At 42.0% G+C, this 72,089-nt stretch overlaps 1 protein-coding gene across 4 annotated transcripts; it reads left to right on the top strand.

Annotated features, from left to right (window-relative positions):
• Positions 1 to 23,670: 23,670 nt before the first annotated feature.
• Positions 23,671 to 58,506, top strand: MPP2 (MAGUK p55 scaffold protein 2). 4 transcript variants are annotated; one of them, XM_074224254.1, is made up of 13 exons: positions 23,671 to 23,758; positions 27,188 to 27,251; positions 36,118 to 36,218; positions 42,538 to 42,690; positions 43,230 to 43,379; positions 44,513 to 44,740; positions 47,151 to 47,282; positions 47,571 to 47,676; positions 47,764 to 47,832; positions 48,155 to 48,316; positions 50,498 to 50,700; positions 51,554 to 51,682; positions 55,195 to 58,506. In XM_074224254.1, exons 2-13 carry the CDS (start codon positions 27,221 to 27,223, stop codon positions 55,369 to 55,371), a joined length of 1,641 nt encoding a protein of 546 aa, XP_074080355.1. In that variant the 5' UTR covers positions 23,671 to 23,758; positions 27,188 to 27,220; the 3' UTR covers positions 55,372 to 58,506. The 4 variants fall into 4 exon arrangements, with proteins under 4 accessions (XP_074080355.1, XP_074080354.1, XP_074080357.1 ...); XM_074224253.1 differs by having other exon boundaries at positions 36,118 to 36,236; positions 55,195 to 58,505; XM_074224256.1 differs by lacking the exons at positions 23,671 to 23,758; positions 27,188 to 27,251 and adding an exon at positions 33,138 to 33,542 and having other exon boundaries at positions 36,118 to 36,236.
• Positions 58,507 to 72,089: the final 13,583 nt, after the last annotated feature.

Genomic DNA, 72,089 nt, shown 5'->3' with positions numbered 1-72,089 from the left:
CCTCTGCCTCTGGAACAGGACTCTAGGGCTCTGACCACATTCAGATCCTGATCCCAGTCTAGGCCCCCCATAGAACAGCAGGGCCCCACCCCTCAGCCCCATGGCAGAGGGGGGCGCTTATGTTCATTCACAGACCAGGAGGGAGAACAGAACCTCACACACTGAGACCCTTGTGGGAGTGTCCCAAAAACTCAGGAAGCACCCCAAAAAAACAGGCTTAGGCTGGGAAAATGAATAAGCAAAGAAATAAGAGGAAGACCATTGAGAAATATTTTGCAAATGAGCCCAAGAAGGATCAAAATACTCAGTCTGAAGATGAGGAAGGACAAGCTCCTACATCTAAAGACTCCATGAAAAACAGAAATTGGGCTCAGGCTATGATAGAGCTCAAAAAAGACTTTGAAAATCAAATGAGGGAGTTGGAAAAAAAACTGGGAAAAGAAAGGAGAGAGATGCAGGAAAAACATGAAAATGAAGTCAGCAGCTTAGTCAAGGAAATCCAAAAAAATGCTGAAGAAAATAGCATGCTAAAAAACAGCTAAAGTCAAATGGATAAAACAGTTCAAAAAGTTATTGAGGAGAAGAATGCTTTAAAAAGCAAAATTGGCCAGATGGAAAAAGAGATAAGAAAACTCTCTGAGGAGAATAAATCCTTCAGACAAAGAATAGAATTCAGGGAGATTGATGAATTTACCAGAAATCAGGAATCAATACTTCAAAACCAAAAAAAATGAAAAATTAGAAGAAAATATGAAATATCTCATTGAAAAAAACAACTGATATGGAAAACAGACTTAGGAAAGATAATTTGAAAATTATTGGAATACCTGAAAGTCATGATCAGGAAAAGAGCCTTGACATCATTTTCAAAGAATTACTACAGGAAAATTGCCCTGATATACTAGAAGCAGAGGGCAAAATAGAAATGGAGAGAATCCACCGATCCCCCCCAAGAAAGAGATCCCAACAAACCAACCCCTAGGAATATTATAGCCAAGTTCCAGAACTCCCAAGTCAAAAAGAAAATATTACAAGCAGCCAGAAGGACACAGTTCAAATATTGTGGAGCTGCAGTCAGGATCACTCAGGACTTAGCAGCATCTACATTGGAAGTTTGTAGGGCTTGGAATACAATATACCGGAAGGCAAAAGAGCTTAGAATGCAGCCAAGAATGAACTACCCAGCAAGGCTGAATGTCCTCTTCCAGGGAAAAAGATGGACTTTCAATGAACCAGGGGAATTTCAAAGGTTCCTTTTGGAATGGCCAGAGATGAACAGAAGGTTTGATCTTCAGATACAGGACTCAGGTGAAGCATGGAGATTGGAGGAGAGGGAGGAAATATGAGGGACTTAATGAGGATGAACTGCATGTATAGAAAAATGATACTGATAATATTCATATGAACCATCTCAGTTAATAGATCAGGTAGAGGGAGCTTTTATAGTTGAAGCACAGGAGAAAGCTGAATTTGAAGATAAAATATGGTGTAAAAATGGAGTCAATAGGAAAAACAAAGGGAAATGGAAAGGGAGAATGAAAAAGGAGAGGGGGAATAGTCCAAGATATTTCACATAATAAGATTTTTTTTATTACAATGAGCTATTGCAATGATATGGAAGGGGGGAGGCAAGGGGGAATGAGGGAACCTTTGCTCTCATCAGAGATGGCTAGGAGAGGAAACAGCAGATATAGTCAATGGGGTATAGACATCTGGAGTAAGAAGGAGGGGGGAGCAGGGGAAAGGGGTGGGGATGTGAATAAAGGAGGAGAGGATGGACCATGGTGGGGACAGTGTTCAGATATAACACATTTTCTTTTTTACTTCTTGCAAGGGGCTGGGATTGGATGGCCTGCCCAGGACCATAGGGCCAGGTGGATTCTGGGCCTAAGGGGTGGTATGGGGGCTCAGGGCTTCTTGGCCCCAGCACCAGGGATCTGTCTGCTGCGTCACTCAGCGACCCTACAGCAGAGTCAGAGTGAAAGGAGAGAGAAAATATAGTACACGGTAGTGGAGAAATAAGAAAGGAGGGAGTTGCGATCAGCAATGGCAACATTGGAAAAATATGGAAGTAACTTTTGTGATGGACTTATCATAAAGAATGTGATCCACTCACAACAGAGTTGATGGTGTTGGAACAAAGACTGAAGCACATTTTTTGTTATTATTATTTGGGGGAGGGTGCAGGGCAAGTGGGGCTGGGTGGCCTGCCTGGAGCCACATAGCAGAATGATCTTTGGGTGTCTGAGGCCGGATTCGGACCCAGGTGCTCCTGGCTCAAGGGCCAATGCTCTGTCTGCCACCCAGCCACCCCTACTATTATTACTATTTTATTTTATTTTGGGTCTTTTTTATTCTTTCTTCTTTTTGGTTTTTGCAGGGCAGTGGGGATCGGGTGGCTTGCATGTCACATGGCTGGGTGATTATTGGGTTTGTGAGGCTGGATATGGACTCGGGTGCTTGTGGCTCCAGGGCTGGTGCTTCATCCATTGCACCACCTGGCCATACCTACAATTATTACTATTATTTTTTTTTAATTTTAATTTTTTTTCTCTCCCCTTTACTTTTTCGCCCAAGCAAGTCTATCTGTATTCATGGGGGAGGGGTATTTTGTTTACTTGTAAACAAGTATATTTTATTAATGTAAAAAAAACATTTGTAGAAAATGAGAATAAAAAAAAACATTAGGAAAAAAGATATGGACTCAGGAATAATACTTTCTCTGATGATTTGGAAAAACATCTTTTTTATGCATATGTGTGTGTATATGCCATGGTATAAATATCTACAACTATATATTAATCATTGAATCTGATTGTATAACATACATGAATAACATATATGAGAAGTCGTGTAATATGATAGAGTTCTAACACTTGTGACTTGAGGAAAATGACTTAAATTTTAGTTTCCAAAACAATAAGATTTTTGCATGCCCTGACTCACTAGGGTGTTATGAGGCCGGTACTTTGTAAATCTTAGTGAGCTGTAGAAATCTAAGTTAGTATTATTATCTGTGTGTATGTGCATGCATGCACACACACACACACACACGTATTATTCTTTAGATGTGTCACTGTGTCAATCACTGGGTGGACCCCTTCTCATCCTTCCCTCTTCCCATCCTGGACTCCACTCCAGATGCCTTCTCTGCATTGGGTGCTCACTGTGACCTTTGTCTTTTTCTACCTGACATTCTACCTGTTTCTCTGGAGACTTGGGGAGCCTCTCCCATCAATTCCATCCGTTGTTCCTCTCATGTATCCATCGAAAAAGTCTAGGGTGTTGGGTGAGACTCTTGATGATGAAAAACTGCACTTGGACATCTGGACCTCTTCCCTGGGAGTCCCAGAAACATTGAGAGAAGGGGATGTCTGATTGAAGACAGTAATGAAGAAAAAAAAGAAAAGAAAAAGAAAGTGATGCCGGTAGTGGCACATAATAAATGTTGATTGATTGGGGGGCCTGACCTACCCAGATTTCATTGGTATTTCCTGTATTATGTAATGTTATAAAAAGAACTATCATACATACATAATAAATGCATGTTTATCATAAATTTAATATATATATATATGGATGGAAAATGGACTTTCCCTTCTTATTTATGTGTCTTAAAACATTTTAATATATATTTGAAGCATGGAATAAATAAAAAAAATTTTAAGGGGGCTTGTAGATTTGTAAAAGAGCTGGATTTCTAAAAGGCAAAAATTGTAATAATTGTAAATTATATTTTCTTTGTTATAAGGGATGGTTCTCTGGGCGCAGGGAGAGGAAAGGGTTAAAGGAAGTAATTAATGTAAAGGTGAAAGTGATCAATTCAAATTTAGTTTTTAAAATTATAAATTGAAAGAAATACATATCAGTGCTTCAGGGAATCTGTGATCCTCTCCTTTTATTGGCATGGATGGCTTAGTTACTTATTCTGTGTGATTCCTGGCTGTGCCCTTCCATAAATACTCTCAAAGGGATCTACACAATGTATCATAGGTCTTTCTTTGGGTTCTTTATTATATCATGGGTAGAAGTTTAGTACTCACTCTCTCCACTTGTTATATCTTGTTCTCCTTACAAGACTGACCCACCCTCCTTTCCCTGAATTCATTTTTTGGGGGCAAGACAATGGGGTTAAATCACTTGCCCAAGGTCACACAGCTAGGTGTCTGAGGTCACATTTGAACTCAGGTCCTCCTGACTCTTCCAGTGCTCTTTTCACTGTGCCACCTAGCTGCCCCCTATAGTCATTTTTGAATATCTTTTATGCCACACTATCAGAACTATTTGAGTGTCTAGAAATAGCCTCTGGGGGAAGAGGGGAATGTGTTCTTTCTTCTTTTGTCTTCTTCCACTTCTCTACTTCATCCAGGTAGAGTCATTTGGGGGTACCCTCCCCCTTTCCTGCCCCCTTTGCCCTGTCTGCCTGTCTAATAGGGCTTGAATGAGATGGAAGTTGACAATTCCATTCCTATTAATAAGAGGAAGGACAATCAAGTTTTATCCCCTTCCCTATTCCTGCTTCCTATAATTCCCCAGACCTTGCCCTCTCTCTTGTCTCTGTGCCCTGTAACCCCCAACTCAACACTGTCATCTTTTTTTCCCCTAACCTAAGGAACTTTGGATCTTACCATTTGACCTATAGATAAAATTTGTCTTATGTGTTGTCTCCCCGAATTAGATTATGAGCTCCTTGAGAGCAGGGACTGTTCTTCTTTAGAATATGTACTTAATAGATGTTAATTCACTTCTTGTATTTGTGATGTGCCATAGCATATGTAGTATATGGAGACCCTCCACTCATCTCTGTCACTCTTTCAGTCACCCATAATTACTTTGGTTGTTTGGAGATCCTAATATTCCATGATTCATAGCCACACAATCTCCCATGCCTCATGGGGTCCTCCAGCTTGTTTTCTGTGCATGGTAACTCATGCCCCTGATGCCCCTAATGAAACAAAAATAACTTCTCATTCTGTAGAATTTTGAGGTTCATAAAGCATTTTCCCCATAACAAGTTTGTATAGAAGGTGGTACAGATATCAATATCCCCATTTTACAGATTAGGGAAGTGAAAATCAGGGTGATTGATGTACTTTGCAATGGATCACATGATTATGAAGTGCTAGAGGTCTCTGGATTCTCTACCCAGTACTGTTTCCAAAAAGCTACATTTCATATTAGAAAATATGGGGGAAGAGTAGAGGGGGGTGGTAAATAGTTGTGTACTGCACTGTTGTATGCTTTGAGACCCTCTTGATTCATCTCTCTTTAGAGTCTTAGTTCTGGGAGGGGACAGAATTCAGAGCCTGGTCCAAGGCTCTGTGACCACTGCCTGGGGAAATGATTCCTGATCTCTTAGCATCTCTTCTTCAGTACCTGCCAGGGAGAGTAGAATGGGCAGACCTGGCTTGACTTCACTGTCTCCCATCACAAAGTACCCATCACTCCCAAGCAATCCTGAACACAGGCCCTTTCCTCCCTCCCCTCCCCTCCCCACTCCCCACCACTGGCACACCTTGCTTTCACACACACACACACACACACACACACACACACACACACACACACACACACACACACAGATAAGGTAAACCAAGGGACTGGTGCCCCAGTCCCCACTCACGGGGATAAGTTGATAGCATCAGTCTTCTATCTGCTCAATGATGGCATCTTCTCCTGAATATTCTGGAGCCTGCATTTTTACACAGAACCCCCAGCCTACAAACATCAATAGCAGATACACCACCAAGGACAAAGACCATTTACAGAGGTTTCATGTATGGAGGGGGCAAAAGGCAGTGTTCAAAGGAGGGGGAGAAGGAAAGAGTTGGAAGGGAATAAGAAAGGAAGTTGAGGAATAAGAGGTGGAGAGACAAGGTAGAGCAGCAGAGTAGAGGGGGGAGAACAAGGAAATAGGCAAAAAGATGGAGAATCTGAGGGAAAAATAGGAAATTTGGCAAATCTAGAACGATGGGAGAGAAAAGATTGGAAAAGTTGGGATGGGAGGACCAAGGTAGAGAGAAGAAATGGCATGGGGATAGGGAAGAAAAGAAGATATGAAAAATGGGAGGATGAGAAGAACAGAAAAGGAACAAGTATCTTTCCATTAATACTCACCCCAGAGCTTCAGTAACTGATATGGTTCCTTGATAGTTTGTTTCCCCAACTCCCAAGGTAAGGAATGAGTGTTGTTCACCTAAGGGTTCTCAGTTCCTTCTCTTATGCTAAAAGGTGGGAATTGGGGAGCTTGAGATTAAAGACTGAATAAAGGCCTGTTCCTATCCCTCATTCCTCACCTTCAGCGCCCAATCTTTAAATATCTGGTTCCCTCCCAACCTCTGGTCCATTCATTCCTCAGGTACCTGGAAATCTTCTTCTTGGTCTCAAAAGCTCTTTTTTGGTGTTCCAGGATAGTAACAAGAATCAAAGGCTTGGCCTTCTAGGATGCTCCTATAGCTGCCACAAGCACAACCCTAGTGGGTAAATGAAGAGATGGGGCTATGGGCATTGTGGAATGGACACAGGAAGATAAGCTTGTGTCAACTCAGGGACTGTACTATAATGATAGGAATACTGAACTTGGGACTAGAGGGCCTGGGTTTAGGTCCCAGATCTGTCCCTTACCCCCTTCCATATGACCATGGGCCAGTCATTCCCCTTTCCTGGTCCCTCTCTACCTGCCCCCCCAAAATTGACAAAAAAGTAATTAACCTTTCAACCCATATAGAAGGGCCATGAGGACTGGGTAGAGAGTGGCACTGGAAGGAACAGAGACAGAGAAGTCCTTCTTGGAATACAATGGAGTAATAAGCTTGACAATAAAAACAATAACTGGCATTTATATAGGGCTTTACATAGATTGGGTCATTTGATTCTTATCCTTATGAAGTAGGTCGCTATTATTATCATCCCCAGTTTTTAGATGTAGATATTGAAACTCTGAGAGCTTAAGTCTCTACTCCAGGGTCACACAGCTAATGTAGGTGGTCTAAGACAAGTGGTCCAATCCAAGTCTTCAACTGCAATCCATTTCTATAAGGATATCTATGATTTATCAAGCCCCTTTCTTTACTCATAACAATTCTATCAGATCCTGCAGCTTTCATATTGTGTTTCTTGATCATGAAAGTCTCAGGCCTACCCTTGAGTGAGAATGGTTTGTACAGAGAACAGAAGGCCAGGGCTCCACAGGCCAGATCCTCCTGCCTTCCCAGCATGCCCCACCAATTAGGGTGTCAGCACCTCAAACAACAACTTAAATAGTCCCATCTGGTCCCTAGAAGTGAACTTCATTCTATTCTGCCTCCAGGATGGTCCTGTTCCCCCTTTCCCCCCTCTCCATCATCATAATGGAAGAGAATGGCAATGATGTGAAGAATGAGGATTTAGTGTAAGGAAAAAACCTAGCTTATGTCCTCTAACATTTATTAGCTGTGTGATAATAAGCAATTCATAGTGCCTTTGTGTCTCAGTTTCTTCATCCATAAAATGGGGATAATAATACCAGTAGATCCTGCCTCAAAGGATTGTTGTAAGGACCAAATGAGAAAATGAAATTGATACAAATGCCCACTGTTAATTTTTAATTATTTTTATTACAATTATTTGAGTCTCCTATGGTCCAAGATCTCTTCTCTTGCTCTCCTGCCCTGGTCCAGGCTGGGGTTCCAGATGCTCTCCCAAGTACTTTTGAAGGCTGGATTCTTGGTGGTGGTGGTGGTGGTGGTGGTGGTGGTGGTGATGGTGGGAGGGGGCCGGGAAATGACACAAGGTCCCTCCAGTTCTTTAACATACTTCAGAACAGTCAGTCAAGGGACCCCATACCTGCCTCCTTCACTCCACCATCTTCACAATGATATTCTTTTTACTGCTGTGCCTGGCTCCCTGCCCATCTCTTTACCCTTATGCCCCCATACCTAGAGCATGGGCAGGGAACACAGTGGCATCAATTATGCTGGGCAAGAGACCAAGAAGGAGACATACAGAAAATGAGAACAGTACATGCTGAACATGTCTGGATTCCAGGTGCTCAGAAAGACAAATACATCAAGGCACTGATGAAGTGCTCAGAGAAAGACTTGGATGAGATCATGGCAGGAGCTGGAGGTCAGTGGTAGCAACAACAGCTGGCATTTACATAGGACCTGACAGTTAATATTTTCACATATGCATAATTTCTTTTAATATTCATTTCTATTTTTTCTTTTCCTTTGTTTTAGTTTTTTTTGCAAGGCACTGGGGTTAAGTGGCTTGCCCAAAGCCACACAGCTAGGTAATTATTAAGTGTCTGAGGCTGGATTTGAACTCGGGTACTCCTGACTCCAGGGCCAGTGCTCTATCCACTGCACCACCTAGCCACCCCTCATTTCTATTTTTTCAATGGACAAAAAAATCTGTTTTCTCTTTGTCCCATCTTCCTCCTCCCTACACTAAGAAAAACAAAAACAAAATCCTTGTAACAAATGTTGAGTCAAGTAGACTAAATGTTAGCATTTGCAATATACAATATATATATATATATATGTATATATCATAGATATATCATTCTATACTTTGAATCTATTACCTCTCTGGTAGCCTGGTGCTATAGCACATATTATCCTGGATCAAGAATCAGAAAGATACGAGTTCAAATCCTGTCTCAAATTGAGGCAGACAGAGGTTAAATCACTTATCCAAGGAGAAATAAATAATAAGTGTCATGTTGCTGATTATTAAAGATTTAGAGAATGAAGACAGAATATTTAAGACCCCTGAAAAGGTGAAGGAACTCACACACTCTCTGGGAATTTAAAACTGCTCATGATTTTATTATGGCAAAATATTGCAAATATGCAGATTAAAATTCCTAGAAAAGCCATGACAATTTTAAGAATAGACTAGGTAAAATTTGAGTGAGAATGAGAGGAGAGAGAGAGAGAGAGAGAGAGAGAGAGAGAGAGAGAGAGAGAGAGAGAGAGAGAGACAGAGAGAGACAGAGAGAGAGAGAGAGAGAGAGACAGAGAGACAGAGAGAGACAGAGAGACAGAGACAGAGATAAAGAGAGAGAGAAAAGGCAGAGGCTTGTCTTAGTCTGGCCACATGGCAAAGGGGGAGCCCATGGTGCTCCATATGGCCTAAGAAAGAGCATGAGAAAAATCCAACCTGCTAGAGTCAAAGAAGAAGGAAAAAGGAAAAAGGAAGCAGTGGCACTTCCTGTTAAATACTCTTCTGTAGTAGATTGGGCATGGATTGGGGAGTGGTCTTACACCTTGGGCCAGGTATCTTCCAATGGCAAGGTCCTTCCTGTCCCAAGGTGCTCAACCCCCCAAGTTCAACATGTCATTTCCTGTCAAGCCAGCCAAGATAAGTGAAGGGGAAAATGGGGGACAAGATACAAACAATAGTGTCAAGGGGAGGCAGGATACAATCAATAGGGGGTCAGTTTAAATCTCAAGAGCAGGGAGCCTCCACCCATTTAATATTTAAGATTACAGTTTTTGTTTCTGCTACATTCATAATTCTCTACATCATTCCCCTGCATCAATCAAAAGCCAGATTTGAATTCTAGTATTCCTGATTCTAGATTCAGGGCTCTCTCTACTGTACCACCTACTTGCTTCTTTTTCTTCCTTCCTTCCTTCCTTCCTTCCTTCCTTCCTTCCTTCCTTCCTTCCTTCCTTCCTTCCTTTTTTCTTCTTTCTTGTTCTTCTTCCTTCTTCTTATCCTCCTCCTTCTTCCTCTTCTCCCCCCTCCTTTTCCACCTTCTTTTTAAAAACATTTTTATTTAAAGCTTTGATTTCCAAATTCTATCCTTCCCTCCTTCCCTCTCCTCTCCCTTTCTTGAGATGGTAAGTAATCAGATATAGTCTATATATGTGCAAATATGTAGAACATTTCCATATTAGTCATTTTGTATAAGAAGAAATTTTTTAAAAGAAAAAAATGAAAGAAAGTGAAAGATAGCATGCTTCAATTGTATTCAGTCAATATTAGTTCTTTCTCTGGAGGCTGTTAGTATGCTTCATCATTAATTTCTTAGGACTGTCTTAGATCATCATATTGCTAAGAATAGTTAAGTTATTTACAATTCTTCAGTGAACAATATTGCTGTTATTGTATACAGCCTTCTCCCGGTTCTGCTCACTTCCCTTTGCATCAATTCGTGTAAGTCTTTCCAGGTTTTTCTGAAATCATTCTGCTTGTCATTTACTCTAGCACAATAATATTCTATCACAATCATATGTCATATATTGTTTAGCCATTCCCTAATTGATGCACATACCTTTGATATCAAATTCTTAGCCACCACAAAAAGAACTGCTATAAATATTTTTTTTTACAAATAGGTCTTTTCCCCCCATTTTTGGGATGTCTTTGAGACATAGACTTTAGCTAGCTAGCGGCTTCTAATTTAACTTCTCACAGTCTCAGGATTTGAGTTCCCTCATCTGTACAAAACAGAGGTTGAATTGACCAATTGATTTCTTGGACCATTCCAGAGAGTATGTATCATTGTTTTCCTAGAATCTTTTGTTGCTGTTGAGTTGTTTCAGTGTATCCTACTGGAATCTTAAGGGGACTCCAGAGACTTGGTGACTCAAGAGTCCAATTCAACAAACACTAAGCAGTTACTAAGAGCCAGACATTGTGTTTTAAAATATAAACAGGAAAAAAGACAGTCCCTGCCCTCAAGGAGCTTATATTCTAATAGGGGAAGATTACATATAAAGGTAGCTAAAAAAGACAAACCAAAAACTTAACTCCTATTACCTCACATCCAGGACCATCTCCAGTCATCCTGATTCATATCCGACCACCAGACCCAAATGGCTCTGGAGTAGAAAGTGAGGCTGATGACTTAGCACAGCATCCCCTCACTCAAATCTAATTCAGTGCTTGTCATGGCATCACATCCCTGGTGTCATGATCCTCTTAAAGAATAAAGGACAAACATCATCATCAGGTAATTAAGCATAAATAGCAAGATAGATAAATCTAGGTTTATGTCTTGTGAGTTTGAAAGATGCAGAGGTAGTGGGTCCTATGAATAAAACTGACTGGAAGCAAAGGGAGTTTTTTCATGAGAGACGATAACCACCAAGAAGAGGAAACAAATCAAGTGGATATTGAGGGAGACAGTGTAGAGCTGAGGTGAAATGTAAAATGCCTAATCAACCATCCTGCAAACAAACTGCTTTATAGTCTGATAAATTTAAACTATTGACCTCCCAGCAGGCTGCAATACTAGTTATAAATTAAGAAATCCTGTTTCCATCATTCTGTCAAGCTATACTATCAATTTTTTATGTTTAGCAATTCTTTTATGTGTAGGAATAAATCACCCATCCCATACCTCATTCAAGCTATACATTGAATGATTTTACTCCTCTTTCACACACTCATTAGAAAGACTTCAACATAGGTCAAAAAACTAAGCTTTAATAATTTGACCAGATAGAAGACATAGCATGACCCTGGTCTCTCTCTCTCTCTCTCTCTCTCTCTCTCTCTCTCTCTCTCTCTCTCTCTCTCTTATTTTTAGGTTTTTTGCAAGGCAAATGGGGTTAAGTGGCTTGCCCAAGGCCACACAGCTAGGTGATTATTAAGTGTCTGAGACCTGATTAGAACCCAGGTACTCCTGACTCCAGGGCTGGTGCTTTATCTACTGTGCCACCTAGCCACCCCTGGTCTTTCTCTTATTAGAGATGAATATCTCCAAGGATTAAACCTTATCTAAAAATATATGCTTAGGTCTAGAACAGTGGGGTCCCATAAGGAGAAGAAAGTGGGTACAGTATCCCAGTTTTTGGACCTAGAATCTATTCTTCAATGTTAGCTATAAAATATATTTCCTCATGCTTGCATCACCGATATCAAAGAGTTGGTATGGGGATTATATGAAATCACATGTTTGGAATAAATTAACTTCTACACTATGGAAAATAATAATAGCATTTATATTGTTCCAACTATGTCCCTGGCACTATGTTAAGCATCTTACAAATATCTCATTTGCTCTTCACAACTACCCTTTGAGGTAGGTGTTATTATCCCCATTTTGCAGATGAAAAAACTAAGGCAAATAGAAATTTATTTTTAAGTGACTTTCCCAAGGTCACACAGGTAGGAAGTATCTGAGGCCAGATTTCTTTAATTAATTAATTATGCCAAACATATGTAAAGATAATTTTCAACATTCATTTTTGTGAAGTTTCTTCCCTCTCACCTTCCCCCCCTTAATGGGATGGCAAGTAATCTGATATAGGTTATACATATACAGTCATATTACACATATTTCCATATTAATCATACTGTGAAAGAAGGTTCAGAACAAAAGGAAAAACCACATGAAAGATAAAAACAAAAAACAAATTTTAAAAAGTGAAAATAGTATGCTTTGTTCTGCATTCAGATTCCATAATTCTTTCTCTGGATATGGATGGCATTTTCCATCATAAGTCTTTTAGAATTGTCTTTGATCACTTTGTTGCTGAAAAGAGCTACTGACACCAGATTTGAACTTATTTATGTCTTTTTTATTCCAGGCCCAGCACTCTATCCACTGTATTACCTAGTTATTCTATAACTGCTGGGTAGGGAAGTAGTCATGACCGAATAAGGGAGAGAATAGTACGGGGTGTGTGTGGGGGGGAAGGCCAGTTTTGATTATGTAAAATTTAAAAGTTTCTTTACAACAAAACAAACAGCTAAAATTAGAAAAAGAAGCAGGTAATGAAATCTTTCTCTAAGATTCTCCTCTCCAGGATATTTAAGGAACTAATGCAAGTTTTATGAGAACCATTTTAAAGTAATAAATGATTAAGAGATATCTATGAATACTTTTCTAAGGAAGAAATTAAAGTTATCAATAGATATATTTTTTAAAAGTCAAAAATCACTAATAATTAGAGAAATGTAAATTGAAGCAATTCTAAAGTCCATCTCATACACGAGACTGGCAAAATTGACAAAAATGAAAAATGACACATTGGCTAGGATTTGGGAAAACAGGCACAAGATAGCATTGTTGGAGTTGTGAATTGATCCAGTCATTCTGAAAAAATAATTTGGAGCTATGCCTGAAAAGTGACTACATTATTCATATATTGCAAAACAACTACAATGACTGGATCCCAAAAAAGATCAAGGAAAAGGGGGGAAGGAATTCATATGTACAAAAATACTTGTAGCAATTCTTTTTGAGGTAGCAAAGAATAAGAAATTAAGGGGATGTTCATGAATGAAGAAATGGCAGATCCAATTACAGTATGTCAATGTAATAGAATATTATTATACCATAAGAAATGATGAAAGGGAGGATTTTCAAAGAAACCAGAAGGACTTATATGAACTGATGCCAAATGAAGTGAGTAGAACCATACGAACAATTTATATTACTGATAACATTAAAAAGACAACTTTGAAAGACTTAAGAACTCTAAGCAATTCAGTGACCAACTAGCCTACCACCTGACAGAAATAGCACCTTATATTAATAACTAGCATTTACATCGCAGTTTAAGGTTTTTCAAAGAATTTTATAAATATGATCTCATTTTTATCCTCACAACAATTCTGGGACATAGCAGCTAATTAATAACCCTATTTTTCGATAAGGAAACTGAGGTCACATGATTAAAACCAGGTCTTTGACCCCAAACTGAGCCTAAATCCAATACTTTTCTCTTTATATAATCACCTTCCTCAGATTACTAGAGATGCAACAGACTAATTCAGTCCCTAGACTAGCCTACCATCCACTCACACTAAGCACTCTGCCCCATTGCTTCATCTATTGGAAATCTCATTCCATTTAAATCTGATCAGATTCCTATAGCAATTCAAATCCTTCTCTTTTCCCACAAGTTTTATAATGCTGCCCTGTCCAATGAGTCAAGAATAAACCACAGAAATATTGGTGGAGTTTGGGAGAATAGAAGGTAGGCACGAGTGGGTGATGTTCCTTAATGGAAGGAGGAGAACAGGAGATGGAAAGACAAGGTGAATGCTTGGTTGGGGAGAAGGGATTCCTTTCCCAAGAGCAGAGTGGAATCTCTTTTTCATCATTTTCTGCAGAACCCATTCCTTATTTCTAACTACCAACTCCTAACCCTGCCCTCCCCTGGCCTCTATCATCAAGTAAGAGAGTAATTTTTAGAATAATAAACTTGGGGTTAGTTTTTGTCTTAAGGCTGAGGTTAAGGTACCTGGTTCATCAGGTTGGAGGAAGTAGAGTAAGGAATTTGTGAGAAATGTGTGGTATTTAAGAAGAATGGTGCCAAATGTCAGAGCAGTGAATTCCAAGTCAGGAGTTCTGTGTTTAAATCAAACCTCTGACATTTCTATGGTGGGACAGTGGATAGAGCACTGGTCTTGGAGAACAGCAGCTAAAATCTGATCTTAGACACTTACCACTGTGTGACCTTGGGCAAGTCACTTAACCCTGATTGCCTCAAATCCAGGGCCATCTCCAGTCATCCTGTTTGCTCTGGAGAAGAAAGTAAAGCTTAGCACAGCACCCCCTCACTCAGATCCAATTCATGTGCTTGTTAAGGCATCACCTCTCTGATGTCCTGGTCTTCTTCAACAAAGGAGGACAAACATCATGTGATCTTGGGCAAGTTCCTCCTTTTTCTGGAACTCAGTTCCTTATCTATAAAATGGAAGGTTAGTAGTACAGAATCTAAAGGTCCTTTCTCTTAATGGAAAGTGAACTCCTGGAAGACAGATAGCATATTTTTGCCCTTTTTTTTAGTATTCCTAGAACTTGACACTGTACCTGAATACTATATTTCCCCAGGTATAAGGTGCACCTTAATTTTAGGGAGTGAAATTTGAAAAAAAATATATAATATAAAGTTATTGAACTAAAGTTTTATTCATCATGAAATTCAAGGACCTTCTACTCATAGCTTTCAGGCATCTTTTGAACGAGTCTGGTGCATGCTTAGTTCATTCTGTTTCATGAACCTGAAGTACCAATTGTGTCCTTTGAAATCAGTCACTTCAGGGGGCAGAGCCAAAATGGTGACAGGAGAAGAGCCTTTCTTAGGTGCTTTCTCTCTATAATATTTGAAAAATCATAAAATAATTACTAACTAAATTTTCAAGAGACAGAAACTACAGTGGGATACAGTGAGGCAGTTCTCTAGACCAAGGTAACCTGGAAAATAATGGAAAGGCTTTGCTCCACAGCATTAGATGGGCGGCTGCCAGAGTGAAGGAACCTCAGCCTCTTGGAGGCAGCCCCAGGACACCTGGGAGCCACCACTCATGGCAGCTGAGGCAGTTTCCTGACCTACACCCCAGGGAGCACCGAGCACAAAACGGGGGGGGGGGGGGGGGCTCTGCCAGAGCAAGCACTTGAAGCCCAGCCCTCAGGGCACTCAGCAGTGTGGTCTCAGCAGCCCAGATCCAGGAAACAGAAGCAGAAGGAGCTGGTAAGCAGGAGCCCCCAGGCAACTGAGTCTTGATCATTCAGCATATCCAAGGTAGGCGAGTGGAGAGAGATTTCCAAGGTTTGTCCTCTGTACCTGGAACAGGACTTTGGGGCTCTGACCACATTGAGATCCTGATCACAGTCTAAGCCCCCATAGAACAGCAGGTCCCCCTCCCCCCACAGCCCTGTGACAGAGGGTTGTGCTTGTGGTAATTCACAGACCAGGAGGGAAGACAGAGCTTCACATATTGAAATCATTGTTGGGGGGTGTCCCAATAATACTCAAAAGCTCAGGAAGCACCCCAAAACCAGGCACAGGCTGGGGAAATAAGTAAACAGAGAAAAAAGAGGAACACCATTGAGAACTACATTGTCTATGATTCCAAGAAGGATCAAAATACTCAATGTAAAGATGAGGAAGTATAAACTCCTGCATCTAAAGACTGCAAGAAAAATGAAAATTGGGCTCAGGCTATGATAGAGCTCAAAAAAGATTTTGAAAATCAAGTGAGGGAGATAGAAGAAAAATTGGAAAAAGAAATGAGAGATGCAGGAAAAACATGAAAAAGAAGTCAAGGAGATCCAAAAAAATGCTGAAGAAAATAACATGTTAAAAACCAGCATAGGTCAAATGGATAAAACAGTTCAAAAAGTTACTGAGGAGAAGAATGCTTTATAAAGCAAAATTGACCAGATGGAAAAAGAGATAAGAAAGCTCTCTGAGGAAAACAAATCCTTCAGATGTAGAATGGAACTAAAGGAAGCTGCTGACTTTATGAGAAGTCAAGACACAATACTTCAAAACCAAAAGAATGAAAAATTAGAAGAAAATGTGAAACATCTCATTGAAAAAAAAACTGATCTGGAAAACAGATTCAGGAAAGATCATTTAAAAATTATTGGGATACCTGAAAGTCATGATCAGGAAAAGAACCTTGGCATCATTTTCAAAGAATTACTACAGGAAAATTGCCTATATATCCTAGAAGCCAAGGACAAAATAGAAATTGAGAGAATACACTGATCTCTCCTGGAAAGAGATCCAAAAAAAACAATCTCCAGGAATATTATAGCCAAGTTACAGAACTCCCAAGTCAAAGAGAAAATATTACAAGCAGCCAGAAAGATGCAATTCAAATATTGTGGAGCTGCAGTAAGGATCACACAGGACTTGGCAGCAATTACATTAAAGGTTCCTAGGGCTTGGAATGTTCCAGAAGTCAAAAGAGCTTGGAATGCAACTGAGAATGAACTATTCAGCAAAACTGAACATTCTCTTTCAGGGAAAAAGATAGACTTTCAATGAACCAGGGGAATTTCAAATGTTCTGGTTAAAATGGCCAGAGCTGAACAGAAAGTTTGATCTTCAAATAGGTGAAGCACAGAGAGTGGAAGAGAAGGGTAAAATATGAGGTACTTGATGATGATGAACTACATGTATTCCTGAATAGAAAAATGATACTGATAATACTCATAAGAAACTTCTTGTTTAATAGAGCAGGTAGAAGGAGCTTTTATAGATGAAGCACAGGAAAGAGTTGAATTTGAAGATATAATATATTGTAAAAATGGAGTCAATGGATAAAAGGGAAATGTAATGGGAGTAAAAGAAAGGAGAGGTGGAATAGGCTAAGATATTTCATATAATAAGATTTTTTATTACAATGAGCTATTGCAGTGATATGAAAGGAGGGAAGGCAAAGGGGGAATGAGGGAACCTTTGCTCTCATCAGAGGTGGCTTGGAGAGGAAACAGCATATATATTCAATGGGGTATAGACATCTAGAGTAAGAAGGAGAGAAGGGGGATGGGGGAAGGGGGAGGGTATGAGTGATGGAGGAGAGGGTGGACTGTGGGGAAGAGTGGTTAGATATAACACATTTTCTTTTTTACTTCTTGCAAGGGGCTGGGATTGGATGACCTGTTCAGGACCACAGGACCGGGTGGTTGCTGGGCCTTAGGGGTGGTAGGGGGGCTTGGGGCCTCTTGGCCCCAGGGCCTGTGATCATTCTGTGGCACCACTCAGCTACCCTACAGAACATTTAAGAAGAGGGACAGAGTGAAAGGAGAGAGAAAATATTGTATAAGGTAGTGGGGAAATACAAATGGAAGTAGTTATGATCAGCAACAGTAATAGTGGAAAAATATGGAAGTAGCTTTTGTGATGGACTTATCATAAAGAATTTGATCCACCCATGACAGAGCTAGTGGTGTTGGAACACAGACCAAAGCCCATTTATTATTATTATTATTATTATTATTATTATTATTATTATTACTATTTGGGAGGGGAGTGCAGGGCAAATGAGGTTGGGTAGCTTGCCCAGGGCTGCACAGCTGGGTGATTGCTGGGTGTCTGAGGCTGGATTTGAACCTGGATGCTCCTGGCTCCAGGATCGGAGCTCTGTTCACTGCACCATCTAGCCACCCCTATTATTATTGTTGTTATTATTATTATTTTATTTTATTTTTTGGTTTTTGCAGGGCAATGGGGTTGGGGTGGCTTGCTCAGGGTCACACAGCTGAGTAATATTTGGGTGTCTGGGGCCAGATTTGAGCTTGGGTGCTCCTGACTCCAGGGCTGGTGCTCTGTCTACTGAGCCACATAGCTGCCCCTATTATTATTATTAATTTTAATTTTTTTTCTTTCTTCTACTTTATTGCTCAGGAGGGTCTATATTTTTTGGAGGGAGGGGGATATTATGTTTATTCTTAAACAAGAATATTTTAGTAATGTATAAAAAATCATTTGTACAAAAATAAAAATAAATACATTTAAAAAAGAAATCAGTCACTTCTCTTTTATCAGTAATTCTTCTTGCCTCCTGCTGAACCATTTTTGTGGACACAGGAATTCCAGCTGCCCTTTGCTCTTCAATCCATCTCTTCAATTCTCTCTCTAACTCAGGCCATTTGGCTGACTTGCCTCTCATGGCCTTCTTCTGACCTGGTGTTTTCAGTAGGGTTTCTTCTTCCTGTAGCCAGTCTTGGATTGTTTTCCCAGTTGAAGGAGGACCAAAATGACATTCAGCAGCACGATTTCCATTTACTTTTGCAAACTGAATCACTTTGAACTTGAATTCAGCACCATTCAAAATTCTTTTCTGAGCCATTTCTAGGCAGAACATGGCAAAATGTAATCTAATATACCAGTAACAAATGCAAAACAATGAGCACAAAGACAAGAGCAGAAAAAGCAGGAAATTCAAATAAAAAAATATACAACCATGCTATAAGATGCTCCCAGTTATTAGATCCCAAATTTTTCAAAAAAGGCTGAATTTTATACATGGGGAAATACGGTACAATAAATGCTTAAATATGTTTGTTGACTGACTTCCATCTCTAGATTTGTATTATGAATTCCTTACCTTCATCCGGGTTAAGTCCTACTCTACGATCTCCTTCCAGAGACTGGGTAGAGAGTCCTTATTTTCTGGCCACAGGTCGAAAAGGGACTTTAAGTTTGGATTCTCATTTCTTTCTTCTGCTCCTTCCCTTTAGAGTAAAGGTTGATGGTCCTTATTGGACAACTTTGGAACTTGTAGACTCTTTTCTAACTGGGTCTCCCCCCGCCACAAAAAAGATTTTCAGATCAGTGTCCCTTGTCTCCCATTGTCTGGACTGAGGACCTTCTGTGACACTCAGTGTACACAAAGATAGTATAAATAGTGATAGCTTACATTTGTACAGAACTTTGAGAGGAGGGAAAGGAATAAGCATTTATGGAGTGCCTACTGTTTGCCAAGAACTAATGTTCAGCATTTTATGAATATCATCTCATTTTTATCCTCACAACATCCATGTGAGGTAGGAATTATCATTTTACAGTAGGGGAAAACTGAGACAGACAGAGGTTAAGTGACTTGCCTAGGTTTATATACAACTATTAAGTATATGAGGCTAAATTTGAACTTAGGTCTTCCTGAATACAGATCCAGCACTGTCTCCACTTCAACACTTAGCTGCTGTTCCTCATATGCCTGGTCTGCTTTCTTTCCTCAGCCTGACTACCTGGAATCCCTAGATCCCTTCAAGACTTAGCATAAGTATTACTTTACTCTTTACTTTGAATACACCTGTATTTTCATATCTTTTTATATGTATTTACCTTAGTAAAATGCAAACACTTTAGGAGAAGGCATGGTTTTATTTTTGGTATTGATATTTCCAAAGCCTAACACAGAGTACCCAGGCACATAGCTGATGCTTAAAAATGTTTATTGAATTATTGAATTGAATTATCTCAGATATTCCATAGTTTCAATTGTTTACTGTAAATGTCTTATCAATTAATCAACAGTAAATGAGTATTTATCAAGTTCCTATTTATCAGACATTGCTCTCCTACTCAGATCTTAACATTAGATTTCTTCAGGGAAATGGGCTTTGAGTTAAGAGTCAGGAGAAAAGAGTTAAAGCTTGGTTTTGCCACTAACTTGATATATTATTTATTTCTCTGTGGATAGAGTCATTAGTAGTATTTTTTAGGTCTAGGGTAAATTTTCATAAAAGACAATCCAGGAAAGCAGCTTGGTATAGTACCTTGAAATCAACTCTTAATGAGTTAGCTTTGAATGGAGGTAACAGAGGTCATGGGACACTGGCTTTCATGAGCACAGACTCTCCAAATTACAACAAGGTTGATTGGAAGGTTGTTTTGGGGGGCAGGAGGAGAAAGGCAGGAAATAGTTGCAAAGAAGAGGACATTATTGCTATTTAGTAGCTTCTTATATTTTTTCCAATTTTAAACAATTTTTATTAAAGTTTTGAATTCCATACTGAATCCTCCTAATTAGATTTGGAGGTGGATAGAGAGCAGACCTTGGAGTAAGATGGAACTCTCCTGAGACATTACTATTGGCCCTGTGACCAAATCTTTTAAACCCTTACTACCCTAGGTCTTATTAGAGCAAAAATTACTGAGCAGTTGCAAATCTGCTTTGTAGAGCAAGCAGGAATTTCTGACTTCAAATAAATATGTCAGCAAAAACCAAACCCCCAAACTCTAGATTTTAAATTAGATATTTTCTATGCTTCTGAAAATAAATTTAAGTAACTTAGGGCACCCATTACAGTGCACTAGATATGACCCTGCCTGTCAAACAGTTTCCTTCCCCTTTTGGCCCAGACTTTCAACTCTAACCTTCTATGAATTTTTAATTCCAACAAGACAAGAATTTCATCTTATAATTCTCTATTCATCCTATACATCAAAGAAAATATTTAGATAACTGGGGTCAAGCAGCCTATGAAAATAACAGGGGTCTATTTCTCCAGGCCTAGAATCAGGAAGACTCATGTTCCTGAGTTCAAATCTTGTCTCAATACTTGCTAGCTGTGTGACCCTTGAGCAAGTAACTTTATCTTGTTTATCTCAGTTTCCTCAGCTGTAAGAAGAGAAGAAAATGTCAAACCATTCCAGTATCTTTGCCAAGAAAACCCCAAATGGGGTGATAGAGAATTGAATCCAACTGAAAATGACTGAACAACAGTATTCTCTTAGACATGTTAATTGATTTGATATTTCTACCTTCCCCCTCTCCTACCCCCCCCCCAACTCATCTCATCCTTTGAGGAAGAAAGAACTAGGCTTGAATATTATGATGGGACTGTGGTTGATTTATCTGGCCAGAGGCCAGGAGGAGAGACTCTAAGACCATTCCCTGTTCTATCCCCACTAGATAAAAAAAAAAAAAAAAAAAAAAGCTAAAAGGTTTTAGCCTGGAAAAGAGAATGCAGTTGGGATAGGCTGATTAAAAGCTGAGGGACCTTCTGTGGGTCAGGACAGAGGTAGTATCCCCTAAGTTTATATATTTGAAGCTGGAAGGCATCTTAAAAGTCATCTTTTCTACCCCAACACACTATAGATGACGAACAAAGATAGGAAGTATCATGGTTGGGATTTGAACTCAAGTTCCAATGTAATTCCAAGATCACAGCTCCCAGTAGATGACCTTTGCAGACTTAATATCTCAGAGAGGAAAGAGTTAATGAAACAAATTTTAGACATGTTTCTCTGCTCATGTCCCAGAATGGGTCCAGAAAAGAGCAACTCTTTGGCTGTGTATCCAGCATCAATAATTCTGATCTTATTGAACCTAATGACCATTTGAGGCAGGAAAAGGTGTCAGTTCACCCTGTTTCTTCCTGAGCTCAAAGTCCCATTTATGAAACCCTTCTCTCAGTTCCATCTTTCCCTGGATGGAGGCCAAGTTTATACCCCAAAACTGAGAGTTATTAAGAACTCCCTAAGGAGAAGATAGAGACCAGTGTAGAAGGCAGGTGGTTAGGGGCAGTGTAGCTAAAATTCCATTAATATCTATTTTTATTGTGTTTTTTAATTTTTTTCCCTCAAAGATTGGTTCCTTAAAACAGATTTTTCTGAGATGGGAATAAAGAAATGATACCAGAAACTTCCAGAACCTCTTCATTCTTCAAATTTTTGACAGTGTCTAATACTTATCACAGTATTTAGCACATAGAAGGCATTAAATAAATGCTTATTGATTGATTAACATTATATATTATATAACATTATATATAAATTTTGTTTTTTTTCTTTGTAATGATTTCTATGTAATGTTTTCCCCTCTCTCTTTCTTCCTTTTTTTTTCTTTTATCAAGTTGCTTATAAGAGATGACCTTCTGGGGGAGTCAATGGGGAGGAATACAGGGGAAAACCTAAGGAATGTTCAAAATAGAAAAACAAGATATTATTAAATCCTGTTTTATTTTTTTTTTAATATCACCCTCTTTCCTGTAGGCTTGGGATTGGAGGATATTCATCTCCATCCCAAATCCCTGTCACTAAAACAAGGTAACCACCTTAAAATATCGGTAGGATGTGGTGATAGAAAGTAAATTGGCTGAAGTGTCAGAGGACTTGCAGTTCAGGTCCCAGGGACCTGGAACAAGTTGCTTCACATCCCTAGGCCTCAATTTCCTCATTTGTAAAATGAAAAATTGGACTAGGGAGCCTCTCTGTCTCTTTGAGCTCTAAAGTTATGATTCTATGATGTTTCTGGGAATCAATGGAGCCCTAGACCCTGCAGTCCATGCCTTCCTCTGAGGATCTCCAAGCACACTTCCATTCTGCCCTCCAGTCTGAGAATAAGGAAGGAGATTAAGGATTAGCAAGGACAGAGAGTATATTGCTACAAAAAACAATTTCCAGAGAATAAAACCATTTCACCTGAAATTCCCAAATGACTGAGAGAGGCTGGAATCAACCCCCCCCCCCCACCTTTGCTTCCAAAGTTCCCACTCTGGAAATACCCTAGGATGGAGCAAGTGTCCAGTGACTTAGAGTAGAGCCAGGGATGGTGCATGAGGCTGTCTAATTCTTTGTCACTCCTGCAGTAGGTGCCCAGAGGTGGCATGTGGAGGGAGGCTATGGGGCTGTCTTCTGGGACCCTACAGCTGGAGATCTGGGAGGGACTGAAGTTAGAAGTCATCTATTTGAGGCTTAGAAAAGGAAGTGATTTATCCCTGGTTACCTAACTACTAACAACTCAGATAGAATATGAACCCATGTCCTGGGACTGAAGAGTCAGGGCTATTTGCCCTAAACAATTTTTTCTCTCTGAAGTCCAACTCTTTCTTAGTTTAAAGTATAGAGCCCTGGTGTCCCCAGCTCTCAGAGTTCTGTTAAATTAGAATTTCCAACTTCCTGAAGACCTGGGTTCAAATTCTACTTCAGCAGCTCCTGGACAAATCATTAAGGTACTGTCTCCTTCAGTTTCCTCATCTGTGTGTTTCTTCATCTTGGATTCAATGACTTTGTAAGTCTGGACATTGTATGTGTGTGTGTGTGTGTGTGTGTGTGTGTGTGTGTGTGTGTGTGTGTGTTCCAACTCTTTCCTCCCTCACTCCTTGGGAGAAATGGAAAAATTGAGGAAAGGGGAAAAAAAAGTTGAGGGAGCCATTTAACCTCTCCAATAGCCCTTAAGTACCCGCCCCCTCCCCACAACCTGGTAGGGTGGTATGATGACATGTCCGAACTCCTTCTAATCGCCCCTTTAAGAGATTCCCTAAATACCAAGGGAAGGTTTTGGGGCTCAAGCCGCCTCCTTCCCCTCCTCCCCTTTCAGCTCCTTTCTGAAAGCTGGGAAGCCAGTCGCTGTCCATGCCCCGCCTAGCCTCACCACTCGGGTTCCGAGATTCTGTCCCTCCGCCCATTATTCCAGTGGCAGGCCCCCACCCCCGCCCGACTCGCGCCCCCTCTCTTCTCCTTGGAGGCATTGCCGCTTTAAGAGCTGGGCGAGATTGACAAGAGCGGCGGAGAGCCGAGGCTGAGCCGGAGCAGCCTGGAGCAAAGGACTCCCCGGGGCGCAGGTAGGCGTCCCTCTCCCCTCTCCCCCTTCCTTAGCCCTGGACCCTTGTTCACTGTCCTAGGGCCGCGGTCCTCTCCTCCGTCCTAGTGCATCCTTGAGATGCACACAATGAGGCTCTAGTCAAGGGGGCGCTGGCACCCCGCCTATGCCACCCCCTCCCCATCCCGACAGCCCACCACCCGTCATCCATCTGGCCCCTCCCAGAGGAATCTTCTACCCCAGACCCTTTTCCCGGGGCTCCCTGAGCGGGAGTGAAAATCTAAAGAGAAGACTGACATCCCATGTGAGCCATCCTCCCTGGCAGTCTTCCTGTTGATCCTCCTTGCCTAGGACTCCAGAGGGATGGGGACCTAAGGGGTGGCACCGGGAGACCTTCCCTACCCACCATGTGAAGAATTCCAAGGTGACGTCAAGAGGCACGGGTGCTGGGGAGCTGACATCTGAGTGTACCCCATAAGTGCTATGCCAGTCAGGACTGTCAGAACATTGCGTTACATAAGGGTCGCCTTGCCCTATCTAAGAGCCCGCCCCCTGCTCACTCCCCCCCCCCCCCCCCCAGCAATCCACCCCATCTCCGAGGCTTGGGGACAGAAGAGCTTGATGGAGAATGGGAAGACGGGGATAGAGACCTCCTCCAGGCCCTTTGCTACCTTGTATCCTCCTATGAGGACGACCCTGAAGGGTGCTTTTGGGGATGGGGGATTGATTGTTCTCCACTGGGAGTGGAGCTGGGAGATGAAGAAGCTAGTCTCAATTACTTGGAATGGGGTGACCAGGGCAGGTGGGACGGGGGGGGGGAGAAGGACCCAGATTGGGGGATGCCGAGGGCATAACTGAGGCGGCGGAGGAAGACTACACTGTGACCTCATCGCTTCTTCTCCCTCAGGCACTCAAGATGCTGTTTCTTTTGATCCTGCACAACACTTGCACCCCTTAACCAGGTCCTAGTGCCGGGAGTGTTTGGAGGTTGAAAGGGTGGGGGGAGCAATGGGATTGGGAAGGAGAGAGGGCGGAGACTGGGAAGGGGGACCTAGCGGCCAGTCTGTCCTTTGGACAGTAGGAGCCAAGCCCTCATCCCATGTGACCTCGGTCGCTTCAGCTTCTCTTTTATCTCGGCTATCCACCAAAGGGAGGGCGGAGATAGTAAGACCATTCTTTTCTCTGAGTGTCCTCTCTCCTCCCAACTTCCCTCCTCTCATTCAGAGAGTAGCAGCGGATTTAAAAGGATCGGTACTATTCCACACTTCCATTTTTACAGATAAGGCAACTGAGACCTTTACAGAATTTATAGGGGCCAGGAAAGGTGGGGGACGGGTGGTTCAGGTAGTCTCTCCCAGTAGAATTCTCAGGAAATCACTTATGGTTGACTTTAGAATCCCCAAACCTGTTCATTTCCAATGCCTGAAGAATTAGGGAGTGAAGGGGGGGGTGAGGGGAGGTGGTGGTGGTGGTGGTGGGAGGGGTTGCTGATGCTTAGAGGTTTGGCTATAAACTGGGAAGAAGGTGGAAGAAGACACCTGTGCCTAACATTCTAGAATGTGGAAAGCATTCCCCAGCTGTATTAGAGATCCAAGACTTTGGCCCTGGACCAGGCTAGCTGGCTGAACTGGCACTGAGGTTTCTGCTTCACCACAGCTCTCCCTCCACTCCCTTGGGAAGGCTGGGACTGAGCTGGGAGGATGGGAGGGAGTGGAAAGGAAGAAAAGAGGTATTGAAATCGTGGGAAACAATCTTCCACCCAGTACTGATCCTGGACTGGATGGGGAGAGGACAGAAAAAGCTGGGACATGGGCAAGAAGCCTCTCCCCCCCCCCATTCCCTGCACACCCCCTAGCACACATCCCTTTTGGGGAGGGAGTTCTCTTGAGTTACCTTTGTATTCAGCTGGCCCATCCCTAAGCAGGCACCACCTACAGGCTGATTTGGAGAGGTGATGTTGATTCCAGGGGGAAAATAGAACCAGGAAGCCAGGGTTATCTCCACTATTGTACTGCAAGGGGGGGGGCACTGGTGGGCATTTTGCCAGGCTGAGTATTGGTTTAAGAGCCCTTCCTTTCCCTGAATCTTCTCTCTAATCATGCTCTTGGACTCCTGGGAGCACAGAGGGGTTTTCACCCCTCCTCCTGATTTTTTTTTTTTTTACAGTGCCCTGCTGATCATAGAGTCAACTCAGGCCCAGAGAGACCTACTCTTTTGGGGGCAGGGGAGAGAACTGGAGTGATCAAATAAATCTCTGAAAAGGATTTTTTTTGGGGGGGGGATATCTGAAGTTTAGGCATATCCCCTCTCCTTTTCTCCAGGGCATAGCACACTCTGGGCATCATGCCTCACAGTGGGCACTGCCAACAGGCTTCTGAGCTTCTCTCTCCTGCCCCCCCATTCCCTCACCCTTGCAGTAGGAGCCACAGGCTCCTGTTGCCATGACAACTGGGAATTAGAGTTTTATCTGGCAGTCCAACCCCTCCCTTAGAATTTTGATGGGGGAAGGGAGAATGATTACTGGGTAGACTATTCCCATTCTCTTCTGCCTGAGGGGATATGGGGGTACCTACATTTCTCCTGTTCCAAGTCTGTTGAATTTTTTATAAAATCCTCTAGTACAGAGTGAGCACAGGCCCTAGACATGGCACCAGCCAGAGGGCATCAAAGGGAATTTGGTAACTTCAGGCTTCATCGGTTATGACTCTACTGGCTTTGACCATTCACATAGTATAGCTCTATTTCTGGAAAAGTTTATAGAGGGTTTTGAGATATTGGAAAGAGCATGGGTACAGAGTAAATAAAGATGCCTCCCTGATAGAATAGTTTACTTTTGTTAGAATGAGACAGGGAAAGGTTTGCTCCCAATTATCCTTTCAAAGACCACAAAAACTTTAACTAGATCGGATTTAGAGGTAGAAAGAACATTTGGAGTTATCTAGCCCAATCCCTTCATTTTACAGATGAGAAAACTGAGGCTCAGAAATTTGCTCAAGGTCACATAGGTAGTAAGCAGAAGAAGAAAGACTCAAATCTAGGTTCTGATGTCAATTTCAGCACTGTCAATGTCAAATTCAGCACTGTTTTCTTCACACCATTTTGTCATACTGACTTGTAGTCTTAGTTCACCCTGAGGCTCCTTTTATACCCCTTTGCCACCATGTTCTTTTCTTTTTCCCATGGACAGAGTTTGGGATTCTTTTATAGGGTAGTGCATCCTGCTTCCTACCAGTAGCACTTCTCTCCTTTGTCTCTTATTGCATCATGGCAGGATCATGGGTTCCTGAACTAGAATATTAGAATAGGGGAGTAATGAATAGCAGATATCCTAGGTACCATTGGACCTATCAGAAACTCAAAAGCTTCCTAATTCAGCAATGTCTTTCCCCTACCTTTCCTCTCTTTTACTCCAATCTCTCATTTTCTCATTATCTTTTCTTTCTCCCCACAGGAAAGCTGCCTGACAGTCACAGCTATCCTCATCATGCCAGTTGCTGCTACCAACTCTGAGTCTGGTAAGGGGCTAGGGCATCCCTTCAGTTAGAACTCCCCTTTTTAGGTCATGGAGGGCATTAATAGTGGGTATAGAGGATAAGGGATGATCCCCCAATTAACAGTGTCCAGAATTTGGGAATTAGTGGTAGCCAGCCAACTTGGTCAGAATATAGATGCCATGAGAAATGGCACCAAGGAAAAGCAAACTCTCCACAGAGCCAGCCCAACACATTCCCTGCTGTTGTTTTTATTGTTGTTCAGGTATTTCAATCATGTTCAACTCTTTGTGACCCAATTTGGGATTTTATTTGGCAAAAATACTGGAGTGGTTTGCCATTTCCTTCTCCAGCTCATTTTACAGATGAGGAAACTGAGGCAAAGAGGATAAAGTGACTGTCCAGGGTCATATTTCTAGCAAGTTCCTGAGGTCACATTTGAACTCAGGTTTTCCTGAATCCAGGGTTCAGTGCTCTACTCCACTGAGCTTGTTGCCCAGATGATGTGTAAGGGGATTCAAGCCATTGATCTCTCTTCTCCTGGGGAAAGGACAAATTCTAATCTCCTCCCCAGATTCATTTATTCATTCTCTCAGCATTTATTCATTGCTCTAAACTCTAATGTCTACAAAGATGCATCAAATAATGTAATACATTGAACATACAAGCATTTATTATATGAAAGACACTGAGGAGAGACAAGCCCCTTGCCTTTGGACCACTTCAGACTAGAAATGGAGATAAGTGCATACAAAGATAAATATGGTACAGAATTAAATATGATAGGTACCACAGAGAGATACAAAAGAAAGCATGAGAGATTCTTGGGAAGAGGGAGATAACATCTAGTGGAGAGGGTTAAGGAAGGCTTCCTGAAGGTAGAGACATTTGAACTTCAGGGTCCTCAAGATGGATAAGATTTCAAAACATGGTGGATAAACTGGGGAGAGGGACCAGGAAATATGGACAAACCCTTGGAGGAAGGAAAACATGGTCCATGCTCTGGGAACAGTGAATAATCTTGTTTAACTAGAGTGTAAAGTTCTTGAATCAGAAGATTAAGATTAGGCTAAAAAAGGAGATTAGAATCAAATATTGGAGAGCTTTGGATGCTAAGTTAAGAGTTGGATTTTATTTGTGAGCAATAAAAAACTGTTGAAAGCTTTTGATAAAGGGAGTGATAGAATCCATGTTTTAGTCATGTTTAGTCATGTTCTGGCTATTCATGACCCCATTTCTTTGCAAAGATATTGGAGTGGTTTTGCTCATTTGACAAATGAGGAAACTGAAGAAAATGAAGTTATGATTTGTACAGGGTCACACAGCTAGTAAACATCTGAGGTCAGAGTTGAACTCAGGTCCTCCTAACTCTAGGTCTGTCTCTCTCTATTGACTCCACCACTTAGCTACAATTTAGAAACGCATTAGTATATAGGATAGATTGAGACTTGAAGTGGGGAGAGTGGCTAGTATGGTATGTGATCTGTAATAAAAAGCAGTTCTTTCCTTTAAGGTCCCTTTAAGGTCCTTTCCTCTAATCTGGTAGGGGAGATAAAATTATTCCACAGATAATTACACTCCAAGGACTATGTGATAAATCCCCTATGAGTGAAAAAAAAATACAATATGGGGGAGAGGAGAGAGAGAAGAAGAAGAAGAAGAAGAAGAAGAAGAAGAAGAAGAAGAAGAAGAAGAAGAAGAAGAAGAAGAAGAGGAAGGGGCAGAGGAGGAGGAGGAGAGGAGGAGGGCAGAGGGAGGAGAAGGGAGAGGAAGGAGAGAGAGAAAAAGAGGAAAGAAAGAAAGGGAGGAGGAGGAAGAGAGAGGAGAAAAAAGGAGAGAAGGAGGAGGAAGAGAAGAGGAAACAAGAGAGAAGAAAGAGTAGGAGGAGGAAAAAAGAGAAGAGCAAGAGGGGAAGAAAAAAAGAGCTAGCTTCACTGCAGTAGAAAAGGAAAAACATTAAGGAGGAGGAAAGATTTGGTTCTGGCTTTGAAATCAAGGTAATTAATCAACTGATGGTGGTGTTTGTCCTTCATTCTTGAAGGAAACTATAACATCAGGAATGTGATACCATGACAAGTACATGAATTGGACTGAGTGAGGGGGTGCTATGCTCTGTCACTGGCCTCACTTTCTCCTCCAAAATCTTCTGGATCCAATGGACAGATATGGATCAGGATGACTGAAGATAGCCCTAGATGTGAGGCAATCAAGGTTAAATGACTTGCCCAAGATCACTAATAAGTAATCACAGCTAATAAGTGTATGAGACTGGATTGGAGCTCTCATCCTGCTGACTCGAAGGTCAGTGCTCTATCTACTGTACCACCTATCATTTAATAACATAGTACTAAGTGGAAGGCTGTCCTAAGAGCTGGGGGGCGGGGATAAAAAAAGGGCAAAACCTAAGCCCTAGCTCTCAAGAAGTTACTGGTCTAATGGGTAGAATTTGGTGACAGGGAATTGTAGTAGAGAAGGTATTCGAGATAGAAAGAATGCCATAAGTCAAACTCAAGAGACCAGAAAAGCATAAGGTGTATTTGGGAGAGTGAAGAAACTGTTTAAGATGGAGGCTTCATGTAGAGGAGATGTCTGGAGAAGTAGATTGGGTGAGTGTTGCAGTCTTGAATGCCAGGCTAGAGGATTAGGTGAGTATGAGGACTTTGGACAGGGAAGTGAATTGCTCAAGCATAGAGACTACTGCTCAAATAAGAAGAGGACCTACTGCCTCCCCACATTGCCATCTCTAGTATTGTAAGGGGTAAGAGAAGCAACACAAGGAATCCCACTACCCTAGTGTCACTTAAGAGTTCATCTAATTGCTCATCTCTCACCCACCCCACCCAGAAGTTCTGCCAATCTCTGCTACCAAAGGGTACCTTGTAATTAGTCTAAGAAGTAAGGAAATTTCCTCCCTCTCCCTTTACCTCATTATTAACAAACCAAAGTGGGGTTGAGGTGGGTGATTGTGATTCTGCTTACTCAGCCATATATACATAATAATAGCCAGCACTTTAAAGTTTACCAAGTGCTTAACATGTATCTTCTCATTTGATCCTCATAACAATCCTGAGAAAGAGATGTATTAGTATTTCCATTTTACAGATTGGGAAACTGAGATTGAGAAAAGCTAAGTGACTTACCTAGGGTCACATGGCTAGTAAGTACCTGAGACAGAATTTGAACTCGGGTCTTCTTGATTAGCAAGTATAATTGGGGGCAGCTAAGTGATGCAGTGGCTAGAGCACTGGCCCTGGAATCAGGAGAACCTGAGCTCAAATCCGGCCTCAGACACTTAATAATTACCTGGCTGTGTGACCTTCAGCAAGTCATTTAACCCCATTGTCTTGCAAAAAACTTAAAAAAAAAGTACAATCCTCTCTTTTCACTGGACCACCTGGAAGCCGAATTTGGCTTTCAAGTTCTGACCCTTTGATTCCCAGCTATATTTAGAGATTCCCTTTTCTTGGACACAGGTCTTAGACCATCCTGCTTTCTTGTACCATATCAAGATTGGTGCTGACTCTCTGCCACTGAATGGAACAGTATAGACCTGTATTCTGTGCCTTAGGGTTCACTCTGCCTCACTTACTTGGGTGCTTCTCAGTTCTGTGCCCACCTCTGAGCCTGCTCCACATGCCTACCCTCCTCTGCCACCCTCTTGGTCCCTTTGAGGGCTCTTCTGTAAGCTGCTTATGGGTTAATTAAACCCATCCCCCTGAGTTGATGATTAGGGCCAGTAATCCTGGACCATCCAGTAAATCCATTAATGGCATGGGAAGAAGTGTGGGTGGGGGGAGCGTCATGGCCGGGGGAGTTGTAGGCATGCCAGAGGTTTTTATCTCTGACAAGTGAAGCTGAGGGACCAGTACTGCCCAGTAGGGTATGGCAGAGCTGGAGAGGAACACAAAGCAGAGTTAGGAGAAGGGGGAGGTAGGAACCTGTCACTTCCCCAAATACTTTCTGTAACGGACTTCTTCAGGGTTCCTAGTGCATCCATCTTAAAAGCTAGGATTTCCAATTGTATCCATTAGTTCTGGGTTGGAATAAAGGGATATGTATGAATTCCTCTCTCTGGGTCCTGCCTTGACATTAGGCTACCTAGGGATCCTTTCTTTACCTAGGATCCTAAGATCCCACCAGATCTAGGATTTAAAGGGACCTCAAAGGTCATCTTATTCAAAACCCTTCTTTTTTGCAGATAAGTAAACTGATGCCCAGGGTGGTTGACAGACTTGACCAAGGTCAGATAGGTAGTGATAGTGTTAAAATTTGAACTGAAATATAATAACTATAGACCTAACATTCTTTCCACTATTCCCTCTCCCTTGCAGTGGTTTGTCCTACTCATTTAGATCTTAGGATTTAGAGCTAGAAGGAATTATTGTTCATTCACTTCAGTTGTTTATGATTCTTCTTGACCCTGTTGTGGGTTTTCTTGGCAAAAACTGAAGTGGTTTACCATTTCCTTCTCCAGATCATTTTATAGAGGAGGAAACTGAGGAAACAGGCTTCAGTGACTTACCCAGGCTCAAACAGCTAGTTAGTATCTGAGGCTGGATTTGAACTTAGTCCCCCTGACTCTAAGCACAACGTTCTATCCATTGAGCTGTTGCTTCAGTATTTTTCACTGCAGCTTATCAGAGATAAAGAACAACTTGGGGGAGGGGGTGGAGTGGAGTTGGGGTCTAATATTTTTGTCGTCTGGGGGAGGGATGCTTCTTTATTTAGTTCTCCCCCACCCTACCCTTTCTGCTCCATTGGATTATCTAGAAAAATGTGTGAGTGGGCTCCACTACTCCTTTTGTCTTATTTAAAGACAATTGGGCTTCTGGCAGACAGCAACTTATAAAGGGTTAAAGTGATTTCTGTCCTCCCCCTCTCCATAATATGCTTACTTATTCCCAGAGGCACTTTTCCTGGTTTCTTCTCTCTTATTTGAACCGAAGAATTTAGGGGTGGTGGGAAGCATGGTTTTGCTTTTTCTCTTCTGATGGGCATAAGTGAATCTAGGAATGACATAGGGTACATTTGTCTTTGATTTACATGCCTGCTCTTCTGGATTTATCCACCTCAATGTGCTCCATTAGTCTCCTTCCCTCCTCTCAAGGTTATGGTGAAAGGAGGAGGGGAGGGAGAGGAATTCTTGGGGGTCTGTAGGACTGTTTCCAGGCAATGCTATCCCTTTAAATTTTCTTCACATCCCTGGGTTAATGTCCTAATGTATAATCCTGCCTGCTGCCATGGCAACCAGGGGTGCTGTTCGACCCACTGCCACTCCTCCGGGATCAGCAGCAGCAGCAGCACCCTGGTGACCGCCCTCCCCGGGCACCTCAGGCATAGAATGAGGAGAGAAGGGTGAGGAATTGACAAGGGCTCCTTCACCCTTCCTTCCCTTCACAGCCCTTCTGAATGGTGAAGAGTTGGGAATTTACCCTTTCCTCTTCCTCCATTCTAAAATGCCAATCATGCCAGACAGACAGTCCCCTTGCCCATCTCCTGGGAAGAAAAAGAGAGATGATTGAGGAGGAAGAGTCAGGACTGAGCTTGCTGGTTTTGTGGTTGGGGAGGGGGAGTTAGAGGCGGAGCTCAATTAAGCCCATCTCTTTGCCAGACTCAGTACCCATCAGCCCTTGGCAAGAGCTGGGGGGGTCATTCCTGGGCATCTTCTTTGACTGGGTTAAGAGCAGAAAAGATCAGGGAATTGGGAGGAGGTGAGTCTGGAAGGATTCTGGGGTTATGGAACCGAAGGCTTCTGGAGCTATGGGGGGGCTTCTGAAAGTGGGGGGTTTGGGGATTTGGGATGTGGTGTGTTTTAAGGGAAGCAAGAGGAAGGAGAAATTGAGGATGGCGATCCCCTTCCTCTCCAAGACTAGGTCTTCTTGTGTCAGGTTTGTGAAGAGGTGGTGTGAAAAGGGGGTGGTCCTCTGGGCACTCTGCCAGTCCTGGGGGGTGGAATCATGCCTGTTTCCCCCCACCTCAAAGATTTAAATGGGGGAGGGGCCGCCCCCTTAGAAGAGGAGACTCCACATCTCCCCCCTCCTCATCCCAGCTTCTGCCAATCAGGAAAGGCTTGGAGTCAGCAGAGTCCTACCATTGGCTAGCCCATTGGAGGGGCTCCTGGGGTCCCTCCTTCCCTAGGTTTAGTACCTTCTGGCTGGGAAGGTGGCAGACAGCAGCAGCTACTGCAGTACTTGAGATTGGGGGGGCAGGGAAGAGGAGGGGGCCAGGCAGCTATGGCGGGCAGCCCAGGCAGCGGTGCCTCCTTGGAGGGCATATCCCTGGGCTCTTCAGAGGAAGCAGAGCTCCGGAGGGAAGGTAGGGGAGGAAGTCGTGGGCTTGGGGCTGGAGGGAGTGTTACTATGAGGGGGTGGGGGCAGAGGGCACCCTTCTCCTGACCAACCTCCCTGAGTCAGAGTAGGGGGATCCCTTTCTCCCAGGTTTATAGGAGTTAGTGAAAGTGGCATCTGCTGTGAGTATCTGAGTAAGGGGCATTCAGATTCGCTCAAAGAGGGAAACCAGAGGCGTAATTTTCTATTAGTTCTTCTGTCTGTGACCCTCAACCATTCCAATTCAACCCAGCAAGCTATATGCAAGATATTGTGCTAGAAAGTGAGGATAGAAAGACAGAAAACCAGCCCATGCCACTAGTGAAAATTCATTATGGGCTGAATACATCAGTGCTTACTCTCTGAAAAGGTGTGACCACTCCACTCTTGTGTGTACTAGGGGTTGATTGGTCAGATTCCCACCGACACCTGGGAAGGAAGGCTGTTAAACCAGGGAGAAGGCTCTACCCCTGAGGAGAAGTGCATTAGGTGGGGCAGCAGGTGAGAGCTGGGGTACCCCATCAGGTAGTATGGGCAAAGAGAATGGTGAGGCAGTTCACATCTGCTTCTTTCCTAGCTCAGCAGGGTATTTCATAGTATGTCAGAGTTAAGAGAATCTAGCCCAATCCCTTCTTTAAACAGAGGGGGAAATAGTGACTTGTTACCCTCTAGTTAGTAAGTGGGCAGAGATAAGATACAAACCCAGGTCTTCCACTGCTTCCCTCTAGGATCTGTACTAGACTGTGGCATGGTGGTGATTGTGAATGCATAGAACGAGAGAGAAGACCTGTAGGAGGGATGGGGAGACTTGAATTGTATCAGATCCAGAAACCCTGAATTAGGGAAAGGGCTTGGATAAGGAAGATATTTCTAAGGAAAATGAGGCAGAGAAGAGGGAAAGAGAAAAGGGGAAAATGGGGGAGGGAGGCCCATTGCTACCATTTTGATCTAGTGTGTACATTGACATGCCTTATCCCCCACAGTCCCTCCCTAAAGGAGGGGAGCAGTGACAGGGACAGGCAGGAGGTGCCAGAAGCTGTCTCTGTGCCCATCCCCTTGGATGCTAGTGCAGATGCTGGTGTGGGTGGCATGGTGGTACTAGATAATGATACCCCCTGTCCATCTCTGCTCCTAGTCGGGTACATCCAACTTCTCTTCTCCCTCATTCTGAAACTCACTTCTTTCCTTATGCCCAGCCACAAACACTCAGTGAACACTGGCTGGCATAGTTCTGGTATTCCAGTTGTCTCCATGCATATCCTTGTGTCCCTAGTCCTGGGTGGGCCACGACTGAGGCTTGGAGGTATACCTCCCCAGCACCTAGACAAGTCTCCAATCTCCATGCTGACTTGAGCTGTTTTCTGGCCTCTAGCCACAAGTGCTTTAGAGTCACATACCACCATGCACTTCAACGTGTCTGAACATGCCAGTCCCCTGCAAGTTTAGAGAAGTATAGAGGTCAAATATGTTGTTGCTTTTGATATCTGTGAGGGTTGGGGGGGGAGGATAAATGGAATTGGAGTCAAGTTGCTTTGCTTCTGAGCCTCAGTATTGTCATCTATAAAACGGGAATAAGTATTTACATTCAGATCTTCACTGATCTGCTGTGAGGAAGCTGCTTTGTAAACCTAAAAATATTTAATGAGTTATGTGATCATTACATACAGAGATAATGTAAGTTATTCAGGTCCTACTGTCCCCATATAAATGTCTTCTTAGCATCAAGTCATGTTCTGGTGCCCCTGTAGAGCATGGGCTTGCCCTAGTTGTTCCCCCATTGGAGACTATCTGGGAATAGACAGGGAAAAAGGGACTGGGGGTGGTGGTTAAGATCCAATTGACTATTACTCAGTGGAACCCTGGCAGAGATGTTTGCCAACTTTGCCTAAGCTCCTGGAGTCACCTGGCTCTGTAGGCAGAGAATGGAACCTGGAATCTGACATTACTCCCTTCTACTTCTATTCCAATGTACCCAGCATACGAATACATACATACATACACACATACACATACACTCACATATACACACAGTTCCTTTTCTGGCTCTGATAGCAGTCTCTCTGCTAAACTTGGCATCATTCAAGGAGGTGGGGTCAGGGAGAGGGAGCCCAGGAAGCATCCAGTTTTCTCAACTATCCCTCACCCCTCATCAGGAAGACATCTTCAGGGACCAGGTGCCTATGTCAGAGCATCATCTTGCCCTCTGAGTAGCAGGGTTAAGCCCCTACTCATATAGATGCTTTATATACCTATTTGTTGATACCATTTCTGCCCCCTTGGGTCTACATTTCCCCTACAATCTTGAACTCAATGGACAGTCAGTCAGCAAACCTTTATTGTACACATTCCATTTTCCAGACATTGCTAAATTTCAGGATTTCAAAGAAAGGCAACTAACTAAATTACCTATGTCCACTCTCCTGGAAGGAGGCTAGAGATGTGGGGGTCCCCTCCTGCCTGTTGTACCCAGGAAAAGGCTGGTATGCAGGACCCAGTTGCCCCTTCTACCTTCCTGCATTGGTCACCCACCTTTCTTCTGTTCTTCCCCCTCCATCTTCCCACAGCCATGCAGCAAGTCCTAGACAACCTGGGGACCTTCCCCAATGCCACAGGGGCTGCCGAGTTAGACCTGATCTTCCTTCGAGGCATCATGGAAAGTCCAATAGTAAGATCCTTGGCAAAGGTACAGTTGCACAGGGAGGTGGGTGTGGGGGTGGTACACAGAGTGGGTGGGGATGTGTGTGGAGAACTCAGTCCTTGTTCTAGGAGACAAGCTTGTGGATGTGCCATATGTGGCCTTGGGAGACTCTCAGATTCAAAATCTGGACACAGAGGGAGAGCCTGGAATGATGGGCATCTGCACTGATGGGGGGGGTGAAGGTAATTGGGATCACTCACCTAATAAATGTCTGAGGCTGGATTTTAACTCAGATCCTCCTGTCTCTAGGGCTGGGTGCTTTATCCACTGATTGTATGCACTCATATGTACCTTCATAGACCTGATTTAGTTTTTGTGTGGATAGTAAGATAACTGAGATAGTAATAATAATAACAACAACAACAACAATAATAATAATAATAATAATAATTTTGTGTAATAACTTCTTAATATGTGGCAGATGTGCTTGTGTCTATATATATATATTTTTGATTTGTATGCATTTGTGTATCTTATCTGTGCTTGAAATCTCCAGTCTACCCCAAACCCCCTGCCCACCCCAGTCTTGGACCAAATGGTATCTTTCTGCCAAGAGTATCAAACTCTCTCTGCTTGTCTCAGAGTTCTATCTAGGCACAGCTGGTACCATCTAAGGTGGTATGACCCACCCACCCACGCAGGATCTGGTAGCAGGGTGTCTGTCCATCCCCTTCCTGACTTCTCAAAGACTCCTTGATGGGTCTGCATTCCCTAGGAGAGGACCAGACCTCTTTAGCTTCAGTGAGGTAGCAAACACAGACTCTTGAGTTGTCATTGTGCCAGAGAGTTGTATGTGAATAGATGTGAGGATGCAAGTGTGTGTCTATGAGTCTATAGGTTAGAACATCAATGTATTTGGCCAAAAGCCTACAAACCTTCCAGGAAAAAAAGCTCTGATACAAGAAAGGCCTCAGGGGAAGTCTTATAAAAAAGCAGAGAGCAAAATTCTGAAATGATCAGAGATAGACTAAGTTCCCAAGGATGGAAATGGGTAGTGTGCCAGAGTTTATTTCCTATACCTGTATAATTGAAGCTACCCTGTGAATAAACCTGCCCCACCTTAGATGACTTTTGCTCTGATTTCTGAAGCAGCTGGCGCAGGGAGAACCTCTTAAAGGCTATAATGTGTGTCTGTGCCAAACAGTAAGTGACATCGATTTCCCAAAATTAGTCTTGAATACCTACTGGTTAGAATTACACACCGGGAAACTTTGGGTGTGGTTCCAGAGACACGGGGCAAAAAGAAGACAGTGAGGAGGGGAGAGGGGGGAGAGGAGAGACTCTCCAGAGCAGGGGCTCCACAAATATAGGTTTTCTGAGTTAGGGGAATCTGATGGCATCCATGTTGGATCTTGGCAGTGGGCCTGGTCTGGAAATGGATAACTGTGGAGATTTGTCTGAGCCTAGAAAAGGTGAGATTGACCAGGGAGAAGCAACTATCTGTTCGTGGTTGCTTTTAATTATCCTATATCACTTGGAGCAATATGGACTTTAATATGTTCAATCTCTGGTCATTTTGAGCCAAAAACCTAGTCATGAAAATTAATTAGTGCCTGTTTGAAAAGTGACCTGAAAATCTGCAAAATTGAAATGAATTGGAAGCCCCCAATAGTGATACCTGGCCTTATAACACAAGGTTAGCTGTGTGGCCCAGAAGTGCCAGCACGTCCTGGAATCAAGAAGACCTGAGTTCAAATTCAGTCTCAGATAACTACTAACTGTGTGACCTGGGGGAGTCACTTAAGCGCTGTTTGCCTCAGTTTCCTCATCTGTAAAATAGGGATGAAAATATTTCTAAAAGTTGTGAGAGTAAATGAGATAATATCTATAAAGTACATTGCAAACCTGAAAACAAAAAATGCTTTGTGCCCTTTGGAAGTAGCTTTCAGTTTCATAAAAAATTAATTATGAGTAAACATCAGAGAACAAAAGCAAACCTAAAAGGAAGCACAGAAAAACTGCTGCTTTGAAAACAATGTGTAGGATTTATTATGTAGGTTTTTGAGAAATAGAAATTTTTTTTCTGTGTACGTGGAAATGTTCTATTTTTGCCTCATTTAGTATTTGTTTAAAATGGATAAAAATGTTTTTAAAAGGAAAACAATTAATTATGGCCTTGGGAATGTAGGTTCCACTTGAAGGGAATATGTCTTCCACTGTTATTACCAGTGTAATCTTGGGCAAATTACCTAACCCCCCCTTTGCCTCAGTTTTATCATCTATAAAATGATGGGGTTGAATTAAATGGCTTCTGAGGATCTGGAATCAGGCAGATTCCTCTTCCTGAGTTAAATCCAGCTTCAGACACTCACTAACTGGGTGACCCTGGGTAAGTTATTAGCCTTCTTTGCCTCAGTTTCCTCATCTGTAAAATAAACTAGAGAAGGAAATGGCAAACTACTCCTGTATCATGGCCAAATGAGGTCATGGAGAGTCGAACAGGGCTGAAACAACTGAGAAAACAACACATTTTTAAATGTCATAGTCATTTCTAAATATATTCTCCTCTCTCCCTCCACCTCCTGTGACAAGGAAATACAGTTAAACCAAACCAACTGAAACAGAGACCCAGTCTGACAGCATACAAACATTCCATACCCATTGTTGTACATGTCTCCAGACAAAGGTGGTGTATTTTACAATATTTTAGAATTGAAAGAGACCTCAGAAACCATCTGGCCCAATCTATGTCCACAAAAAAAACACTTTCTGTAATATACCTGACAAATACTTGAGACATTCAATTAGAGGGAACCGACCACCTCTCAGCAAGGAGGCACAGTGGATAGAGCTTTGGGTCTAGAGTCAGGACGACTTGAGTTCAAATCCAGTCTCATACACCTATTATGTGACCCTGGACAAGTCACTTAACCCCATTTACCTTAGTTTCCTCATCTGTAAAATGAGCTGGATAGGGAGATGGCAAACCACCCTGGTATCTGTGCCAAGAAAACCCCAAATGGGGTTAACAAAGAGTTGGACACAACTGAAATGACTAAATAGTAACACCACTGCCTCTCAAAGCAGCCTATTTCATTTTTGGATGGGTGCCTCTAATTGTTAGGTTTTTCTGATATCAAGCCTAAAAGTGGCTTTTTTTTTTATAATTTTACTGATGGTTCCTGGGAACAAATAGAGCATGACTAACCACTCTTGCACTTGATACTCCTTCAAATACCTGAACTTGACTACCATATCCCTTCTGGATCTTCTCTTTTCTGGGTTAAATATTCCCAATTTCTTCAGGTGATCCTCATGTAACATGAACTTAAGTCCCTTTACCATGGCACCACTACCATGCCACTCTGCATATTCTCCAGCTCATCAATTTCCTTTTTAAAATATGGCATGTTGAACTAAACACAGTATTTGATATGTGGCCAAACTATGGCAGAGAATAGAGGGTCCTCCCTATCCCTGGAAACTCTGCTCTTCAATATGGCCCATGACTGAGTTAGCTCTTTTGGCTACCTCATCATTCTGACCACTTCTTTTGGAATTGTGGTCTACTGGATCTTTTTCAGACAGGTTTTTGCCTAGCCCCCATCCTATAAGATTGAGGCTGATATTTTAGACCCAAGTGTTAGTTTGTTGTAGTTCAATAATTTCAGTCATGTCTGAGTCTTTGCAGCCTCATTTGGGGTTTTCTAGGCAGAGATACTGGAATGTTTTGCCATTTCTTTCTCCAGCTCATTTTACAATAGAAAAAATTGATGCAAACAGAGTTAAGTGAATTGCCCAGGGTAACACAGTTAATGCGTGCTTGAGGCCGGATTTGAACTCAGGTGTTCCTGACTCTGTGACTCTGTCCACTGTATCACATAACTGCTCACTACTTAGAGTTAGACTTAACATTTATTTCTATTGAATATCATCTTATTAGATTCATCCCAATGCTCCAGCCTAACAGTGTTTTGGATCTTGATACCATCACCTATACGTGTCCTCCTAGCTTCATGTCATCTGCACTTTTTATGAACCTACAATTTATGTCTTCAACCATTTCTCCTTTTCTCCTTTCCTTTTCTGATAATGAGGTAGTGAATAGTCCCATAGTATATAAAGTCCTGGCCACAGTATCAGGAAAACCTGTCTCACCTTTTCCACCATAACTATGATGACCTCTGTCAGGTCAGTTAGCCTCTTAGGGCTATAATAATAATAATCATAATCCCTTATATTTCCCTTTAAGGTTTGCACAGTCCTTTGTCTATTATTTTCTCTCTGTTGTTACTCTTAGAATCCTGTGATGTAAAATATATTCCCATTTTACAGATGAGGAAACTGAGATCCAGGCATGCTAAGTTTGCCCAAGGTCAAATGGCTAGTCAATATTTGAGGTGGGATTGAAAGTCAGATTTTCCTGGTTCTGAGGTCAGGTCTCCATCTCTTCTTTCAACCAGTTCTTCTGATAGTCTCTGATTATAAGTTAAAGAGATGTTGTCTACCCGTGTGTGTGTGTGTGTGTGCGCACACACACACACACACACACACACACACATATATATATATATATATATATATATATATATATATATATATATATATATATATATGGAGAGGGAATTGCTTGGGATTCACTATACCAATAAAATTCCAGATCCATGTCCTATCCTTTCTCTGATGATATAATTAATCCCTCAGACAGGTTTAGAGCACTTGAAAAGAGATCCCTGTGGAGGCAGATAGTGGATACCCACTGTCATAAATATCTACATTTACAAACAAAAACTCTGGGGATAGAGGGGGGTGAATTAATTCAGTTTGGTCCCATGCTAATGCTAATGAGTCTAAGTCAGGACCAAAATCCAGGCTTTCTGAATCTTTCTTGATGTTTAAAAAAAAAATCACACTCTGCTTCCTCACAGTTCAGAGCTGCCAGGAAATCAGGGAGCAAAAATAAACTTAAAAAAAAAATCAAAGGAAGAAAAGAAAAGAAACCATTTAGTAAGTTTCCAGATTTGAATTCTAGGCAGACTTCCAATCACACAGTCACACAGAAGAGCTTTAGTCCCACTTACTAGATGATTGACCCTGGGCAAGTCACTTAATTCTCTTTATCTCAGTTTCTTCATCTGTACAATGAGCTGAAGAAAGAAATGGCAAACCATTCCAGCATCTTTGCCAAGAAAACTCCAAATGAGGCCATGAAGAGTTGTACATAGCTGAAAAACAACAGTTAAGGAAAAAAGGCTGTCAAGTAAAGTGACTTTCCCAGGGTCACACAGCTAGTAAGTATCTGAGGCCAGCTTTGAATTCTAGTCTTCCCAACTCTAGGTCCCATGCTCTAGCCTCTGCACTATCTTGCTATCTCTAGGTTGGATGGAATAACAGTTTTGGACCAAATAATGGCATCATAAAATGATCAAAAGGAGACACCCTGCTAAAGCTTGTTTGATCTAGGTTGGAGATGCTATTGAATTTCTCCCAGACTCCTAACTTGTTCAAAGATGTTTATTTGAGAAGGAAGGTGATATAATAGATAGTGGCAATTGTGGTGTTATCTGGGAATCTGATGCTTTTTATCCAGGTGAGCACATTCAAGTCACTTTTACTCTCTGAACCTCAATTTCCTCATCTGTAAAAGAGACACAAAAGTACCTGTAGTAACTAATTCAACTTTGGCTCACAGATGTGCATAGGACACTTTACAGATCACAGAGACCTGTATAAATGTCAGCTGTCATCTCTACTATGCAATGAACCAGATTGGACAAGGGAGAATCAGAAATAATCTAGCATTTGATAAACTTGAAAATGCAAAGGTACTAAGGAAAGAAAATGCTGGGAAAATAGAAAGCAGTCTGGCAGAAATTAGGCTGGGAACCACATATAATACAATTTTCAAAATAGTCAGTTGAGATGCTCAGAATAGAGAAAGGAGAGGGGCGTGACTTACAAGATTTTAAGGTCTTTGTGGATGGACTTTTGTTCATTAGAATAACTTAAAGACATAGAATTATCAAGGCATTGAATGGATTAGATTCTACTTGTCTTGATTTGGGTATCAGTTAAGAAAAGAACTTCTAGTCAGGGGTAAAAGGAGTGTGCCTATGTGAGTTTGTGTAGGTGATGGAGTGTGTGTCTATGAACATCTAGGTATGTGTGTGGGGGTAGGTAGGCTCTGACAACCAGAATGTTAAGTGGTGCTAGGTGGCTGGTGGGCATGCTTCAACTGTCAAATGAGAAGTGCCAAGAGGGCCTGTAAGGGTATTTAATTTTAAAAAGGGTCTCTAGTGGATGTGGTGGAGATAATCCAGGCTCTTCTCCCCCCCCCCCCCACTAGGCCCACGAACGCCTGGAAGAGACCAAACTGGAGGCTGTTCGAGATAATAACCTGGAGCTGGTTCAGGAGATCCTTCGGGACTTGGCTGAGCTGGCTGAGCAAAGCAGCACAGCTGCGGAACTCGCCCATATCCTCCAGGAGCCACACTTCCAGGTGGGAGGCTGCCAAGCCAGAACAAGAGTGTGGATGGGCAAAGGGACTTTCTAGAAGAGTTTTAGGCTTTTCCACACCTTGAACTTCTTACTGAAGAGAGCCCAGGTTACTGCCTTTTTAGAGGCAGATTACTTTCCATGCCAATAGCCCCTCTAACTGTGCTTGGCAAAGAAGCTGGTGGATGCTGTGCTGGGGGCAGGGAGTGGAAACCCAGCTGAGAAAGTGGTTGGATCTAGTTGAGTGAAGGGAGTCTCCAGGTATAAAGGACAAGGGCTCCTGGGAAGGGAAATTTGGATAGAGATTTGATGATGGAATCAGCTCAGATGGAGGTGATCTGGTCATTCCCTGGGGGGAATCTGGCAGAATTCTAAAGGAATTAGATAGAGGAGGGAAGATAGGTGAAGACAGTGTGACCCAAATGAGAGAGATCTGGGAGAGAGGTATTGGAAGGATGGGTTCTGAAAGTGAGAGGGCATATGGGGACTGATGGGAAGGCCTCCAGGGTAGGGGAAAGCTTTTCTTGACTGCTGTTTCCCTAGTCCCTCCTGGAGACACATGACTCTGTAGCATCCAAGAGCTATGAGACGCCCCCTCCCAGTCCTGGCTTGGACCCCATGTTCAACAACCAGCCTGTTCCTCCAGATGCTGTACGAATGGTGGGCATTCGAAAGACTGCAGGAGAGCACCTGGTGAGGCGCTGGGGTAGGAAGTAAAGGAAAGAGGGTGAAGGACCATCTGGGAGAGCAGTGAGTGTTGGGAGGAGTGTTCCTATACCATGCTCCGGGGTAGGACAGCAGAGCAGCCCAAAGGAGGAATTATGAAGGACTTTGGGAAAGTTGGAAGAGGTAGAGGAACTTGGGGAGAGGACTAGTGAGAGAAGCAGGAGGTGGACAGTGAGGAGGGTCTAACCATAACTTGAAGAGAGAAAATATAGAAACTCTAGCATCTGGAAACACATGTATGCTCCAGGACCCCAGACCAGCAAGTAAAGAGAAGTAGGAAGAAACTGATATGATGTAATAGAATGAGGAATGAATCTGAGTTCCAATCCTGCCTCTGATGATGCCCAACTGTGGCGTTATGAACAAGGCACTTCACTTTTCTAAGCCTCAGCTTCCTCATCTGTAACGTGGGGATAATAACATCTGTATTTCTTATTGTGAAGATTAATCTCTCAGCAAGCACCAATTAAACATCTGCCATATGCCAGATACGAGAAATACACTCAATATAGATGCTCCTTTACATTCTTTAGTGGGAGAGAGAAGGGGTATATATAATTAATCTAACATAACTATATGGAAAGTAACTTTGGGAGTTCCCAGGGGCCTCATTTAGATGGCCCAGTCTGAGCCAAGCTTTGAGGAGCAAATGAGATCATTTAAAATGCTTACAAGCCTTGAAAGACTTTATAAGCTCCATTATTATCCTTACCATTAATAATGATTATTATTTTCCCCCTCTCCCAGTTAGTGTTGTCTTATTAATTCCTTCATCCAGGCTGATCAGTTGGAGAAAGAAATAAGGGAAAGGAGGGGATGTTGTTCTGGAACTTGGTTTCTAGCCCATGGGACTGATGAGAGAGTTAGGAAGAAGAGGAAGAACTGTTTGAAAAAGAGCTACTGGGGGAAGCTGAGGGCCTGGAGCTTAGGGTTGATCAAATGGGGAACCCAACACACCTGGCCCCTGAGATTTGAGCAGGAAGTGGGTGGGGTTGGGGGGTGGGAATGAGAGATTCTGGAGAGGAGACCAGGAAATTGAAGCATCAGGTAGAGACCTAAGCCTACCCCTTAACTAGCTCTTCTCTTCCTGCTTTGCCCAGGGTGTGACATTCCGAGTGGAGGGTGGAGAGCTGGTGATTGCCCGTATCCTACATGGGGGCATGGTGGCCCAGCAGGGCCTACTGCACGTAGGTGATGTTATCAAGGAGGTCAACGGGCAGCCAGTGGGCAGTGACCCTCGGGGGCTGCAGGAGTTACTTCGAAGTGCCAGTGGTAGTGTCATCCTTAAGATCCTGCCCAGTTATCAGGAGCCCCACTTGCCTCGACAGGTTGGCATCCAGTTGGTACCTGGGTCTCAGTAACAGGCCCCTGCCCCATCACCCTCTTTCCCTCTCTGGACCCAGGTATCTTTCCCTCTACACTTGATGCCCACCCCCCACATTGTTGATTGTTTTGAAGGGAGCTTTATATGGACCCTTTTCCCTCCCCCATTATGTGTGTGAAGAGAGGCATGACCTGTGTATGCAAGCACGTTGGAATGCTCAGGCTCCAAAGGTTTGAATGGTATTTACCCATGTCTGCACTTGGGAGGGGGTGACTAGGATTTCTGCCCAAAAGCTAGATGTGGAACACGTATGTTGCACAGATGTGTAAGTGGTGTGGGCATGCTTGAAAATGTGATGTAGAAGAACAAAGTTGGATTTGAAGTCAGGATAAGCCTAGGTCTAATCCTTCCTCTGGCCCCCAAGCTTCCTAGCTATATGACCAAGGAGTCCTGTCAGACCCTCAGATACCCCATAAATGAAATGGAGGTAATTCAAATAATACCCACTTCATAAGAAGCGGGTACTATTTGTTGGCTATCAATGACATGAGATCAAGAATGTAAAGCATCAACAGATCTTAAAATCTATAAAAATGTCAGCTTTCTTCCTCAAAATTGTATATACCTTGTACATTCTTACACATTTGTATGTATCCTGTACACAGTGATTCCTTGCAAAACATGTGCATCCTTATATGTGTGTATATCCTTGCACATGCATGTGCATCTTGCAGATATGGTGCAGCTTTTATATGTGTGTACCCATGTGCATTCTTGTACATGTTCATCCTTATAAACACATTCCTGAATATACTTATGCACCCATGTACTCAAAACATCTTTGCAAAGCATGTGTATTCTTGTACATATTGTGTACTAGTATATATGGGTACATTCTTGTATATACATGTGCATTCTTATAAATAGGCTGCATCCTTATAGGTGTACATCAGTACATGCATGTTCTTTCATGTACATGTACATACATCTTGCACACATATGTTGTGTGCTCACTCTTTAAAATGTGTCCTTATATGACCGTATACAGAGGTGCACATTCTTATGCATATGTTGCACCAATGTACATGTATATGTCCTTGTGCATGTGTGTGCATTCCCATAAACATATTCTTAAACATGCATAAGCACCTATAAAATCAATGCAATCTTGTAGGGCATGCACATTCTTACACATGTGACTCCTTGTATATATGTGTGCATTTTTGTATATATGCTATACCCTTGCATGTGTGCATCTAAAATTAAATGTTCATTCTTATATATACATGTGCATTCTTATAGATAGGCTGCATCCTTATAGTGTACATCAGTATGTGTATGTATATAGGCATTTACATGCCTGTATATCTATGTTCATAATGTCACACATGTCATTGTACATAGGTATAGTCTTTAAATTCCCTTAAGTGTATGCCCTTGTACATATGTATATATATCCTTGTATATTTGTGTGCACCTTTTTATGTGCATATATTTCTCTAAATATATGTGTGCTAACTAACATATACACATCGTATACTTATTTGGTCATTTTGGTTGTGTCTGACTCTTTCTGACTTCATTTGGTGTTTTCTTGGCAAAGATACTATAGCAGTTTACCATTTTGTTCTCCAGTTCATTTTACAGATAAGGAAAGTGAGGTAAACAGGGTTAAAGTGGCTTGCCTAGGGTCTCACAGTAAATGTCTGAGGTCAGATTTGAACTGGAAGATGAGTCTTCCTGACTGAGGGCCAGGCACCCTATCCACTGTGGTGCTACCTCAAAATCCCTTATATATTTGTAGATATATGTATTTCCTTGCACATGTGTATGGCATGTATATGTACAAACCTGTATGGAATGATTCTCCTTGGGCCTGCCCCTCCCTAGACTGATAGCCTATGAGTTAGTATATAGAAGGTGCTTCATCATAACCCAAGGCCAGTGAGCAAGAGTGGGAGGAGATGAGGGACCTATCTGGATGTGGGCTTTGCCCTCTCCCTCTCTGTGTCTAAAGGGAGATAAGGAGGAATGATAACCCTGCCCATCAGCGGGAGGAACAAAGACAGAACTAATCTACCGACTGCCTTTTGTTCTGGGTAGTGAAAGGAGCCTGGCAGTGGATGGCAGAGCAGGCAGAGACAGTGACATGCCTCCTTAAAGGGGCAAGGGCTGGTGTGTGTGTGTGTGTGTGTGTGTGTGTGTGTGTGAGAGTGTGGCTGTCTCTGTGTACTCTCATTTTCCCCCAGTTTTCTCCCTGGGAATTTAGAGGTTAAGGGTTGGTGATTTACTCAGATCCTTGGGACCCTTGAAGGGTGAGGGACACTTATCCTTTCCCTACCACTCCTCTCATGGGTTTCTTATGACATTATGCCTCCTTGATTCATATATGCTTCTCCTCCCCCAACCCCCAGGTGTTTGTCAAATGCCACTTTGACTATGAGCCAGCCCGGGATAGCCTGATCCCCTGCAAGGAGGCTGGGCTGCGCTTTTGTGCTGGGGACCTGCTCCAGATCGTTAACCAGGATGATGCTAACTGGTGGCAAGTGAGTGCCCTCAGGCCCAACCCATGCCAGTGCTTGCTGTCCCATGGAAGTCAGGTCCTCTGCCCCAGTGATGCTTCACATTTCCCCTCCCCCCCCATCAGCACTCGGCTGGTCCACTTGAGCAGGTGGGTGCTACAACTGGAGGGAAAGGAGACATGAACATCTCCACTGAGGCTGGTCTGCATCTTAGGGATGGTATCAGAAGCTGGCTAGATGGGAGGGAAAGAGAAGGGGAACAGGAAAGATATGAAAGTTCCTAAGTCTGGTGGGCATGGGTGGGTGTTTCAGGCATGTCATGTAGAAGGGGGAAGTGCTGGGCTCATCCCTAGCCAGCTGCTGGAGGAGAAGCGGAAGGCCTTTGTCAAGAGGGACTTGGAGATGACACCAACCTCAGGTAAGCTCTTTGGGGAAGGGTCTTGCCAGTTTTAGAGTGTCATGAGAGCCTTCCAGGTTTACCTACTTTTCTTCTCCTCATTTCTAGGTGCCCTATGTGGGAGTATTTCAGGAAAGAAGAAGAAGAGAATGATGTATCTTACTACCAAGAATGCAGGTAGGTGCCCTCATGCTTGAACACTGCCCATCTTTTCCTGTACCTTACCCTCTGCTCTCATGGTACCTCCCATATCACCTCCCTTAGTGTTGCATGGAAACTGTTTATCTTAGTGTTCTTTGTGTTCACCTTTTCCTTGGGCCCTATCTTCAGGTCTCTTTCCTAGGCATTTTCTTCCACCAAACACATGACCACTGGGCCCCTGGATGCCATCTATGGGCGTTGCTTCATCTCCCTCTATATTCCCCTGTGACTTTGCTCCTTTCTTCCTTTTGCCCTGCTGTATCCATGCTGACCTGATGGCTGGTGTGTTGGTCCTCAGAGTTCGATCGGCATGAGCTTTTGATCTATGAAGAAGTGGCCCGGATGCCCCCTTTCCGCCGGAAAACCCTGGTCCTGATTGGGGCACAGGGTGTAGGGCGACGTAGCCTGAAGAACAAGCTCATCATGTGGGACCAAGATCGCTATGGCACCACTGTGCCCTGTGAGTTGACCCTGCGGTGGGCACTATAATCCAATATGGCACCAGGCTGAGTACTGGACTGAGTTCTTAGTCCCAGGATTATTGTTTATCTTTGTTTCATCCTGAGCACCTAGATCTTTACATTGTCCAGGGAGGACTGGGAAGAGGCAGTGTGGAATAGGAGGTAGAAAACTACCTGAAGTTAGAAACGTTCACAAGTTCAACTCTCACCTTAGAAACTAGCTGTGTTTTAGATCCCCAGTTTCTTCACCTGTAAAATGAAGGAGTTGGTTTTGATTATTTTAAGTTCCTTCTAACTCTGATTCTCTGATCTTATGAAATGTGAATTGAATTAAAATGGACACTATGTTTGAGAGAGGCAGCTAGGTGGTGCAGGGATAGAATGCTGGGCCTTAGACTTCATGAGTTCAAATCTGGTCTCAGACACTTAATAGTTGTGTGAGCAATTCATTTAATCCTATTTGCCTTAGTTTCCTCATCTGTGAAAAGAGCTGGAGAAGGAAATGGTAAACCACTACACTATCTTTATCAAGAAAACCCCAAAGGAGGCCAGGAAGAATCAGATATGACTGAAAAATGACTCAACAACAACAAACTGTGTTTAGAAAGTCTAAATTTAATCAGCATCTAGGGTCAGCTTAGTTATACCTACCTCCAGGGTTCTGAATAACCCTACTTTGAGAATGGATCCACAGGGAGAAATGTTGAGGAACAAAGGATGAGAGAGGGACAGCTAGAGTATCTTAAAGGGAGTAGGGGAGACATCAACATTGATTAAAGCATGGAAACTGAAGTAGTTCATTAGTGGCATCAAGGTAATAGAACTGGGCGTGGATTCAAGAAGAAATGAGTTTAGATTTTCCCTGAGACAATTATTAGCTGAGTGATCCCAGGCAAGTTGAATAATCTCTATCTGCCTCCGTTTTTCCACCTAGTTCACAGGGCAAAATCGGATGATATTGGTAAAGTGCTTAAAAAACCTTAAAGCCCTATGTAAATTTATAATGTGTGTGTGTGTGTGTGTGTGTGTGTGTGTGTGTGTGTGTGTGTGTGTATACACACACACAAATATAGAATATATTGTAAATATATATCATATATTGAGTGTTATTTATAATTATATACAGTACACATTTTCTGAGTCATTTATCAGTTGTGTCTGATTCTTCATGACCTTATCTGGGGTTTTCTTGGCAAAGATACTAAAATGGTTTGCCATTTCTTTCTCTAGCTTATTTTATAGATGAGTCCTATTTTATAGATGAAGAAACCAAGACAAATGAGGCTAAATGACTTTCCCAGGATCAAACTAGCAAGTGTCTGAGGCCAGATTAGAGGCAAGATGAGTCTCCAGTACTCTATTCACTTCACCACTTAGCTACATATAATATTTATATACAACGCAAAAAGATATTTTATATATATATGTGTGTGTGTGATATGTAATATATTGTGTGCATATGTATAATATACAATATATATGTATATGGAATTTATATATAAGTAGTAATAATTTGTCATCATCATCATAACTGCCACCACAACTAACTACCACCACCACCACCATCATCATCCTAGAAAGATCTGCAGTCAGATACATCTGGAACTGAATCTTACTTTGCCTCATGTTATCTTTGTGACCCAGGGTCAGTCATTTCCCCTCCTGGGTCTCAGTTTGCTTGTCTGTAAAATGACAAGAGTTGGGGTCCATGATTTACAAGGTCCCTTCTAGCTCCAAATCCTAGTAGGCGATGAAATACTGTTCCCCTGATTGTTTGGTGAGTGTGCACCCTCTGCTGAGGATCAAAGGGCACTGCACCATCAGATTGGGGACTGCAGCCCAGCATTAAATTAAGTAGTATTAGATAAAATATAACTTTCTTAACCACTACTCAAACCCCTTCCTCAATAATAATAATAATAACAACAACAATAATAATAACTTGTATTCATACATCTTATAAAGTTTGCAAAGAGTTTTATAAACATCTCACTTTGTTCCCTCCATTTAACAGATGGAGAAACTGAGGCTGAGAATAGTTAAGTGATTTGTTCAGAGTTACACAGCTAGTAAGCATCTGAGGCAGGATTTGAACTCAGGTCTTCCAAATCCTATGCTCTATGCCATTCAGCTACTTCAGTGTTTGTTCATGCATGTTTACCATTCTCCCCACCTGCCAGACACATCTCGTCGACCTAAGGACACTGAGCGGGAAGGCCAGGGCTATAGCTTTGTGACACGAGCAGAGATGGAGGCTGACATTCGTGCTGGCCGCTACCTTGAGCATGGAGAATATGAAGGAAACCTGTATGGCACTCGAATTGATTCCATCCGAAATGTGCTCAGTGCTGGGAAGGTGTGCGTGTTGGATGTCAATCCTCAGGTAAGACACTACCTTGCTTCTACTTCTGGCTGGCCGCCTCCTGACTGCAGGCCACATCCCCATCTCCAAAAGGGCCCTTCCTAATTCCTGGCAGCAGCCCAATCCTGAAAGATCCTCTCTAATACTTTATAACACTTTTCCCATGACTCTTTCCTCTTTCACCTTCATTTCCTAATGAATATTCTATGATAGCTATGTCTCCCTTTCCTGGGAGCAAACTCTGACTTCATAAAGTCTCTCTCTTTTTTTTTTTTTGGAAGACACTCAGAGTTGTGATTTGTCCAGGGTCACACAGTTAGTAAGTGTCTGAGGTCAGATTTTTAAGTCAGTTCCTCTTGACTCCAGTGTTATATCCATTGAATCACCTAGCTGCTCCTGACTTCATATACTTCTTTTTTTCTGTGTGTGTTTTTTCTTTTTGTGAGGCAGTGGGGTTAAATGATTTGCCCAAGCTAGTTAGATGGTAAATAATCAGGTGTCTGAGGCTGGATTTCACCCTAAGTCCTCCTGACTCCAGAGCTGGTTCTCTATCCACTGTGCCACCTAGCTGCCCTGACTTCATATACTTCTAATGCTTTCCTTGGGCAATACCCTATCCTCCAGGGACATTCTGTAACCTCATATAACACCCTCCATCCATCCCTGGAAACACTCTCTTTTCTTCTCTTTCTTTTTTTCCTCTCTCTCATCCTTTCTGTTACCTCTTTATCAAGTCAGCTGAAGATCCTGTCTTTCAATTCATATTTCATTTGAACCCTGAAGTACCCTCCCCAGGGGTAAGAGATATAATATTGGGGAGGGGAATAAAGATTAAGGAGTTAATGCTGAATATCCTTTTCCTTCCATCCCACAGGCAGTGAAGGTGCTAAGAACAGCTGAGTTTGTCCCGTACGTGGTTTTCATTGAGGCCCCTGACTTTGATACCCTGCGGGCTATGAACCGGGCTGCCCTGGAGAGTGGGGTGGCCACCAAACAACTCACGGTGAGGGGGACCTAGAAGGGAAGTGGAAAGATGGATATAGTGATTGGAATACAATGTGAAATAGGGATATGATGACTTGTGGGGAGGCTGAGTAGCAGTAGGGGGACCCAAGGAAGTATGGGTAGATGGTCATTCTTTCAATCATTCATCAAACAGTCATTAAGCAGCAGCTGCTATGGTTGGCCTAGTGGGGTTATAAATAGGTGAGATTAAACTCAGTTTCTGCCTCCAGGATATTTCATAAGCTATATATACAGAAACAAATGTAATACAAGACAAAATATTGTAAGAATTCAGAAGAGGGAAACATCCCTTCTTGGTCCAGGAGATCAGCAAAGTCTTCATCAAGGACATGGAATGTGAATGAGTCTTTGAAGGATGGTCAGGTTTCTGGCAGATGGAGATGGAAGGGAGAAGCATAGGTTGAGGTGAGTTGGGGTTGGATCATTGATTTGAGCGTGACAATGAGGAGTTTTAACTTTATTAGAGTGATATAGGCAGTTACTAACAGTTCTCATAGAGTAACAGGATAAAATGGAGCCATAAAAAAATTGGTTGGGTATCTGAGTGGAAGATGGATTGGAGCCCAATTAGAAGGCAATTAGAGGGGTCAAGTTGACTCATGCTGAGGGTCTGAAGTAGAGTAATGACTTTGGGAGTGAGGTAGAGGTGGCAGATTTGATATTGATGGGGATAAAAGACCAAAAGAGAAGGGGCCAAAGGCCACACAAGTGTTTTGAGCATAATTAACTTGTAGGATAGTGGTACCATTGCCAGCATTAGGGAAATCAGGAAGAAGAATGACTTTAGTGGGGAAGGTAATGGATTCGGTTTTGTATTTGTTAAATTTGATAACTGAGTAGAACTAATAAATGACAGTCCAGATGAATAGGAAGAAGAGAGTGAAAAAGGAAGGAAGAAGGGAGGGAAAAAAGAAAGAAAAAGAGGGAAGGAGGGAAGAAAGGATGGGAGGAAAAAGAAAGGGAAGGAAAGAGAGAATTAGAAATGGAAGGATGGCAGGAAGAAATACTGGGAAGGAGGGAATGAAGGAAGAAAGGAAGGAAGAAAAAGAGGGAGGCAAGAAAGAAGAGAAGGAGGGAGGGGAGAAGGAGGAGAAGAAATGAATGGGAAAGGGAAGTAAAAACAAGTATTTATTAAGCCTCTGCTAAGTTCTAGGTCTTGTGCTAAGTGCTAAGCACTCAGCAGATTGGCAGATAGTCTATATTATTCCCCTTTTACAGTTGAGGAAAATGAAGCAGACAGAGGTTAAGTGACTTGCCATGGGTCACCAGAAGAAAGGTTAAAATCAGTTCCAAATACAGAGAAGTTAAGGAGAAAAGGAGAAAAAATTCCTGGGCTTTTGGATTTGTTTGTTGGTCCTTTTTTTGACCTTAGAGGGAGAAACAGTGGTAAGATGTGTGAGGATAGAAATCATCAGTAAGGGGCTTGGCAATGAATTTGTAAGCAGGGAAGAAGTGAAGGGAATGAGTATGGAATATCTTCTTGAGAAGTTTAGCAGTGAAAGAGGGATAAAAAAAAATAAAAGAACCCTTTTAGATGTAGTCAAGAGATAGGAACATTTTTTTCCCTTCATGTTTGCAGACAGGAAAAGAAACCAGTGCAGAGGATGAGAATGAGGCAAAGTCTAGTAGAAGATGGGCAGAACTAGACTGGAGAACACTGGTGGCATGGTTACTTGGCAAGAAGGGCTATTTTTCCCCTGGGAGAGAAGAGAAGAAACTGGATAAAGACTGAGAAGCAGAGAGAAGGAGAGTAAAGTCGGATGGTATAGATTAGCTCTCTATAAAGTAGGAGGAACCAAGGATGTCTTCTGAGAATGTAAGAGCCAGGACATTTAAGTGGGACTGGGAACTCAGAGTTAGTGAAAAAAAAATTGGATTCATCACAGTAGAGAATGCAGTGGAAAGACACCAAGAAATTAATAATTAAAAAAACCTTGCTGAGCAGAAAGAAGCCCATTTAAGCCAAAGATCTATGTTTGCTCCTGTCAGCCTACTTTGAGGACTTCTAGAAATGGAAGGTGGTACAGTGGATGGAGTGCTGGTCCTGGAATAAGGAAAATTCAGGGATTCAAATCTGGTCTCTGATACTTACTAGCTGTGTAATCCTGGGCAAATCGCTAAACTCTATTGGCTTCATTTTTGTCATCTATAAAATAGGCTGGAGAAGTATCTTTGCCAAGAAAACCCCAAATGGGGCCTTAAAGAGTTAGACATGACTGAAAATGACTGAACAGTAACAACAAATAGGAAGGAGGTTAGTTTGGCTGGATCAAAGAGTATATGAAAAAAACTAATGTGTAATTGGATTGGAAAAAAAATTAGATTGGAATCCAGTTTTAAAGGGTCTTAAATGTCAAGCAGAGGAGTTTCTATTTGATCCTGGAAAAAGGGGAGTCACTGGACCTATTAAGGAGAATGACATAGTTAGATCTATACTTTTGATAAGTAAATGAAGGATATATTGCAGTAAGGAGACAAGGCAGAAACAACAATTAGAAGTCTATTACAGGGGCAGCTAGGTGGCGTAGTGGATAAAGCACCAGCCTTGGAGTCAGGAGTACCTGGGTTCAAATCTGGTCTCAGACACTTAATAATTACCTAGCTGTGTGGCCTTGGGCAAGCCACTTAACCCCGTTTGCCTTGCAAAAAAAAAAAACCTATTAAAAAAAAGAAGTCTATTACAATAATTCAGGTGAGAGGTGATAAGGACCTGGGCTAGGATGGTGGATGTATGCACAGAAAGATGATATGAATGCAAAAGATGTGGGAGGTAAAAGAGAGTATGTGGAGTGAGGTGGAGAGAAGGTGTGAGAATAATGACAAGAGATGAATCAGGTGGGAGGCTTATCCAGATAATGAGCTCTGTTTTGGATATGTAGGGTTTAAGGTGCCAATACTACCCAGTTTGAAATGTCCACTTGGCAATATGAGATGTGGAACTGAAGCACTTTGAAAGACTGGGGATTTATTTATCTATCTAGGGAAGTTATCTATCTATCTATCATCTAGGGAAATTATCTATTGAAGCCATATTTCTATCTTCTATCTAATCTATATATATCCATAATCAATCCAGGGAATCTGCTATCTGTAAAATAGAGTTAATGGTAGCATCTCCCTCACAAGGTTGTGAGTCTCAGATGAAATCATATATGGAAAGTGTTTTGGACCATGTAAATAGGAGCCAGGATGCTGACAATGATTACTTAGTGGGTTTAGATAGGAATGCCCCTATCCTGGAAATCATCTTCCCTCAGTGTAGGGAGTCAGTGATCCCTTTGACTGGCACCATAGAGGGAAGACCCAGAGGGGAAGGGATTATCCAGCCCAGTTGTCCTGGGACTTTCTTTCATAGATTTTCAGTGAGGAATAATGGGGGGGGTAGGGAAGTGGGAGAGGTGCTTATCCAGGGGAGGGAAGGCAAGTGGGAGGGAAGAATGGAGTGGGAAGGGGAGTACCTGACTCAATGGATTCCCTGGGCCTGGGCAGGAGGCAGACTTGAAGAGGACAGTTGAAGAAAGCAGCCGGATCCAAAGAGGCTATGGGCACTACTTTGACCTCACTCTGGTGAATGACAACCTTGAGAGGACCTTCCGAGAGCTTCAAACGGCGATGGAGAAGCTGCGGACAGAGCCCCAGTGGGTGCCTGTCAGCTGGGTGTACTAACCCTGATGCCCACAGCTGGCACAGGGATTCACATCCCCATTCCACAATCCTTAGTCACTCAGACCTCATCCTCTGCCAGGAGGTGTCCTTGGGCATTCTCTGTAGAGGCCCCCCACATCCCTTAGCCCAGCTCCCTTGGGAAGCTGTGTCCACTCCTTGGGATAAAATGCCAGGTGGGCAATGAAAGCTAGCATCAGCTCTGAAGAAACTTTCAGGGTAAGGTATGTTCATGGGGTACCTTGGTGCCCAGGTGCTGCCCACCCTTCCCATACCTGTTAGCTATCAGCCTACCTGGTGCCCTCTCCACCCCTCTCTAAGGGACCACACTGTGCTTAGGAGGGTGGGGGAAGGGGAGAAGCCCCCCCCCAAGGTGCCCATCAGTCCATAAATGAGAAAATATGACACTTAGGTGAGCATCAAGGTTCCCTGTGCCACTTTATTTAGTCACCTTTTCTCCTCAGGGCTAGCCTAGATCCACCCCTACTCTAGTGCCCTTCCTACAACTAGTCACTTAACCCTGGGATCCAGGGATGGGAGAATTGTTATGTATCCATATAAATGAGCTGGCCATTTGGTCCAGACCTGCCTAGGAGCTAGTTCTGCCTGGTGCTACCCCTAAAACCTGGAGAAAATGGAAGCACATGACACCAGGGCCCAAGGTGGAAAACGGGCACTATTCTCTTTCTGAATATTCCTGGAGAGCAGAATGGAATCTGTTATGAAAGATTCCCAGGGGTTAACCTCTCTTTCTCCCTCTCCTGCCCTCCCCCAAGTACACAGCAATTCACTGCCGAAGACTCCCTTACTATATCTTCCAGACCCATCAGCCCTGTTCTTCTCCAGTCTCACCTGGGAGGTACTGGGAAGGGCAGGAAGACCTTGGCCTTGAGAAAGGAAAGCTAGACCTCCTATATTATTTCTGCTGAAGATCTCTATGAACTTGGAAAATTGAGAGAGGGACAGTCAACTTCATGATCTGGGCCCAATCTTTCTTTTTGTCTTACCAAGGGCTTAGGCTTTCCTCCTTAACCCCTCCAGGCAATCTGGGCACTGCCCTTTTTCAGCTGACAGGGCCTGGCTCTGGGAGTCCTACTAGGAGGGTGGAGATAAGAGACCTGGATGTTTTGAAGAGAATAAGATGGAGAAGACCAGATAGGAGTGAAGCATGAAGAATGGAGCTGCTTCTGCCCATGTCACACTGACCATATGTATCTCAGACATATATGGGCCTCTTTTTCAGAGGAGGGATGGATTATTTTTCTCAAGAGGAGAAACTTTGGAGTCTGTAATAGGATTGAGGTGGGTGGTCCCTATTTCTCCTTTGTATTTTGAAGGTCCCTCTCCTTAAACTGGGAGAAATTCCATATTCCAGAGTCTTAGAAATCATCAGATTTTTATCTTCAATACCTTTTTTCATGCCCCATTCTCCAAATATGTGAGGGCACACAAGGACCCCCTAATTTAGGAGTTTGGAGTAGTATTGAGGGCAACTTTGTAAAATAGAATTCCCTTTAAGAAAAGAATGCTATCTTAGAATATCCAGGGTCATTTCATTTATTACCCTGCCTTCCCATAGGATAGCCCTTTTATTCCACAGGAGCTAATAGGATACCCTGAAAGGAAGGGGAAGAAAAACCTAGCCTCTCTCTGGTGTTCACTTTTGGGGCCCCAGTCTTCATTTCACTCTACATCCTTACCCTAACTTGAGGGCCTAGCTAGTCCTTCTGTGTGTTTAACCTCAGCTTTCTTGCTGCAATGTCAATTTAAGCTGGCCCCTGAACCACTGTGCCCCCTGCACCCCACTGTATTGGGAAGGGAGGGATGTCCCTTGCCAGGTGGCCCAGGAAACTAGTGCTCCTTAATCCCTTCTTGGTGCCCCCTTCTTGCTTAGAACCCTGGGCAGGCCAATGGTTCCTTAGCCTATTTCTGAAAGGAGGAGAGAAGCATATAAGAGAATTGAGTAAAGAGAGAATAAACAGACTTATTTATTACAAATGGTAGAAATAAATTCATTAATATGTAAATATTACTTGCATAACATAAGCAAATGAAATGTGGAGGGTCTGGCAGCTCTTAGCCATTTTCTTCTCTGCATCTTATTTGCAAAGATCTACATATACCTGTTTTTTTCTTTGTTTTTTTTTTCCCCCATCCCCTCCTGTTGTCTTCTGGTGGAGCCTATGGAGCCAGTGGGAAAGGGAAGAAGTGATTCCCTATTGCCTGTTGAACTAGTCCCAGTTGTCAGAGATAATTTACCCCTCCACCTTCCCATCCCCCAGGAGGGGTCCAAACAGCCTCTAACAGAAATTCCCATCTGGGGACTTCAAGGTCCCTTTCAATCCTGGTTTTTGTGATCTTATTACAACATTTGCCCTTTCCCCCAGAGGGAGGGGGAGACACAAGAAATAAATTTGTCCCTGGTTCAGGGAACCTTGCAGAATCCACCAGTCCCTGTGAACCCAAATCCTTTCTAGCCTTGGGATCCATTCTCAGAGATATCACAGAAGTAACCTATACAAGTCTCAGAATCTCTCCCTTAGGCTCTTACTTCCCCATTGAGCTGGTGGGAGGGGAAGAGCTGGGGCATGGGTACTCGAGGCAATCTAGAAGTTGGGATCTTCAGTTTTTATTTCTGTCTTGGTTCCAACAGTGGGATTATCTGCCATTCTGACTGGAGAAATTTGGAGAAATCCAGTAGGCAAGCTGGTAAAATAGAATTCCCTTTTAAGAAGAAAATGCTGTCCCTGATAAGATAGACCTTCTTTCTGGGGAGAGCCTGGAAAGTTGTTGCACCATCTCTCTAGGAAAGTGAGGTCTCTGTAATGACTATATAATACAGCTTGCTATAAATGGAAGCTTTGATGAATGTGATGGATAGCACTCTTAAGCCCTGAAATACCTTATCTCATAGTCACACACAAAGACAGACAATACATATACACCCCTCTGGAGACATACAAATGACTCTGGTGTATGGAATAGAATGGAATGAAACAGACTAGTATGGGAATAGTGAGTTTTTCAAGTGCTGCTTATAATTGAAATGTGTAATGGAGTCCATTTAGAGAGATTGGGCAGTGAGGTGGCATCATAGTGCAGGCTTTTCTTCCTGAGTTCATTCAGCCTTAGACATTAGCTGTGTGATCTTGGGCAAGTCATTTAACCCTGTTTGCCTCAGTTTCCTCATCTGTAAAATGAGTTGGAGAAGAAAATTGCAAACCAACTCAATATTTTTGCCCAGAAAATTCCAAATAAAGTCACAAAGAGTTGGACATAACTAAAACGACTTAACAATAGGAGGCTTGATCCCTGTACAGTCATATGGGGAAATCTCATACTTTTCCTAGGAAGCTCATGTTCATGATGTATAAGGATAGAACTAGCCAAGAACAGTTCACCCTGTAATTGAAGTGATACCTTCTACCTTGATGCAGCACATTAAGGTTTCACACTTATTTGATACCATTCATCCTCCCCTTCCCAACATATGCCCAAGGGGAGTGCCCTGGCACTGTTCCCCAGTTTCTCTTCTCTTCTCTTCATCTTTCTCCCCTATGGTGGGCAATATTTAATCAGCCTTGTTTTCCACAACCTCCATTCTCTTCTTGGGGAACAAGCATTCCCTGGGAAAAGGGGAAGAGGAGGTTACCAGATCAGCCAGATGTGTGTGTGTCTGTTTGTTTTATGTATAGGATATCTGAAGAACTTTCAGAATCATGAAGTCAAACCCCATTCTCAAGATCTTTTTCCTTGCCTCTGACTACCTTATTCCTCAACTAGGCACTTCTTTGCTCTCAATCTATCTTTCTACATTTCTGTCTCTGTGTTTCTGTTTCTAACTATCCTCTCTTTCATTCTAGTTTTGTTCCTTTGATTACATTTTTTAGACAAAGACCTCTTTGTGACCATCCAGAGCTAGAGAAGACAAAAGGAAGCCCCTTCTAGAGTGACCAAGGGAAGGAAACATGTTCAGAGTCCAAGATGACAGATGAAACAAGACAGATAATTCAACCAGTTTCTATTTGGCTAGGGAGTAAGGTTAGCACTTTCACTCTTCTCATTTGAACCCTGCCAACTCAGAATTCTCTCCACAATTCTTGTTCAATCATGCCCAACTCTTCATGACCCCATGAAACAGCATGCTAGCTAGCACTGTCTATGGAGTTTTCTTGGCAAGAATACTGGAATGACTTGCTATTTCCTTCTCCAGTGGATTAACACAAGCAGAGGTTGTGACTAGCCCAGGATCACCCAGTTAGGAAGTATCTATTTGTGTGTGGCCTTGGGCAAGCCACTTAACCCCATTCCATTGCAAAAAAAACAAAAACAAAAACCAACAAACTAAAAGAAAAGGAAAGTATCTATTTGGCTAAGGAGCAGGTTTAGCTGGTTCATTTTCCTTAGTTTAGCTTTGCCAATTCAGAATTCTCAGCAACTTTGCAGTGATAAAAAGCAACTGAAGAAACAGGAAATAAAATATCCAGGGTGCTATAAAAAGGATAAGGTCAGGTCTGCTTTGCTTGGAATGCCCCACTTAAGGCTCAGCTCCTGTCACTCATGCCAGAGATCTTTCCTGATTCCTTCACCTATTCATTCTCCCCCCCTAAATTGCTTGACATATCATTTAATATTTACTTATCTGGATAACATGTTATTTCACTCCAGTAGAGAAGGAATTCATTTGTATCACAAGTGCCTACAACACTTTAGCCCATAGAAAGGACTTAGTAAACACTGGTTAAGTTGACCAAAAAAGATATGTATTATGGACAGCTAGGTGTTGCAGTAGATAGAGCACCAGACCTGGAATTAGGAAGACCTGTGTTCAAATCCAGCCTCAGATATTTCCTAGCTGTGTGACCCTGGGTAAGTCACTTAACTTCTGTTTGCCTCACTTTATTCATCTATAAAATGAATTGGAGAAGGTGTAAAACAACTCCAAGAAAACCCCAGATAGGGTCACAGAGAGTCATACATGATTGAAAGGATGGAACACACACACACACACACACACACACACACATGTGTATTAAGCATTTACTTTGTTCAGAGCACTGAGTTAGGATTAAGATAAAAATTTTAGAGAAGACAGTCTGTGCTCTGATGGATCTCAGGGATAAGCCTAGACTATCAGAGGTTAAGTGGCTTGCCTAGGTCACACAGCTAGTATCTGAGGCTGGATTTGTACTCATCTTCCTGATTCTAGGGTTAGCACTCTATCCACTGTGCCACCTTGCTGCTCTGGAGGTAGCTATTATTATCTTAATTTTACAATTGAGGAAACTGAGACTAGATGCATTCTATCCATTGCACCATTTAGGTGCCTCTAAATCATTTAATCTCTCTGAACCTCAACTTCCACTCTTGCCTAATGACCTTAGAAGACCTTTAAAGAAGGGACTACTCAAAATCTATAATCTACATAACACTTTTGTGTGGTAGGTCTTGTCACTTGCATCTTACTGGTAAGGAAAGTGGGACACTTGTCCATGAGCACAAAACTCATAGGTGCTCAAATGAAGTCTCCTAAAGTCAAAATTGACACTCTTCCCATAACAGTTTATTATCTTCCCTTATGCCATCAACCTGTTGTGTGACATTGTGGAGCAGTCACTTGAATCCTATCTCAGAAACTTACTGGGTCTCTTATCTTGGGCAAGTCATTTTAATCACTCTGTGACTCTGTTTCTCCATTTGTAAAATGAGAAGGGGTGGACTCAATGGTCCTCTAAAGTCCCTTCCAGTCCTATACCTATGATTCTATAATCCTAAGACTCTAATTGTGGATCTGTGTGTATGTTTTATAGGGGGTGGGGGGGTTTTGTAGGTAATGGATAGAGAGCTGGGCCTAGAGATAGGACGACTCATCTTGCTGAGTTCAAATCCAATCTTAGACATTAATTAACTATATGATACTGGGCAAGTCACTTAACCCCATTTATTCTTCAATATCCTCATCTGTAAAATGAGCTGGAGAAGAAAATGGCAAAGTATTCCAGTATTTTTGACAAGAAATCCTCAAATAAGGTCAAAAGAACAGACACAACTGAAAAAACAACTGAACCAAAAGGGGTGGGGGGGAAGGGTGGAGAAAAGGATTGTCTTTGGGTCTTCTCAAGTCTGTGATCCTAAATTCTCTCTGTCTTATTTTCCCTTTCTATAACATTAAGGAGTTAAAATAGTCTCTAAGATATGTTCCAGCTTTCATTATAGGGTTTGCTGCAGCTATGACACAAAATGGACCATTTCAGGATCTTTCCCTCTCTTAAACATTGTCACCTCATCACACCTTTATAAGCTCCCTTTAGGTGGAAGGTAAGAAAGAATTCTTCCCAGGTTAGAGGTGGTGAAAGGTCACTACTTACCTGAGGTCACAGGTGAGTCAGCTACACCTGGTTCCCAACCCAAGGCTCCTTTTCCCTCAGGTCATTCATGATCTCTGCTCCTACTTTCACCTTTCCTGGGAGAGGGGTAGGTTTAGAGGACTATGTTAATTTTCCCAGAACATTTAGGATTCAGAGCTGAAAGAGAACATCTACTTGAAGCACCCATTTTACAGATTAGGTCCAGGGATTGGAACAATGGTTCTCTGACTTCAAATGTAGAACTTTCCCCACAATACCATTTGCCTGATAACTTGAGACAAGACTTAGACAAACCTTCAGATGGTTTGTGAGTGATGTGTCTTTTAATATATATGCCACTATCTTTTTTTTAAGCATCACAAAAGCATTTAATTGAAATAGAAAAGACAGAAACATCAGAAACATTCTCAATTCATTTAAAGTTTCATTCTAAATGTCTAGAATTGTTTATAATCAAGAATCCTAAACATTGACTCAAACAGTGCATTTCCATTCTCTGCTTCCTCCCCTCCACGTTTGGATAGAAGCCTACATTCACACCATCATCCCTGACTCCCTTCCCGCTCGCATCCTCCCCTCCCCCCTCCCGGCCACAGATTCCTGCCTAAAAACTATGATAGTCAACATAGTATTACAGGACCTTAGAGACCAGTATGTTTTCTATGCACTTTTCTCTAGGTATGGCTGAGTGTGACTGCATAAGTAAGTAGGTGTGCTTGGTTTGTGTAACTATAATTATGAGCAGGTTATTTTGCTTCTCCAGTTCTCAGTTACCTCATCTATAAAATGAACAGATTGGACTAGATGGCATCTAAGGTGCCTGCCAACTTTAAATCTAGAATCCTATAATGGGTCCAAATATACATAAATGTGACTTGGCATGATTCTCTGTGTGCTGGAGTATGTGATCATGTAACTTACCTGTATCTCTAAGTGTGCCTCCCTCTGTGCTGGTCTCCTGTTCACAATTCAAAAGCTCTAACATTGGCTCTTCTCTACCCCTGCTTTTTCTGACCTTGGGCTTCCTAATCACCTGGTGGGCCTGTGCCACTTTTCAAGGCAAGGGGTAGATCTAGATCTGTCAGTTAGTTTGGAGGAGGGCATTCTTATGGAGGCTTATGGACCCTCTCCCACATTTATGTCTTGGCATTGAGGCCTGAAGAATGTTGAGTTTTACATTAACAACAATATTGAGAATTGATCAACTATGCATTTTTATTTCAACTTAATTGATTTACTCTTTAATCCTATATATTTTATTTTGTACATTTAAATGTCTTAATCTGAGAAGAGGACTATAAGTTTCACTAGACAGTCAGAGGGGTCTGACATAAAACAGATTTTTTTTTTGTTTTCAGTTATCTCAGTAGTGTCTGACTCCTTGTGATCCCATTTGGGGTTTTCTTGTCAAAGATAATGGAGTGGTTTGTCATTTTCTTTTCATCTTACAAATGAGGACACTGAGGAAAACAGCTGTGTGCCCAAAGTCACCTAGCTAGTGACTTGTCATTTTCTTTTCTAGTTCATCTTAAAATTAAGGAAACTGAGGTAATCAGGATTAAGTGACTTGCCCAAGGTCACCTAGCTAGTGGTTTGTCATTTTCTTCAGTTTATTTTACAGATAAGAAAACTGAGATGAATAGAATTGAGTGACTTGCTCGGGGTCACACAACTAGTAAGCATCTGAATCTAGATTTGAACTCCAAGATTAGTCTTCCTGACTCCAGGTCTGGCACTCTATCCATTGTGCCATCTAGCCCCCCCTGAAAAAGGTTAAGAACCCCTTTCAAAGGTTCCTGCTGACTCCACCCTCTTTGTTCTCTAGGGAAAAGATCAAATTAGACTTTATAACAGAGGTCCTTGGTGACGTCACTTTATGGTATGTTTATAGTACCCAGATCACCTTTGAACTGTCTGATCTTATATAACTGAGATGTTGTTGTTTTCTCTTAAGGTTAAAACATCCAATACCCTAAGAAATGATTTGGGTTGAAACAGCTTTATTCAGTGATTATTTTCAATGACAAAGGATCTGTGATGATGTCAATCACTCAACAAGTATTTATGAAGACTTATTAAGAGTCAAGTACTATTCTAAGTGATGAGGATGCAAATAAAAGCAGAGTTTTTGTTCTCTGGGGGTTTACTTTCTAACACAAAAAGAAGGGAAGGGAGGGGGAGGATGGGAGACTCATTTGGAAGATGAGTTCTGAGTGCATCCTGAAGAGGAATGAGACATGGCTGGCCTGGACACCCTCCCAAATCATAGTTGTAATTTTGTCAGCATGCGGAAATACAAACTGAAGTAAGTCTGCAGCCCAGCAGATAAATCTTGGGGAGTTAGTAGCCTGAGGCAAGAAGAAATTAAGTGACCTGTCTGAAGTCACATAGCCTAGCATTCCTTTTCTTCTCTACAACATGTGACCTCTGTGGATGATAATAGCTCAGATTTATTTAAAGCTCTACATTTAGGAAGCTCTTTACATGCAATATTTCATTTGATCTTTGAAACATGATGAGATAGGTAGGTGCTATTATTATTATTGTTTCTTTTTTACAGATGGAGAAAGAAACAGAGAGATTAAGGCAATTTTCCTAGGGTTACAGTGCCTGAGGAAGAACTCAAGTCCAGGTTTTTATGATTTCTGCCCAGGCTAGGTGTTAGTGAAGTCACATCAATCTCCACCAAAGAAGAGGGTCTTATGCAAATGAGCTTTGAACTCCCTGCTATTTAAGGGATAGATTACTTGGTAAATGGGGGTGAGGGTGCAGAAAGAGGTTAGGGAGAAGACAGGGAAATTGGAGGAGTGCTAGGCCTGAAGTTAGAAATACTTATCTTCCTGAGTTCAAATCTGATCTCAGACACTTACTAGCTGTGTGATCCTGGGCAAATCACTTCACCTGCTTATCTCAATTTCCTCATCTATAAAATGAGCTAGAGATGGAAATGGCAAACCAGTATAATTGTGTGACCCTGAGCAAGTCAATTAACTCTATTTGCCTCACTTTTCTTCATCTGTAAAATGAGCTGGAGAAGAAAATGGCAAACCACTCCAATATCTTTGTCAAGCAAACCCTAAATGGGGTCACAGAGAGTCAGTCAGACATGACTGACATAAAGGAACAACCATGAGTGGAATATTACCTCTTAAGAGTTAACATTCCTAGTGAAGTCCTCTCAGGGTTAAAAATCATTAAAACAAAGACAGACTATTACTCTTAGACTATTCTTAGAAGAGGGAGAGAGGCCTTGCATTCACAGTCAGACCCCTCCTGATTCTACTAGGGAGTGAAACAGTGGATTATTTCCAGAAAGACCTTGCATTGATTCTGTTAGGGAGGGAAATAGTGTAATACTTCCAGAGAAGAGAACTTGCAGTCTTAGTTTGCCACCTATTTGATAATAGACTGTGAGAACAGTAGCCTGTCTTCTCTTGTTTGATAAGTACTAAATGACAAAGACAGTAGAGTTCCTTAGAAGACCTTGCATACTCAGACATTAATTCATTTAACAGAAGGTCATTAGAAATCTTCTGATACTCTCACCATCTGGGTGGTGAGGTAATATTTTATGAAAATCTTTTATTCTTCTCTTTGTTGCTGGGTAGATTTTTTGCATAAAGATTATAACTCTGAAAACTTTAACCAATCAGGATGGAAGAGCGGGGGCTAGGGAGGGAAGAATCATGCTAGGCCATATAATGTTGCTTGACTGTCACCTTGGGACAGCTCCTTTATCTTCATTGCCTTTGTGAGACTTGGAGTATGCTCTTTCCTCAAGAAAAGCCAAAATAAGCTTTCCTTTTTGCTCAGAGGAATCACTGTATTTTTTAAAGTGGATTTTTATCCCCCACAACCACAATAACAACAACCCTGAGCCCTATGCTACTTTGGAGGTAGACTATGTAAAGATTATTAACTTGATTTACAGATGAGACAACTGAGGGGCAGTTAGTTGATAGAGTTGATTGAATGGCAGATCTGGAGTCAAGAAGATTTGAGTTTAAATCTAGCCTCAGATACTTACCTTTGTGACCTCAGTTTCCTCATTGGTCAAATGAGCTGGAAAAGGAAATGGGAAACTACTCCAACACCTCTGCCAAGAAAACAAAAGAACAGGGACAGAGTCAGGAGCAACTGAAATGATCAAACAAAACAATAACTGAAACCTAGAGAGATTAAATGGCTTCTCTCCAATTGTGTTGGCCAAGAAGTATCAGCCCTGGTTCTCAAATCCATGTCTTCTTATTCCCAGCCTGTTTCCTTCTCCTGTACTATATTACACAGGTGATCTTAAGTCATAATCTTCTCATCTTATTGAACCAGGCTTTGTTTATGGACAAAGTATTCCCATTCTGTTGCCTCTCTCCTGGGAATTTTTCAGCCACTAAGAGCAATGTTTCTTCTGCTGTTTTTGAAAACTAGTATTTTATTGATGTTCTTTGTTTTTTTGAAAAACAGTCATTTCAGATGTTTTCCAACATCTCTTCCAACTTCCCCTCCCCTTCCTCTACTTCTTCCCTCACACTCATTACCCTGTGATCCATCTCTCATGTAACAAGGGTCTCAAAGCTCATTTGCATAAGACCCTCCTCCTTGGTGGAGATTGATTCCTCAGTGTTCAGGAGGAAGGTCTTATGCAAATATGCCTTGAGTCCCTAATTACATTCAGAGAACAGATAAATAAACAAAAATAATTGAGAAAGTGACTAAATTTGATTCTATACTCCTCTCCCCAGCTCTCTAATGAAAGGATGTAATATTTACTAGGGTTGCTAGGAGGTGCCACAGTTGTAAAGTATTTTGGACTCAGAGTCAGGATATCCTGAGTTCAAATTATGCTTCAAATATTTACTACCTGTGTTACCCTGGACAAGTCACTTAGTTTCTCAGTCTCAGTTTCCTCATTTGTAAAATAGGAATAATAAAAATGTCTATCTCATAAGGTTATCATGAGGACCATATAAGTAATATCAAATCAAATACATGAATTTGTAAAAATAATATATTGCAAATATTTTTCAGTCTTAAGAATGCTACATAAATGATAGTGATTGTCATTATCTCTTCTCAGGAGCTACTACTGTTCCTTTTGTTAACATTAATATAGACATTGTGAATTTTTCCTTACTTAGTTGATGCAATTCTTGCTGTTTCCTTGAATTTTGCATATTCATAGTTTCATACAGAAAAAAAAATTCCATTACATTCATATGCCACACTTTCTTAAGTCATTCCTTGACTGATGGACAATTACTTTGTTTCCATTTTTATTATTACTACAAAAAAGCAATGCTATGAAATTTTTGGCATATTTAGGGGACCTTTCTGTCTCTGATTTACTCAGGGAGATGAATGAGCAATTGATTCTCTTTCTTATCATAATTCCAGATTGAGAATGGTTGAACCAGTTCCCATATCTACCAACAATATATTACTATGCCCAATTCCCACAGTACTTCCAACATTGACAATATCCATCCATCTTCTATCTGTGCCAGTTTGATGGGTATGATAAGAAACCTTAGGGTTTTCATTTGCATTAAATATTGACCTTTGCTTAACATATTTTGTAGTACCTGAATAGGGTTCTGAGATGAAATTATCCTGGGGGTGCTCCAACCTTGAGATGTAACCACTGCACAGTAGAAAACAAAATGTACCTTTTTTGTTCACAGCCCCCACCAGCAATTTAAGTTATGCTTGCTATTCCATGCTCCCAAGAAAGTCCTTTACAGACTACTTCAAGAACAGTTGAGGTGTATTGGACCCAAAGTGAAACCAAATGTTTTCATCCAGACTTTACTCTTTCACTGGGGTAGGCTAAGAATACTACAATGTGGAGTCAGAGAATTCATACTTGCATTACCAGCTCTGCCACTTACTAGCTCTGTGACTTCAGGCAAATCATTACCTTCTGGGCTTAAGTTTTCTTATCTAAAAATGAGGCAGTTGGACTAAATCAGGGATTCTTAACTTGGGTTCTGTGAGCTTTTTTTTTTTTAAATATTTTGATAACTGTGTTTCAATATAGTTGGTTTCTTGTATAACCCTATGTATTTTATTTTATATATTTAAAAACATATTCTGAGGAGGGGTTCATGGGCTTCATCAAACAGCCAAGGGGTACATGCAGGGAAAGAAAAAAAGACAGGAATTCCTGGATAAAATGATCTTTATGGTTCCGTGCTAGCTCTAAATTCTATAATTTTTGCATAACATGATCTGTTCTTCCTGTCTATAGCTACAGTACCATTTGGGATCTTGATATCATTCACTGTTAATTTCTCAAATTCCCAGAGAGTTTGGGGTTGTCCATTATAAACACTGGGGTGGGATGTGGTCTATTGTGATGAGTCATTTGTAATTTTTGAAGTTTTGAGGAACTCTTTATGTACAAATAATTAAATCAAATGGCAATATGTTCCTTTTTTTAATAAAATATTTACCAAAATATAAGAAAGCTGAAAAATGCAAGGGAAGAGATGAAGGAGCACTGAAGAGAAAAATCCAAGAAAATTAGTTTGAAGAAGAATGAAAGTTCAGCTGAGCTGGACTGCCTCCTTAAAATGGAAGTTCTGAGAAGAATTGGCCAATTGGGCAATTTCCTCTGCATGGGGACCTTTCCTCCACCAGCAGTCACAATGAAATCTAAGACTTAATAGATAAATCCTAAAGAATTATTATACATAGAACTACATAGAAGCTAAGTGACTTATCCAGGGGTCACATAGCTAAGAAGTATTAGATGTTTTGAATCTAGTCTTCAGACTACAAACCCAGAATTCTATCTACTCTGCAACACTATCCTAACAAACAAACACAGCCTACTTGCTTGTATTTTGTTTTTCTCTTGGTTGGGAAAGAGAATGTTAGATAGCTTGTGATTACTATTATTACTATTATTCCTCCCTCAGGAAACAGAGAAACAGGATATGCTTCCCATAACCTAAAGAGGACACCAGCTAGGAACAGTTGGGTGGTGAAACGGGTAGTGCACCTAGACTCAGGAGGATATGAATCCAGGCCTCAGACTTACTAGATGTGTGACCCTGAGCAAGTCACTTAATCCTGACTGCCTCAAAGAAAAGGGGGGGAGGAGTGACACTGCCAGGAAGTAGTATATGAAATCAAGGTGAGATCCTTTGAGGACAAAGGATCACCTCCTCCCCAGCAACAAGATCTAAATATAAATAGGCCCTTAGACTTGCTTTGCTGACTGTATTTATTGGAAGAGGTTTATGGAACCAGGTGAGACCACTGTGATAGAGTGGCTTTTCCTGGGTTTATTTTCCTCAGCATTGTATATATATCCCTGAGAAAAAATCTTTTATGGGGATTAAACTATTAACTACTGGAAGTTTTAAGGCACAGCAAGCACCAGAGTATCTGGGTAATAATGCTATTGGGCCATAAGGTCAGCTAAAGGATTCCAAAGCATCTTCTATCAGATTGGCTTGGAGAGCTGATTGCTGTTTTCAGTGTGAATATTTATACTTCAGAATGAGCAAATGCTCATCAGTATGATTCATTTAATAAACAATGACATTAATTAAATTTAATACATTTTAATAAATTAAATTCCTACAATTTAATAAAAAATAAATGATGGCCCACCACCAGTTTTTGTGTGGCCTACAAGGTTAGACTGGGCAAAATTCACTAGTTTTCTAATTCCTTGGTCTTGATGGAGAATGATAAAGAAAATATTAATAATGCAAATTAAACCAAAAAGTGTGTCCTATAAACATAGCTTTTACTTTCTTTGGGAGAATCATTTGTTAAACTTTTACCTGTTGTGTTCCCAGTGCTTAATACATTTCTGGCACATAGTGGATACTTAATAAGGGTTTATTGACTTAGTGACAGTGTCCTTTACAGGGTAGTATAGAGGAAAGAGGATTGAATCTGGAGTTGGGTTCAAATCTTGTCTCCATCATTAAATTGTGTCATCCTGAGCTAGTCAAGATCTCTTTAGGTCTTGGTTTCCCTATTTGTTAAAAAAAAAAGCAGGGAGGGGAAGGAGTAGGGTTTAGACTGGATGATTTCTAAGGTCCTTTGCAGATCTAAATCTATGAACCAATAGCCTTCTGAATCTTTCCCTGTTCTTTTAGGTGTGCCTGTGACAGAGGCCTGACTGTTAGAAGTCAAAGAGATCTGCACAATGTCATCAGGGGTTATAAAGTTGGTGAAACATGAATTACAGACCCATAAACTTAATCTATACCACTCAGGTGAGAAAATCCCCAATGAAGAGCTTGCATTTTAATCTGGGACTTTGAGGAGACAAGATGGCCAACCTAAAGAGAATTATGATGAGCCCAGATAGGCCTGGTGAACTGTGATTGATGATTAGCTTGTAAAGTTTAGATGCTGTTAGTCTGGGACTGGGTAGTTTTTTGTTTTGTTTTGTTCTTGTAAACACAATTTAATTACTTTATCCTGGTATATTATTTCTGAAATTGTACATTTTTCTTTTCCCCTATAAATAAATATACTCATACCATCTTGAGGCCATGATGGCCAGGGATTAGAAAAAAAAAATGAATAGATGCCATCCCATCAGGCCATACAGATATAGGAACAGCAGTAGAAGCAGGTAAGATATTTAGGGAGGCAGCCAGGACGGAGTATTGGACCTGGAGTCAGGAAGACCTAAGTTCAAATCTGATATTTACTAGTTTATGTAACTAAGAAAGTCATTTAATCTCTGTCTGCCTTCAGTTTCTTCAGTTGTAAAAGGGGGATAATCACAGCTCCTACCTTCCAGGGTTGAAGATTAAATTTTGAAGATATTTGCAAAGAACTTAGCACAATGTAGGAATTTAAATAAATAATTGTTCCTTTTCTTTCTTGGGGATGGAGAAAAGCAGATCTCTGTAATAGGGACAAGAAAGGTCAGGAGGCCTGGAACCTAGAGAGATGGTCAGAAGTTAATCAAAGTCTAACTTTAATTCTCCATTGGCCCCCTAAAGAGTACATACATTTGCCACTTTTGAATCAGATCATTTGAAATGTCATAGTTGGAAGGAATCTTAAGAGATCATTCTTCCAAACTCATTCTGTTACAAGGAAGGAAAATGAGGCCGAGGACAAGGGAGATGTCTCAGATCATACAGACAGTGGTAGAACTAGTATCAACTCTCAAGATCAGAGGGTATCAGGGTTCCAAGGAACTTTTTTAGCAAATGAAGAAAGAGGCAGGAAAATGAAGCTGTCAATTTACCATAAATTGGTTAAGTAGTAGGTCTGGGATTTGTTTCCCTCCTCCTAATTTTCCAGTCCTTCTAGGTAGTCAGATTTAGGAATCATTCCAGATTTCTCTCTTTTACTCATATCCCTCTCTTCTATGTCTAATCAATTGCCAAGTCCTGCTGACTCTATTTTATTATTCAATCATCATGTCTGACTCTTTGTGACCTCATTTGGGGGTTTCTTGGCAGTGGTTTACCATTTCATTCTCTACCCAGCATCTTTTATAGATTAGCAAACTAAGACAAATAGAATTAAGTGACTTGCCCAGGGTCACACAGCTAGTAAGTTTCTGAGGTCGGATTTGAACTCAAGAAGATGAGTCTTCCTGATTCCAGGCCAATTATACTATCCTCTGCATCACCTAGCTGCCCTCATACTAATCTTACATCTTTTGTAATTGTCCCCTCCTCTTCACTTATATAGTCATCAAGATAGTTCAGACCTTCTCATCTACTGTAATGACCTCCTGGCTGGCTCTCAGCATCTAGCCCCTTTTTCTTCTCCAAGCCATTCTCCGCACATAGTCCTAAAGCACCTATCTAAGCATGTCACTTCCATGCTCATGAAACGTCAGTGGCTCTCTTTTGCCATTAGGACAAAAATGTAAACTCTTCCATTTAGCATTTAAAGCACTTTACAATCTGAAGCTAACCCATCTTTCCAGATCAGTTAGATATTACTCCCCCTTCCTTACTCTATTCCAACCAAAGTGGAATGATGCTACCCACACACAACCTTCTATCTCCTAACCCTATAGTTTTGCTCAGGTTATAAGTCATCTCTGGAATGATCTTCCTCCTCCTCTCTGCTTCTGGGAGCCCCAACATCTCTATAGGCCTCAGCCCAGGTGATACCTTTGGCAAGGTACCTTTTCAGATTCCCCTTGTTGCTAGTAATCCCAGCCCATCCTAAAGTTACTTTGCATTTTCAGGTAACTAAGTGGCTCAGTGGATAGAGCAGTAGGTCTAGAATCAAGAAGGTCTGAGTTCAAGTCCACCTTCAGATTCTTACTAACTGTGTGACCTTAGTCAAGTCACTTAACTGCTATTTGCCTCAGTTTCCCTATCAGTAAAATGGAGATAACAGTGGTACTTACCT

Source organism: Macrotis lagotis, chromosome 2, assembly GCF_037893015.1.
Source record: "Macrotis lagotis isolate mMagLag1 chromosome 2, bilby.v1.9.chrom.fasta, whole genome shotgun sequence".
In the NCBI taxonomy this organism is placed as follows: Eukaryota; Metazoa; Chordata; class Mammalia; order Peramelemorphia; family Peramelidae; genus Macrotis; species Macrotis lagotis.
This window is presented reverse-complemented; position numbering and strand designations above follow the sequence as displayed.

Excerpts from the sequence above, each read along its gene's own strand:
- MPP2 (XM_074224256.1), top strand. The coding sequence starts at position 33,461 with ATGGCGGGCAGCCCAGGCAGCGGTGCCTCCTTGGAGGGCATATCCCTG. Across the intron at positions 47,833-48,154 it reads TCTTACTACCAAGAATGCAG|AGTTCGATCGGCATGAGCTT; the intron begins GTAGGTGCCCTC and ends GTTGGTCCTCAG. Across the intron at positions 51,683-55,194 it reads TGGCCACCAAACAACTCACG|GAGGCAGACTTGAAGAGGAC; the intron begins GTGAGGGGGACC and ends GGGCCTGGGCAG.